The 72,089-nt window shown below is 48.1% G+C and overlaps 3 protein-coding genes across 6 annotated transcripts in view; 2 read left to right on the plus strand and 1 right to left on the minus strand.

The window, feature by feature from the left end:
* The first annotated feature begins 231 nt into the window (after positions 1-231).
* Positions 232-3,812, plus strand: blcap (bladder cancer associated protein). Its single transcript, XM_070852407.1, has 2 exons — positions 232-326; positions 2,284-3,812. The coding sequence occupies exon 2, from the start codon at positions 2,406-2,408 to the stop codon at positions 2,667-2,669; it is 264 nt and encodes an 87-aa protein (XP_070708508.1). The 5' UTR covers positions 232-326; positions 2,284-2,405; the 3' UTR covers positions 2,670-3,812.
* A 779-nt stretch (positions 3,813-4,591) lies between these two features.
* Positions 4,592-42,199, minus strand: ripor3 (RIPOR family member 3). Of its 4 annotated transcripts, none has more exons than XM_070843716.1 (25): positions 42,069-42,199; positions 21,175-21,273; positions 16,828-16,983; positions 16,535-16,613; positions 16,390-16,413; positions 16,239-16,292; positions 15,909-16,058; positions 14,414-14,477; positions 14,206-14,249; positions 13,756-13,842; positions 13,458-13,603; positions 12,452-12,578; positions 11,961-12,121; positions 11,721-11,876; positions 11,488-11,578; positions 10,945-11,199; positions 10,717-10,862; positions 10,486-10,636; positions 10,149-10,278; positions 9,431-9,595; positions 9,037-9,201; positions 8,764-8,966; positions 7,824-7,907; positions 7,620-7,710; positions 4,592-7,531 (listed from the first exon to the last, which is right to left on the minus strand). In XM_070843716.1, exons 2-25 carry the CDS (start codon positions 21,270-21,272, stop codon positions 7,431-7,433), a joined length of 2,928 nt encoding a protein of 975 aa, XP_070699817.1. In that variant the 5' UTR covers position 21,273; positions 42,069-42,199; the 3' UTR covers positions 4,592-7,430. The 4 variants fall into 4 exon arrangements, with proteins under 4 accessions (XP_070699817.1, XP_070699809.1, XP_070699800.1 ...); XM_070843708.1 differs by having other exon boundaries at positions 11,721-11,873; positions 13,717-13,842; XM_070843699.1 differs by having other exon boundaries at positions 13,717-13,842.
* An 11,570-nt stretch (positions 42,200-53,769) lies between these two features.
* The window catches only part of chd6 (chromodomain helicase DNA binding protein 6), a 68,230-nt gene continuing 49,910 nt past the window's right edge, over positions 53,770-72,089 (plus strand). Inside the window, exons 1-2 of the mRNA XM_070844837.1 lie at positions 53,770-53,855; positions 64,298-64,347. Coding sequence (XP_070700938.1) covers positions 64,318-64,347 — 30 coding nt within the window. The 5' untranslated portion in view covers positions 53,770-53,855; positions 64,298-64,317. The remainder of the gene's footprint in view (positions 53,856-64,297; positions 64,348-72,089) is intronic.

The following is a 72,089-nucleotide window of genomic DNA, read 5'->3' on the forward strand; positions in this document are numbered from 1 at the left end:
GCACCAGATTTTTCTTTTACTCTATCGTGAACACAAACAGTAAATCATGTCGTCGGGATAATGTGAAATCAGGGTTACTAGCTGGGAAATAGTAGATACTAACCACAGGCTAAACTCTCCGCTGGATAAACCCTGGTGAGACGGACTTAAATATGATCAGGCAGGCCACAGCATGCCCTCAGTTCTGCCCCAGGGGTCCTTCGGGCTAACGCTAATGTTTGGTAGCTAATGTGCTAGCTAACAGCTCCGTACGCAGTCCGTGCCGAGGCGGACAGATCTGATGCTGGTGGTCGCCCTATGCTGAGAATGAGCCCTAAAGATGTCAGGTTTGTTCATTTTCTTTATTCATTCAAACACCGATGCCAACTCTAACACAGCTGTCAAAGTGGCCGGTTACTTGGTACAATGATGTTACACTGGCCAAATCTTTTGTTCTTAAACTAACCTAGCTTAGCTTAGCTCTGCTAGCCTCCGGTCCGTGCAGCTCTGTGGTCTCCAGAGAAAATGTTGTTGCCAAACTGTGTGACTGGCGGCGCTTTACAGAGGCCTGATTGTTGAAATGTTGAAATTATTTCCACCACCGAGCAGAATGTTTGGAAACGTTCCGCCCTGAGAACAGGCTCCCGCTGCTCGCTAACGTTACCGCCCACTGCGATGGATATTTGGAGGAGATTAAACACGAGGCCATTTAAATGTTAAAGTCACTTCGTAACAGATGCTGCTTGGTGTGGAAACACTGAGCGGCTCGTCGAGCTCTGAAAGTGTTTCTGTGACGGCTAATGATGCTGCTATCTCCGGCAGCATTAAATTAGTAGATTCTTGAATGGTGTTTGGCTGTGCCCTTCTTTCCGCACACTGGGACATGGGCTAGCAGTACATAACTTAGTCGTTCTGTCAACTAGCACTAATACTGGTCAGCTAACTAAAGAACCAAACCATGTAACTTAATTTAACCCAACTACCCTGAACTAGCTAACTTACCTACGTTTTGTCACAGCTGCCAGTGTAGGCAAGTTGTCCAACTGAATGATTGTGACAAAGAGCTAGCTGTTGGCTAGCTAACTAGGTAACACCGACGCTAGTTAGTTGGTTATAACAACATGACAGTGTTGCACAGTTTGGTGGACCGGAGGATAAATGCTAACAGCTGCCAGTGTTCCTCAGCCTCAGCCAGCCCTCATGGTGAAACCAGCCGCTTTAAAGTTAACCAGCCCGCAGGTTCGGACTAGCTAACCCTAACCCGGTGGTTTAATTAGATTCCGTCCAAATCATCCTGTTCTCGTGTTCACATCCTTCATGTTAGCCGTCACTTGTACAGCAGCGTAGGGGTGATTACTGCGTAGCTAGTTAGCGTTAGCTTAGCGGCTAAGCTACGAGTATCAGGCCCTGACACGGAAGTGACCTGGGCAGGTAGTTATGTGTTGACTAATGTGTCACTATTAAGCAGGACCGGGTCAGTGACTAGTCTGAACAAAGGTAACGTTACACCTCATCCACACCAGCTATATGTTTGTTCCGAGGTGGATCATTTGCTCTAGTGTGCAGGTGTGTTTATCATGTGTGTGGATATGAACACAGTCTACACATGTCCTGCCTGTGATTAATCTGCAGTCATGGATAAGAAGGCTAATCTTTATTTTGTCACACATTAATCTGCTGATTATTTTCTGAACTGGAGGAAACGGTGAAAGGTCTCCTCAGCAGACGTCTGTCTGTCCCACACACAGAACACTGAACCAAGAGAAGCAGCACGTTTTCACACCTGTGAACCTGGAACAATGGATTTGTGCTTGAAAAAGGGCTTACGCGATTAGATGATTATCAAAAAAGCTGCTTATCAGTTTCCTGTCGATGGACTAATCAGTTAATTGATAAATTGTTGCAGCTATTAAAGCAGAGCGTGGAGGTGGGGATGGTGTTGGGAGGAGACGGGTCAGAGAGAAGCGACACCTGCACAGCGTCTGAATGGATCAGCGCCGCAGCCAGCAAATATCTTCACCTCTACTGGTTAATCCAGGTGTTATTTTCTCCATGTAATGAATCGTTTGGTCCATAAAACATCAGAAAATATAATATTAAAAAAATACACAGCAGCAAACGAGTTAAAAAGCCAAAGAAATTCATGTTGCAATCACGGAGGAGTGACGAGCTGAAACAGACATGGCAGAATAATTATCCCGGGGCTCTAGGACGCCGTGGAGGCTTCGGTGACGCTGAACCAGTGAAATGATTGGCAGGTTAATTGATGGCTAATTAATAGTATCTGCTGTGTTCCATCTTCAGGGATGACCTGATGACCCCTGGCTTCTTCCACGTGTCCCTCCATCATCCCACCGTGGTCGCCTAGCTCCGCCCCCTCGCCGTACCTCCGCTAAGGTCAGCCCCCCCGCCGCACAGCAGCGACCATGTACTGCCTGCAGTGGCTGCTGCCGGTGCTGCTGATCCCGAAACCGCTGAACCCGGCGCTGTGGTTCAACCACTCCATGTTCATGGGCTTCTACCTGCTCAGCTTCCTGCTGGAGAGGAAGCCCTGCACCATCTGTGCCTTGGTCTTCCTCGCCGCCCTCTTCCTCATCTGCTACAGCTGCTGGGGAAACTGCTTCCTGTACCACTGCCAGGACGCCGCGCTGCCGGACGCCGCCCACGACCCGGCCATCATCGGGACCTAGGAGAGAGACGGGGGAGGCGATGGAAAGGAGGGAAGGAAGGGGTGAGTGTCAGGCAACCGCCACAGACACATCGAGGAGGGGAGGTGGAGCGCTCAGCCAGAGTTGGCCCCAGAGGATCATGGGAGGCTGACTTCTCGCCATGCTGGACAAACAGACTTGAATTTGGGGGGGGGGGGAGCGCAACACCAGAGGACACGTCATGTAACAGGAAACAGAATTTCACCTTCAACAGCTTTTCATACACACACACACACCTACAGTCTACGTCACATGTGGCGCCGCCATTAGCCTGTGTTCAGCATCACCCAGAGGGACGCCACTTCCTCCACAAACGCTCGTCTACAGCGACAACGCTCTCCACCTCAGACCGCCACACACAGCTGGCAGCCATGTTAGATTCTCAGACCACGACCACCGCAGGTGTTGGCAAGTTTTACCTGCCGCCATGTTAGTGTTATAGACGAGCTGTCAGAGGGGGGAGGGGCTACACACCTCTGCCGCCATGCCGGCTCTGCACACAGGAGCGCTAAGGAGAGAACATACACACGGACAATCTGTAACCACGCTGTGAATAACTCCGCGTGTGTCGGCGGTGCTGCACTGACTCACCTGAGCAAAGCTGGGAGGTGTCCCAACCCCCCCCCCCATCAGAGTGAGGCCTCTGACCTGCGATTCCTTTCCTTCGGTCTCTCCGTCTGTCTTTCCTGTGCATGAGTTGGTTTTATTTTTCACACAGATTTTAAAGAATTAAAACAAAATGCTGAAAGTTTCCAAAGGCTAGGATAATCTGTGTGTGTGTGTGTGTGTGTGTGTGTGTGTGTGATGACATGCTGGTGACAGTAAAAATATGGCGCAGATGTTCAGTATTTCCAGCAGCTCCTGGTGACGTCACATTTACACCGACAACCCGGTGACTGGTTAGTCACCAGGTGACTGGTTAGTGGGGACTGGTTAGTCACCTGTTAATCAGAGTGCTGTGAGGACACATCCTTGTGTGTCCCTGCTGGCAGTGTTAATGTCTAGCTGTTAGACACAGGCTGAGGTGTGTGTGTGTGTGTGTGTGTGTGGCAGTGCTGAACATGCTCACTGCTTCATAATTGCTTTGGTTTTAATTTAAATAAAGTTTTCCTTTCAACATGTTAACCTGTGTAGACCTCCGTGTCCTGTCCAATGTCCAGAAGGTCTTTGGGAACTAAAGTTTTTTTTAAGGAGTTTTAAATTGTGCTCTTAAAGGGACAGTCCGTGTTATCTGCACTGTGGCTGTAAGTGGTCTATAGAGATTTAAACAAACAGATTTTAGCCTCCTAAAACATCAACATCAGTGTTTGGAATATTTCCACCTCTTTATCTCGCGCCGATGGGGAAATTAAGCTGTTGTATTGCACTCGTCAAACAGACCAGACTCCATTTAAAAAAAAATAAAATAAAATAAATCGGTGATTGAACACAGGAGGTGCAGGTGTGGTTGCTGTGACGTGGTGATTTAACATGTTGGATCCAAATGAACCCTTAAAAACACCAAAGGCAGTAGCTCCTGTGGTCTGGGAGCTACAGAGTGACGTAACAGCTCTAGGTCCCTGGCAGAAAGCTGTCTGACGACGTCCGATCTGGCCTGTGTTTGTTTTAGGATGCTAAAGGACCCCCCCCCCATTCACAGCAGTACACTGCTTATCGTGTCTGTGCCGACCTCCACCTACAGAGGCACGCTGCAGATAACACGGACTGTCCCTTTAAAATGGTGTTTTGTCTTGCCTGTGATTTTCTAAAATCTAAAACAGTGTTAAGAGCGTCAGATTGGTGGTCAGTGAAATGATGAAAGAGAAACACATGACTTGAGTGGTGATGTTGCCATGGAAACCTTGTCTATAGTTAATTGATGAGAGGTTTTATCTGTCGGTGTGGCGTCTTCGTCCCACACACGGTTTGAAACTGACAAAACATTTATTGTGTTTGAAACTGAACAGACATGAATATACACGACAACAAGAGGCGAGTCATTGAAGAAACGAGTTACTGGAGCTCTGAAAACACTAAAGGTTTAAATGCAAAGAAACACTAAAGTCTCAGTTATACACATTTCTGTCAGCCACACATCCAGTTATAACAAAATGATTATTACAACCTGAGTTCAAACAGTTTACAGGAGGGACCAAGCTGAGCAGTGCTGATGTGTTATGATGTCACTGTGATGTGGTTCGTTCACTGACTGACTCACCGATTTCCACCAAAACAAACACAGATTTGTTGAACTTGAATGAGAGGAAGTCCCAACACTGGAAAAGCTGAAACGATCTTAAAGGGTCACTCCACTGTTTCTCCCCCTGGTCCTCTGGTAGTGAAAGTGTTGGAACTGGTCCAGTAGATCACCTCAGCCAGCAGCCACCAAACGGGCTGCAACGTGATCCTTTGGGACAACTGCACCTGATCACAGTAGGTCCACTAAAAGAGCTTGTTTGATCCAGTGACAGGCTCAGATCCTCACAAACATGAATGATAGTTTTGTATGTATTAAACCTGCGTCAAACAACAGGGTTTGTTTCATGTGACGCTCCTCAGACACCATCTTCCCATGATGCTCCACATTACAGTGCCCCCGAGGTGCTCTGACGGGAGGCTGTGGAGCGCTGCAGTTCAGGCCTCCTGCTTTTATATCTCGTTGGAGGAAAATGATCTGATAACTCAGTGGTACATTTCTCAAACCAGAAAGCTCCGGAGCATGAAGAGAAGCTGACCCACAAACATTCCTCACATGCCGCCGTCACAGAGGTGAGTCTGACTGCAGAGAAATCTGCTCTGGTCAGTCAGCAGCTTCAGGCCGGAGCCCCTAAACCCCAGTTTCCTCAGACAGCCAGCAGAGGGCAGCAGCAGCCTGTGAACGGGCCCATACAAGCTGTTTGTCCTAAAGGGCAACTCCGTCTTTTAGCAGTAATTTCACCTCACAGAACACAGGACTGCTTAGGACATTGGTGTTTTAAAGGGACAGTTCAGATGTGAACTAACCCTTTAAGTGTCACCAGACTACATTAACAAAAACATTGATTTTAGCTCCCAGAACACGAGCTGCTGGTCTGCTGCAGCCTCCATCAGGTAGTCTGTTTGTGTTATTGTGGGTTACACAATGTTGTGTTGGATCTGAACTGACCCTTTAAAACACCAAAGTCACATAATAACACACTGACTGAACTATCTGATGGAGGCAGCAGGTCTCCTTTCCAGGGATCCTTTCCATAATGCTGTCACACACTTAGAATAACACTCTGAGCCTGTCAGTGGATCAAACAAGCTCTTTAAGTGGACCTACTGTGATCAGGTGCAGTGAGCTAATCACATAAACGCATTGTCATTCATTAGTGTTTGTTCATTTACTACCACAGGAACTGTTCTCTAAGCTGATGAAAGCACACATATACCTCAGGTGACGACACGCTAACATCCAGCAGCTCCGTGTTGTCTGCAGAGCAGAACCTCACTGACAGAACAGCAGATTTAGAAAAGCAAAGTGAAACTCTGTTTGATCTATGATCCTTTGACGTCCCTGAATGTCACAGCTCCTGTTTGTGGAAATGTTTCTGCAGCCACTCGGTCCTCCTTCTTCTAAGCGCTCAAAGTCTGATGGAAACGAACGAAGAGAGTCCGTAGAGCTCAGAGTAAAGTCACCTGCCACAGTCAGATCTGTAGAGGTGTGTTCCTCCATTAAAGCCTGGCTGTCTGGGACTGTTATAGTGGATTCATGCTCATTATGCTTCGAAATAGCAAAATAATGCACCTTAATTTTCAACCAAAACAAACGCGTAGATTCGTTGAACTTAAGAGGAAGTCCCAACACTGGAAAAGCTGAAATAATCTAAATGGTAACTCCACTGTTTCTACCCATGATCCTCTCTGTCCTCATCCTGGTCTCTGAGTGACTGGTAGGTAGTAAAAGTGTTGGAACTGGTCCAGTAGATCACCTCAGCCAGAACTGGTCCAGTAGATCACCTCAGCCAGCAGCCACCAAACGGGCTGCAATGGCTGCAACGTGATCCTTTGGGACAACTGCACCTGATCACAGTAGGTCCACTAAAAGAGCTTGTTTGATCCACTGACAGGCTCAGAGTGTTATTCTAAGTGTGTGACAGCATCATGGAAAGGATCCCTACAGAGAGAGACCTGGAAGATCCTTTTGGTTTAACCACAAACAGCACACACACCAGACTACATTCACTAAAACAGGGATTTTAGAGCTGCCGCTCTGCTGCTGCCTCTTTGGTGTTTTAAAGTCAGTTTGGATCCAACACAACACTTGTTTAACCCACAATAACACAAACTAACTGATGAGGAGCAGCAGACTGTTTGGTGGCTTTTCAGAAAACAATATAACTGCTGTTTGTGTTTAAACACACTGGACCACTTCCAACACTTCTCTTACCTACCAGCGAATTAAACACCAGAATATGTAGAGAAATGACCCTGGTTTAAAAAAACACCAGAGTTCTCCTTTAAATACCCAGAACTCCTGATATTTGACCAAAGTAACTTCCTGTTCCCAGTCCATCCGTCCTGTAGTCACAGGGTGAAAGCACCACCGCAGCAGTCCCCGTCCTCAGCCCCCCCCCCTGCACTTGGTGCTGTGGTCCGTGATGAAGCTCAGTGAGTCCGAGGTCTCGTTAACGTTAGCGGACTCCGACTGCAGCTCCTCACGTGGTCGGGGTCATCGAGGCTCCCCGTGTCGGGCCCCACCAGGACCGAGGCGCCGTCCCCCTGCTTCAGGTCCGACCCCCCCTACAGAAAGGTAATCTCTGTCTCCTGGTTCTGATAAGCCTCCTCCTCCATGTCTGCGTACAGCTGGTCCATCCTCTGGAAGGCCAGGTATCCCTTCTTACCTGCAGACAGACGGACGGACAGGAAGTGTGATGAGAACTTTCGGACGACAGAAGAAAACGAAGATGAAAGAAGAGTGAGCGTCCGTACCGAAGGACAGGACGGCCTCTCTGGCAGCGCCGCGCACGTCTTCATCCAGAGACCTCCACAGATCTGCGATGTGGTCCACACTCTCTGTGGCCTGACACACACACACACACACATACACAGTTCATAGTGGATGGTGTGTGTGTGTGTGTGTGTGTGTGTGTGTGTGTGTGTGTGTGTGTGTGTGTGTGTGTGCATGCTGCTCACCCTGAGACATTTCAGAGCCTGACAGGAGCCGAGCTGGACGTGAACATCAGAGCTCTTCAGACTCTCAGTGTAGTAAACAACAGCCTGGAGGACACGGAGGAGGAAGAGCGCCGTTACACACGTCTGCTGTGATTGGTCAGGTTTAGACAGGACCCTCCTCTGATTGGTCAGGTTCAGACAGGACCCTCCTCTGATTGGTCAGTGAGCGGGTAGCCCTGCCCTAAAGCCCCCCCCCTTCCTGGTGTATCTTCCTCTTAATGGACCATCATTGACTAAATGAACATCCTGCTGTGCTGAAGAAGACTGTAAACTAGAGACTGAGAGCAGAAACTCATCAGGAAAATGTTCACTGAGAAGTCGACTCATTTCCTCATTGACTTCCATCCAATCAGACTTCTGTTTGGAGCCAGTGGAGTCGCCCCCTGCTGGACACTAGAGAGGATGCAGCTTTAAGGCTCTTCAGCATCGGCTTCACTGTTCAGACCCAGAGGACACCGACACTCTTTATAGACTGATACCGACCAATCAGAGGACGCTTCTTTATACAGACTGATACCGACCAATCAGAGGACGCTTCTTTATACAGACTGATACCGACCAATCAGAGGACGCTTCTTTATAGACTGATACCGACCAATCAGAGGACGCTTCTTTATACAGACTGATCCCGACCAATCAGAGGACACTTCTTTATAGACTGATACCGACCAATCAGAGGACGCTTCTTTACACAGACTGATACCGACCAATCAGAGGACACGACACTTCTTTATACAGACTGTGACAGTAATGTGTTCAGTTTGTGGTTTTACTGTTTCTGTTGTTCTCGTCATATCAAACCTGCCGTCTTGACCCCGCCCCATGTTCTCTTTCACGTTAACACTTTCTTTTGATTGAACCTGTCTGATAGATCAAACATGGCGGCGGCCGGAGGACCTACCCTGCTCCTGAAGCTCTTGCAGCCTGCGGCTCTGCAGAGGCAGCTGGCAGCAGCTTTACAGACTCTGTGGTTGGAGTCGACCTGCAGGGCGGCCAGCGTCTGCAGCGTGCACCGCAGTGGGAGGAGCTCCGCAATGCCCCGCCCCCTAAGCTTATTCAGAACCCGCTTCCTTTTGGGGCTCCGCAGGGCCGACAGGAAGTACTCTGAAATACAGCGGGAACTGGTGGATAAGATTGTCGGTCATATCAGAAGACCTTAAACCGAGCGGCGTACCTTCTCTGGAAAGGCGGGAGACGTGCTCCCCCAGCTCCTGGATGCTCCAGCGCTTCAGGTACACCGACAGCTGGAAGACGGTGACTCTGTCCAGGCTGCAGAGCGGCCGGGGGCTGGGCACCGTCCGACAGACCGTCTGGAGCTGCTGCAGCAGCCGAGAAAAGACTGAAGGAGGAAGAAGAACGGCAGAGAAAACACAGCACATGATGGAGATAAAGAACGCCACGAGTGAGCGACCGCGTGACGATATGACGACACGAACGCTCACACAGAAACGATGTACAGAGCCAGACGAGGTGTTCTGACGAAGAGTTTGTGCTCCACAGAAAGCAAAGAAATGATGATGAAATGAAGGAATGATCTGTATCATGTGAGGTGGGTGAACACCGCGTACCTCTCTCTGATTGGCCGGGCTGCTTGGCCTTCACCTTGTGTGTGTAGCGTTTCTTCAGCGTCCTCAGGAAGCTGTCGGCCGAGCAGCAGAACGGAGAGCTGCTGTCGCTAACACACTCCTCCCAGAACAGCAGGATGTCCCTCGGCCTCTGGGCCCCCGGCAGCACTGCAGGAGGAACCGAAACCCTTCTTTAAAATTGATTTTCAAATAGCACTAACATTAGCCCTAGTTAGCACTAGCATTAGCCCCAGTTAGCACTAGCATTAGCCCCTGTCAGAGATGATCTGGTGATGACCCTTGAGTAACACGAGGAGAATAGTTTGCTTCCCGTTTGGTGGAAACAGCTTAAGAAAGACTGCGACGGCTCCCGGCGTCTCCAGGATCATGAATCAGTTTCTTCAGAGGAAGAACAGCTGATATCTGTGGCGTCGCAGCAGGAGACACTTTTTAGCCAAAAATACACAGATGCTTAACAGAGATTTGGTGTCTGAGGCTTTCTGAGGTTTGGTTTAACAGCTAACACGAGGACGTGGGAGCAAACGGTTTACCGGTAACCTCCGGGATAACAGTGAACGCCTCCAAACGGTCTGTGTGGTCACATGACCAAAACAGGTGGAAAATGTACCCTTGTATGTTTCACATTAAACTGGAGTTTGAGCCAAGCTTGTTCAGAGCGGGGGGGCACAGGTGTAGAGGACACACGGCAGCGACCACGAACCGTCTGCGGCGGACACGGCCTCGTTCTTCTCCAGCAGCAGACAGCTGGCCTCCTCCAGGATCTCGGCTTGGAGCGACGCCTCCTCCAGCAGCTCCAGCCGAGACGGGAAGAAGTCGGTCATCTTCATCGCCTGAGGACGCAGGGGGGGAAGTCAACAGGAAATAATGAGTAAGACACTTTACAGAAGGTGAGAACATACAGGGAAGAGACTGTGATCGGAATCAGCTCTCAGGTGAGTTTACATCAGCGTGCGAGACGCTTTGATAAAAGACTGATTGACGCCACAGAGACAAACTTCAACGGTTAAAGTGGACACAGCTTTTGGCAGAAACTGTACCTGCAGCAGGATGCAACAAATGTCCAGGTGAGTCTCCAGAGCCTGGTCCAGACTCCAGTTCCCAGAGGTCAACGGGGCGATGACCAGCTCCTCCTCAGAAGCTGATTGGCTGTTGTGGCTCCTGGACATGCTCTGCAGCAGCGAGCCGATGCTGGCGGATAAAGACAGAGAGGACAGGTGAGCCGCTTCACGTCAATTCAGCGTTTCATCGCTGTGTGTTGCTGAACTCACCCGCTGTCCTTCAGCCTCACGCTGCCCCGACAGGAAGCCTCATCATCTACGCTGAAGTCATGTGACAGGAAGTCGAAGCTGCCCAGGACTTCCTCCACAGCCAGAGTCTCTTCTGACGACGAGCGTCTCAGCAGGGAGAGGTCGTTCTGAACACACACACACACACACACACACACAGGTGAGGCTCAGCCACAGGTGTGTGTGTGTGTGTGTGTGTGAGACACGTACCTTCAGGATGGTGGCCAGGTGAGCTACCTGCTGCTCCAGAACCTTCAGCTCCGTCTCATAGCTGCTCTGTTTCTCTAACGTCGTCTCCAGCTCCGACATCAGGGCCCCCACCCTGACGGCCTGGGCCCTCCGCTCAGCCCCGCCCCCCACTGCCCCCCCCACAGTCAGGGAGGAGGAAGGGGTGACGGCTGGGGGCTCAGCAGGGGGGACGGGTGAGGCGGGGGAGGCGGGGGCAGAATATGACTCTGAGGAGACCTGGAACATACGAGGGAGAGTGATAACCCTCAGGTGACCTTTAGATAACCTCAGGTGACCTTTAGATAACCTCAGGTGACCTTTAGATACCCTCAGGTGACCTTTAGATAACCTCAGGTGACCTTTAGATAACCTCAGGTGACCTTTAGATAACCCTCAGGTGACCTTTAGATAACCCTCAGGTGACCTTTAGATAACCTCAGGTGACCTTTAGATAACCCTCAGGTGACCTTTAGATAACCTCAGGTGACCTTTAGATAACCCTTCATGCCCCTCAGGTGTGTTTACCTGAGCAGCTTCCTGTGTCACAGCTGCAGTGACACTCTGAGGCTCCGCCTCCCCACAGGTGTTCTTCCTCAGGATGTCAGGAGTACTGCACCTGGACGACACACACATCACCTGTGACATCACCTGTGCTCCCTGTAGTCCTACGCTGAAGTGATATAAGGTATATGATGTATTTATAATTTGTTGGTTGTACAAATATTAATGTAAGTTAATGATGATGAGTTCCTCCTCACATGTTCGCAGCCAGCAGGGATCCATCCAACCCCCCCCCCCACACCTCCTCCTCTTCATCATCCATCCTCCTCCTCTCCAGGGGTGCGCCCCCCCCGGGGGACAGCTGAGTGTGGCTGCCCCCCAGAGGGGTGCCTGGACTGGGGCTGGACGGGCTGCTGTGGAGACATTGTTATGAAAAGAGAAGGATAAACACGAGATGACTCAGCGTGGGGGCACCTGCTCGAATCGGGCCGCCCTACCTGAGGCCGCGGCGGCTCTGAGGGCGGGGGTCTGGCATGACGGTGGCGTGTGACGGGTGGGACAGGTAGCTAAGCAGGGACACGCCTCCTCTGCTGTGTCGGTTTCTGGACCCCAGAGACGGGAGGGTGGTGTCCCGATCCTGCAGCTGACGCACCATTGACTGCAGACAGAAACGACAGGCGGGGGTCAGTCCCAGTGCCTGGAGAGTCCAGGACTGCTCCAGGACTGCTCCAGGACTGCTCCAGGACTGCCCCAGGACTGCTCCAGGACTTTCCAGGACCTGACGGACCGAAGATCTCAGCTCATCCTCCGTTTGACGGACAGAAGAACGTAAGAGTGCAGCAGAGGAGGAGGAAGGACGCCACATTTCATGGCACTGATCAGTGTGTGGGTCATGTGACCCAAAGGGCCCCGCCATGAGCAGCAGGCTGAGCCAACAGTCCTGTGTGTGTGTGTGTGTGTGTGTGTGTGTGTGTGTGTGTGTACTCACAATGAAGTACTTCTCAGTGAAGGAGGGGGTGCTGGGAGCCGTCCAGCTGTAAACGGAGCTCTTCCTGCTGGACACCGACTGCCTGCTGACTGACAGCGGCCTCATCTTCTCAGTGCTGTCAAACGGACTGCACACACACACACACACATCCATTATCTATACCACTTATCCGTCAGGGTTGTGGGGTCGCTGGAGCCAATCCCAGGTGACTTCGGGCAAGAGGCGGGGTACACCCAGGACTGGTCGCCAGCCAATCACAGGGCCACATACAGAGACAAACAACCACTCACACCTACGGGCAATTTAGAGTTACCAGTTAACCCAGCTTGCGTGCCAGCTTGATGTGGGAGGAAGCCGGAGAGAACCCACGCTAGCACGGGGAGAACATGCAGACTCCACACAGAAAGACCCCGGGTTCAAACCGGGATTCGAACCTGGAACCTTCTTGCTGTGAGGCAACAGTGCTGACCACCGCACCACCATGCTGCCCCCACACATACATACCTGTCCACTTCCTGGTGTGTGAGTGACTGGTAGGTAGTAAAAGTGTTGGAACTGGTCCAGTAGATCACCTCAGCCAGCAGCCACCAAACGGGCTGCTGATGTGTACGTGTGTGTGTGTGTGTGTGTGTGTGTGTGTGTGTGTGTGTGTGTGTACCTCTGTGTGTATACCTCTGTGTGTGTGTGTGTGTGTGTTTGTGTGTGTGTGTGTGTGTACCTCTGTGTGTATAACTGTGTGTACCTGTGTGTGTGTATCTGTGTGTGTACCTGTGTGTACCTGTGTGTGTGTATCTGTGTGTGTACCTGTGTGTACCTGTGTGTGTGTATCTGTGTGTGTACCTGTGTGTATCTGTGTGTGTGTACCTCTGTGTGTGTACCTGTGTGTGTGTGTGTATCTGTGTGTGTGTACCTGTGTGTGTGTGTGTGTGTACCTCTGTGTGTGTACCTGTGTGTGTGTGTGTGTGTGTGTGTGTACCTGTGTGTGTGTGTGTGTTTATGTGTGTACCTCCAGGTGACCTCCAGCTGTAGCTTCATGGTTCCCAGCTCCGTGACATCGACCACCATCAGCTGCGGCGTCGCCACGAAGAAGTCTGCGCTCGCACACGTCACCGTGCCGACGAGCAGCCAACCCAGACCCTTCGCCTCGGTCACCTGACGGGACAGACAAGACAGGTGAGACACACACACACACCACATGACGATGACGTGCATATGTTTTGGAAAAGTGACTTTCTAATAAACGTGTGTATTTCTGAGTGTGAGACCTTGATCTCAAAGTTGTGGTGTATGTGTGGGAGGAAGACCATGTCCTCTTCGTCCCAGCTCTGTGTGTCATCTGACTCGATCCTCCCTCTGATCCTCCACCGCTGGCGGCCCAGACGCACTGCCACCTGGTCACATGACACCAGACAGACATGACATCACCGACCGTTGTGACCAACCGTACCGGGTGTGACCTCTGTCGCTGTTTAGTTTCTGTTTCTACATCCACTGTTGATTTGGATCAACATGTTCTCTGTCTCTCTTTAGTCTCCTCTGATGAACAACATGTCTGATTCCTGGATTTTCTCCATGTTTCTCCAGTCTGAAGTCTTTTCTCACTCATTCTGCTTTAGTGACTTCTGGAACCTTTTAGCTGAGGTTGGACACATTTTAGGGACATGAAGAAGAAGAAGGTCCTCCAAGAAATGATGTCACTAGAAGAAGAAGCAGCAGTGAGGACGCAGACGCAGCGTTTAGAGGGTTAATCTCACCTCGTACTGGTCTCCAGGGCAGAGCCGAGCGAAGCCGATCAGACCTGCAGGAAACACGTGTTACATGTTTGATAACGTGCTGCTGATGACATGCACATGGCTGTGTGTGTGTGTGTGTGTGTGTGTGTGTGTGTGAGAGTGTGTGAGAGTGTGTGTGTGTGAGAGTGTGTGTGTGTGAGAGTGTGTGTGTGTGAGAGTGTGTGTGTACCTTTCATCTTGATGTGCAGCTCTCCGAGGAGGATCTCCAGCTCTCCCTCCATGGCTGACATGTCCTGTAGAGGAGAGGCTGGTCAGATAATGAACCTTTGACCTTTAATAAAATGAGAGATAACGTCCTCCCAGGTGTCCACACACACTCTCACTCACTCACTCACTCACTCACTCTCACACACTCTCACACACTCTCACTCTCTCACTCACTCACTCACTCTCACACACTCTCACACACTCACTCACTCTCACACACTCTCACTCACTCTCACTCTCTCACTCACTCACTCACTCACTCTCACTCACTCTCACACACTCTCACACACTCTCACACTCACTCACTCACTCTCACACACTCTCACACACTCACTCACTCTCACACACTCTCACTCACTCTCACTCTCTCACTCACTCACTCACTCACTCTCACTCACTCTCACACACTCTCACACACTCACTCACTCTCACACACTCTCACTCACTCTCACTCTCTCACTCTCTCACTCACTCACTCACTCACTCTCACTCACTCTCACACACTCTCACACACTCTCACACTCACTCACTCACTCTCACACACTCTCACACTCACTCACTCACTCTCACACACTCTCACACACTCACTCACTCTCACACACTCTCACTCACTCTCACTCTCTCACTCACTCACTCACTCACTCTCACTCACTCTCACACACTCTCACACACTCTCACACACTCACTCACTCTCACACACTCTCACTCACTCTCACACACTCTCACACACTCACTCACTCTCACACACTCTCACTCACACTCACTCTCACACACTCTCACACACCCACTCACTCTCACACACTCTCACACACTCTCACTCACTCTCACACACTCTCACACACTCACTCACTCTCACACACTCTCACACACTCTCACACACTCACTCACTCTCACACACTCTCACACACTCTCACTCACTCTCACACTCACTCACTCACTCTCACACACTCTCACTCACTCTCACTCACTCTCACTCTCTCACTCACTCACTCACTCTCACACACTCTCACACACTCACTCACTCTCACTCACTCTCACACACTCTCACACACTCTCACACTCACTCACTCACTCTCACACACTCTCACACACTCTCACACACTCACTCACTCTCACACACTCTCACACACTCTCACACACACTCACACACTCTCACACACTCTCACACACACTCTCACTCACTCTCACACACCCTCACTCACTCTCACACACTCTCACACACACTCTCACACACACTCTCACTCACTCTCACACACACTCTCACACACTCTCACACACACACTCTCACACACTCTCACACACTCTCACTCACTCTCACACACTCTCACACACACTCTCACACACTCTCACACACACTCTCACTCACTCTCACACACTCTCACACACACACTCACACACTCTCACACACTCACACACTCTCACACACTCTCACACACTCTCACACACACTCTCACGACCTGCAGGCTGTGCCGGTGGCTGCGGCTCAGCTCCAGCAGACTCTCTCTGGAGGCTCTGGTGGATGCCGACAGGGCGAAGGCTCTCTTCATGTTCACCGCCCCCTCACACAGCCGCCACTGGATACAGTAGGTCTCATACAGCTCCTCCACCTGCACGGAGCACACACACACACACACACACACACACACACGGACTGAGAACAACCTCAGCTCTGTGAGTGTCTGATGGTGTTTACAGTCGAAGTCGGTTCAGTCTTTTCACTGCTGCAGGAAGTTCTCTGTACCTTTATTTTGAAAGGACAGAAACAGGAGAAGGAAACGCTGGTTTACCTTGCTGATGTGAAACTCTAGTCTTCGTATGAATCTCTCCAGAGCTCTGATCTCCTGTCAAACAAAACCACAGCATGAAGCTCCCCAGTGTTTAGACATGATGCTATTTACATGTATGTGGATCTGTTTGTGGCTCTGGTGCAAAGATCACCTTCTCCAGGTCATACAGAAAGGCCTGGAGACAGAGAAAACACACCATCATCATCAGATCACTTTATCAATCCTGATTCATTTTACAATCAGCCCATTGATAAAAGAAATAATCACAAGGTCACACTCATCCTCCTCATCCTCACCAGTCTGGAGTTCCTCTTGCTCTCCCTCTGCTGTGACGACAGGAAGTCCATCTCCACCTGGTGACCCTCCAGGAAGTCCCTGCAGACGGTCACATGACCAACAACACGCTTGTATGTCATCACATGTGAAGTTTCGTCCTTCACTTCCTCCACTGGTAAAATATTCCTCTTTTTATCGGACAGCTTTAGAGACGTTCACGTCTGTGATCAGCTCATAAACTGTCTGATAATTATCACTGAAGTCTGAGTATCAATAGTTTAATATATTTACGTTCACCGGTAATTTTACGTACTTGAGTCCTTTGCGTAACACCTGGAAGACCCTGTCCACCTGGTCTGGCTGCTGACACCAGATAGCTCCTCCCCCTCTGCTGGGTGACAGGTGCATCCTGGGAGGTTTACCTGCGGTCACGGCTTTGGAGCGGAGAGAGTTACGGATGGAGGACGACCTGAGGAGGAGACATGAAGGCGCAGAGAGAGAAGTCAGTGTGACTCCAGCAGAGCTGCTGTCAAAGGTTTGTTAAACTACAAATCGCCAAAATGAAACGATGTGCAGCTGCCCTCCTGAAAGGATGTGACCCCCCATTAGTGATGGTGTGTTGTGGTTACAGATCACCGTCTGTGATCACAGATCACTTCTATGATCTGACACGACTGAAGCATTTTCACTCAGATATTCACACCGAGGTAACACGTTTATAGTTTGATTTCATTCAATCAAACATCCTTCAACATGTTCACAAATGTGGCCGCTAACATTAGCGCCTCTGTTGGGTAACTAACACAAAGCAGATTTTTGTCTCATATTACTCTCATATTTTGACCACTAGATCATTTTGGTTTATTTGTTTGGTTTGTGCTAATGCTAAGTGGGGCTATGCTCATGCTAACTGGAGCAAGTGCTTGTCCTAACTGGGGCTAGTGCTCCTGCTAACTGCTAACTGCTTGTGCTAACTGGATCTAGTGCTCATGGTAACTGCTAACTGCTTGTGCTAACTGGATCTAGTGCTCATGGTAACTGCTAACTGCTTGTGCTAACTGGATCTAGTGCTCATGGTAACTGCTAACTGCTTGTGCTAACTGGATCTAGTGCTCCTGCTAACTGCTAACTGCTTGTGCTAACTGAATCTAGTGCTCCTGCTAACTGCTTGTGCTAACTGGATCTAGTGCTCCTGCTAACTGCTTGTGCTAACTGAATCTAGTGCTCCTGCTAACTGCTTGTGCTAACTGGATCTAGTGCTCCTGCTAACTGCTTGTGCTAACTGGATCTAGTGCTCCTGCTAACTGCTTGTGCTAACTGGATCTAGTGCTCCTGCTAACCTCTTGTGCTAACTGGATCTAGTGCTCCTGCTAACCGCTTGTGCTAACTGGATCTAGTGCTCCTGCTAACTGCTTGTGCTAACTGGATCTAGTGCTCCTGCTAACTGCTTGTGCTAACCAGTAGATTGGACTTCGGTCTGTTTAGACACTGGTGTCGTCTTTCCTCTTGCTGTCTGCACACGACAGACACCACAGACATGCTAACAGCCACAATGAAAAGGAGCATTTCACATTTTCCCCCAACGATCATTTTGCTTTTAGTAATTACAATCTACTGCATTGTATGAGTGTAACTGGCAGTGAATGAAAAAATCAATCAATCAATCAATCTTTATTTATATAGCGCCAATTCACAACAGCGTTATCTCAAGACTCTTTCCATGAAGAGCAGGTCTAGACCAAACTCTTTAATTAGAGAGAGACCAAAGATTCAGGAATTCAACATGAAGGATTCAAGAATCCCCACAGAGCAGCATCAGATATTATATTAGGACACAGTGGATGAAGAACTCCCCTTTAACAGGAAGAACTCCCCTTTAACAGGAAGAAACCTCGAACAGACCCAGGATCAATGTGGGCGGCTTCTGTCAGGGTCCATGTTGGGAGGAGGTTGGACAGAGAGAGAGAGAGACAGAGAGACAGAGACAGAAAGAGAGAGACAGAGAGAGAGAGACAGAGAGAGAGAGACAGAGAGACAGAGACAGAAAGAGAGAGAGACAGAGAGAGAGACAGAGAGAGAGAGACAGAGAGAGAGAGAGACAGAGACAGAAAGAGAGACAGAGAGAGAGAGAGAGACAGAGACAGAAAGAGAGACAGACAGAGAGAGAGACAGACAACACAAACAGCACCAGTGTACTAACAGTGTCTTCAGCACTAACAGGAATGTGACTAACAGATTAGCAGGATGATATTATTGAAAAACATGACGAGTGGCCGACGATCCGCAGCAGTGATTCATGAAGCAGCGAACCACATCAGCAGGACCAGGACCAGGATCCACAGGATCCACAGGAACCTGAGAACCACATCAGCAGGACCAGGACCAGGATCCACAGGAACCAGAGAGATGAGAAAGCACAGAAAGGCTCCGGGGAAGATACCAAGTTAGAGGCAGACATTTGGCTGACATGAGACATAACGATGGAGAGGAAGAGGAGGAGAGAGAATAGAGGAGCCCAGTGCATCATGGGAGTCCCCCGGCAGTCTGAGCCTATAGCAGCATAACTAGGGGCTGGTCCAAGACCTGATCCAGTCCTGAACTATAGGCTTCATCACTAAGGAAGGTTTTTAGTCCACTCTTAAATGTAGAGAGGGTGTCTGCCCCCTGAACCCAGACTGGAAGGAGGTTCCACAGGAGAGGAGCCTGATAGCTGAAAGCTCTGGCTCCATCACTACCTTAGAGGACTTTAGGAACCACCAGTAGGCCTGCAGTCTGGGAGCACAGTGCTCTAGTGGGGTAGTACGGTACTATGAGCTCTTTAAGAGATGATGGAGCCTGAACATTAAGAGCTTTGGAGGTGAGGAGAAGAATTTTAAACTCTAATCTAGATTTTACTGGAAGCCAATGAAGAGAAGCCAGTACAGGAGAAAGATGGTCTCTTCTCTTAGTTCTGGTCAGAACAGGAGCAGCAGCGTTCTGGACCAGCTGGAGAGTCTTTAAGGACTTATTGGGGCAGCCTGATAATAAGGAACAGAAATAATCCAACCTGGAAGTGACTAATGTGTGGACTAGTGTTTCTGCATCATCTGTGGATATGATGGACCTGATTATAGCAATATTACAATATACAATACAATATTAAAAAAGGCAGTTCTAGAAATCTGTTTAATGTGGGAGTTAAAGGACAAATCCTGATCAATCAGACTCCCAGATTCTTCCCAGTGGAGCTGGAGGCCAGAGTGATGCCATCCAGAGCAGTTATGTTGGTAGAAAAGGTGTCTCTGAGGTGTTTACAGCAGAATAACTTTAGTTTTATCTGAATTTAGCAGCAGAAAGTTGCTGCTCATCCAGGACTGTATCATCTGCATAACAGTGGAAATGGAGTGCTTCCTGATAATATTACCCAGAGGAAGCATGTATAAGATAAAGAGTATTGGTCCAAAAACTAAACAATTCTTCTTTAATCCGGTCAAAAGAACAAAGTTATTACAGAGTTACAGGTACAATGAAATAAGCTGCTCAGTAATGTTTGAAAATGAAGCATTTGTCCTGAGCGTTTGTGTCCACACACACACGTGGACGGTGTCACTCGGATGTCGTCTGTAATTATGGACTGGGCTGTAAAAGTGTTTTCATGGTGTGTGTCGCTGTCGCTGTGTGTGTGTGGTGTGTTTGTGTCATGTTTACGGCCCGGCCGTGTTATGTTCCCGTCACCGTGAAGGCCCCATAATGAAGAATCATGGGAGGCCACACGGTGTCACACAGTCAGTGGAGACGCTCAGCAATGAATAGGGTGTGTGTGTGTGTGTGTGTGTGTGTGTGTGTGTGTGTGTGTTTTTCACAGGAAGTGCATTCCAGCTCTGAGTTTTTGACATTTTGTTCTCCGTCTCTCTCGTGGGACCAACGGTTGACATCCTACGGTCTGTGGTGCGTTCACTGTCCCGCCACACCCCACATGAGTTAGCTTCACATGTTTTAGATCTTAAAGCGCTACAGCCAAGTTTATGTCCTCTCTTTCATTGTTCTGCAGTATGAAAAACAGATGATCGGTTACAGTCAAAATGAAGCTGCTCAAACTTTCTGTCTAATTGTAATTTCACTGAGATGAATAACGTCGTTCTGTCTGTTACTCATCCTGACAGAATAATTCCTCAGACGCTGAGCACATTAAAACTCTTTTTGTTTTAACAGCAGTGAGTTTTGGCAAAGCAAAGGTGAACATAAACTTCCTGCATGAAAAATGTGAACACGTGTCAGCACAGAATGTGAGGAACACGTTTTAACGTTTAGTAAAATGTTAATGTAAAAGTCAGTGAGCCATGGAGCTCGTTGAATTCAACTAAGGTTTGATTATTAGTGAGAAAAGCTGAGAGCCGACACTAGTCGATGTGACATGACATGTTATAGCACTGATGTTAGCATTCAGCCAAGTGCTAAATGCTAACATCAGTTTGCAGGCTCAATAACTAATTAGCTGCCCAGCTGCAGAGCATTAAAGCAGGTAAATGTCCCTTCAGTGTGTCTAAACGCTGCTGTAGCTACAGCGGAGGCTCTCTCAGCCTGCCGGCTGCTGTCAAACAAGCGCAGAGGATTTCTGATATCTCCCCAAACACCTTTTCTAGATATAGAGGTTAATGTCCTGGTGCTGTGTGTCCCTCACCGCTGCCGTCCAGTCAGAGAGCTGAAGCCGGTGAAGGAGCGGCTCCTGTGGACCAAACCTCTATCTGACGGGGAGTCGAATCGCAGCTTCACCGACATCCTGAGGAGAGAGACGGATAATAAATACAGGGCGAAGACGAAGACGAAGGTTTACATCAGACCTGTGGAAGCAAAAAGCCAACCCCTCAACAAACAACACCCGCACAGAGAAATTCAACGACATCTACCGATTTATCAATATCTAGTTTTTTATAAGCCGAGAGGTTAGAATAGGAATAAACACCAACACCTGCACTGCTGCTTTTTATCTGATCATTTCGTCACTCATTGTTTTTTCAGCTCATTGTCTATTTCCACGTCAACACACACTGAAATCAACAGGACCACCCTTCAACCAAAACAGGAAACTGGGCACCAACATCTCTGAGACGCATTTAAAAACAGAGCAGCTGCAAACAGACATGCAAACATGTGCACATGCTGGTGCACAGATGGATCAACTCAGAGCTCAGACTCCAGTAAAATCCAGTAACATATCTCAAGATCTACGACACGGACCGAAGCAGAGTCGGGGTTCCCAGAGGATGAATGCTAGTGACTGCTCATGATCCCCATTCCTTTTATTTCTTCTTCCACCTCTGCTCAGTGTTGTATGTATGTAATGGCATTTGGACAAATACAAGAGTTAAAAAGAAAGTCTTTGTGGCAGGTTGTTCCTGGAACACGACACCGACGCTCCAGCTCGTCACCATCGGCGTCGGTGCTGTTGTTGGATCGTCCCTTCGTTCACACATCGTGGTTCCCCTGACGTGTTGCAGGGTCTCATGGTGGAACACCAGGAAATGTTCCTGAGCAGGTCCGGGACAGACTGCATGTGAGAAACAGGCTTCGTACTAAAGTCAGATTATTCTAGAAAAAAGAGACCACGGAGTTATTTCCTCTGTGACAAACATGTGGAAACAAGTACAGAATGTACACACACACACTCTGAGACACACACACACACACACACACTCTGAGACACACACACACACACACACACTCTGAGACACACACACACACACACACACACACACACTCTGAGACACACACACACACACACTCTGAGACACACACACACACACACACACACACACACTCTGAGACACACACACACACACACACTCTGAGACACACACACACACAGACACACACACACACACACTCTGAGACACACACACACACACACACTCACACACAGACACACACACACACACTCTGAGACACACACACACACACACACTCTGAGACACACACACACACACACACACACACACTCTGAGACACACACACACACACACACACACTCACACACAGACACACACACACACACTCTGAGACACACACACACACACACACACACACACACACACACACACTCTGAGACACACACACACACTCTGAGACACACACACACACTCTGAGACACACACACACACACACACTCTGAGACACACACACACACACTGAGACACACACACACTCTGAGACACACACACACACACACACACACACACACACACACACACACTCACACACAGACACACACACACACACTCTGAGACACACACACACACACACACACACACACACACACACACTCTGAGACACACACACACACACACACACACACACACACACACTCTGAGACACACACACACACACACACACACACACACACACACTCTGAGACACACACACACACACACACACACACTCTTTCATGTGGTTCCTGACAACAACTTCTCTGTTCTTCTCGTTTACATGATGCTCATCAGCTGTTTTCTTCTGAAGTTCAGAATGAGTCGTAGTTTGGAAATACTGCATATCCCTCCATCCCCCCATCTATCGCTCCCACCATCCCTACCTCCATCCCTCCCTCCCTCTCTCATCCCTCTCTCCATCCATCCTCCATCCATCCCTCCATCTATCGCTCCCACCATCCCTACCTCCATCCCTCCCTCCCTCTCTCATCCCTCTCTCCATCCATCCTCCATCCATCCCTCCATCTATCGCTCCCACCATCCCTACCTCCATCCATCCCTCCCTCCATCCCTCCATTCATCCCTCTCATCCCTCTCTCCATCCATCCCTCACTCCATTCCTCCCTCCCTCCCCCTCTCATCCCTCTCTCCATCCATCCCTCCCTCTATTCCTCCACCCCTCCCTCCATCCCTCCTCCATCCATCCCTCTCCATCCCTCCCTCCATCACTCTCTCCATCCCTCCCTCTCCATCCCTCCCTCCATCCCTCTCTCCATCCCTTCCTCCATCCATCCATCCCTCCCTCCCGCCTCCTTTCACTTTTTCCTGGTGGTAACTGAGCCTCTGGAGTCAGTTTCAGCCAGTATCGAGGCAGAAAGTAGTTCAGACTCACCCAGACTGATGCCAGAAGCAACAGAGTCACCGAGCAACCAAACATAACAAGACGGAGTGATGGAGAAACCAGGTCTGATCACTGCGAACCAAAGCTTATACTGTACCACACACACACACACACACACACACAGTCTCTCCCTGTAGAGGAAGTCTTTTGTTTTAAGAGGATAATCATTATTTATGCGTTATCATTTCCTGTCTGTTCATTCTGAAGGGGGAAGGTGAATCACGCTGCCAACAACATTAAATGTTCATCCACTCAGATCTCACTCAGCTGATCCTCTACGTTTGGTACCTTGGAGCTGCTAGCTTAATACTCCACGTGAGTCTGGAGGACGTAGCAGCTAAATGTGTGGATGTCAATGATGTTTCCAGAAGATATCTGAGCTCCAACCACACTGAGCCAGCGAGGAGCTTCACTGTTTCTACCTGTGCTTCTTATTCAGTTTGGGAAATCCCTCCATCTCTAGAGAGCATCAGCTCAGCTCGGCTCGGCAGGGACTGGTTATCGTCTCTGCTGCTAGGGGTGATACTAGGGGCGTTACTAAGGATGTTACTAAGGGCGTTACTAAGGGCGTTACTAAGGGTGTTAATAGGGGTGTCACTAAGGGCATTACTAAGGGTGTTGCTAGGGGCGTTAATAGGGGTGTTACCAGGGGCGTTACTAGGGGCATTACTAGGGGTGTTACTAAAGGCGTTAGTCGGGGTGTTACTAGGGGTGTTGCTAAGGGTGTTAATAAGGGCATTACTAAGGGTGTTGCTAGGGGCGTTACTAGGGGTGTTACTAAAGGCGTTAGTCGGGGTGTTACTAGGGGTGTTGCTAAGGGTGTTAATAAGGGCATTACTAAGGGTGTTGCTAGGGGCGTTACTAGGGGTGTTACTAAAGGCGTTAGTCGGGGTGTTACTAGGGGTGTTGCTAAGGGTGTTAATAAGGGCATTACTAAGGGTGTTGCTAGGGGCGTTACTAGGGGTGTTACTAAGGGCGTTACTATGGGTGTTACTAGGGGTGTTACTAAGGGTGTTGCTAGGGGCGTTACTAGGGGTGTTGCTAAGGGTGTTACTAAGGGCATTACTAAGGGTGTTGCTAGGGGCATTACTAGGGGTGTTACTAAGGGCGTTAGTCGGGGTGTTACTAGGGGTGTTGCTAAGGGTGTTACTAAGGGCATTACTAAGGGTGTTGCTAGGGGCGTTACTAGGGGTGTTACTAAGGGCATTACTAAGGGTGTTGCTAGGGGCATTACTAGGGGTGTTACTATGGGCGTTACTATGGGTGTTACTAGGGGTGTTGCTAAGGGTGTTACTAAGGGTGTTACTAAAGGCGTTAGTAGGGGTGTTGCTAAGGGTGTTACTAAGGGCATTACTAAGGGTGTTGCTAGGGGCATTACTAGGGGTGTTACTAAGGGCGTTAGTCGGGGTGTTACTAGGGGTGTTGCTAAGGGTGTTACTAAGGGCATTACTAAGGGTGTTGCTAGGGGCGTTACTAGGGGTGTTACTAAGGGCATTACTAAGGGTGTTGCTAGGGGCATTACTAGGGGTGTTACTAAGGGCGTTAGTCGGGGTGTTACTAGGGGTGTTGCTAAGGGTGTTACTAAGGGCATTACTAAGGGTGTTGCTAGGGGCGTTACTAGGGGTGTTACTAAGGGCATTACTAAGGGTGTTGCTAGGGGCGTTACTAAGGGTGTTGCGAAGGGTGTTACTAAGGGCATTACTAAGGGTGTTGCTAGGGGCATTACTAAGGGTGTTACTAAAGGCATTAGTAGGGGTGTTACTAGGGGCGTTACTAAGGGTGTTGCTAGGGGCGTTACTAGGGGTGTTTCTAGGGGTGTTACTCAGGCCTGGCCTACTCGCTTGAGTGTTAAACTCAGTTTCATTACACTGACAGGACTGATCACTTTCCAGGTATTAGTCAGAACCCCCTTTGTTTCCATGGAAACGGATAAAGGGTTTTACTCTGAGAGCGAACTGACCCTCAACATGAACACACTGATGTCCAGTCACAGTGTTTCAGTGAACTTTACCATCATTATTGGCGACAGTGATGCTAACTCACCGCTTTCACCCTCTCTGCACAGTTTCCTACTACTGTTCTTTTGGGACAACAGTGACAGCACATTTGGTGACCGCCCCCCGGTGAAATGAAATATCCGCCCTTGGCAGCAGAATAAAATAGCTGAGTCCTGGCTGAGCGCCACGTTAACCAGCTGAAACTAAAGAATGCAACAGAGCCGCCGCCATCAGACCAGCTGAGTCTTTGACAGCTGCCACAGACCGGCTCCATCTCCGCTTGGCCGCCCGCCTGGTTGTGGTTATTAGGGTGAAAGTAAAGTTAGTGAAGAGTAACTTCAGTAGTAGTGCAGCACAGTAAAGACTGCTGAATATGTTTTTTCTATATGACAGAACATATTATTTCTGTATAACAGAACCTAATAATAATAATAATAAATTGTATTTATAATGCACTTTGCATTTGGAGGTACAAAATCTCAAAGTGCAACAATTAAAAAACAAGACATTTAAAAAGCAACAGCGTTTAGGAAAGCAGCCTAAAAAACAACATAAAAGCAGAGTGCTGTTTCCACATATTATTTCTGTATAGCAGAATATATTATTTCTGTATCATAGACCACTATGAATAGGCCATTCTGATAGCAGAAGCAATATAATAATTTTCAATTCAATTAAACTGTTTTTCAGTCAGTATTTTGTCTCTTTAGTATGAAGCCGTGTGTTGTAGCCAGGTGGAACTGATGTTGTGGATGTAATTGTTGCGGTGGGACTTGTAGTAGCAGTGAATGGCTGGTAAGGGCTCCTGTTGGCGAACCAAGGGGTCTCCTCCGTGAGCGGGTGGTGTTGAATAAGTGGTTAGTGCCGGCGGCGTGGAATGCTGAGCGGCGTTAACGGGGGATGTTGTTGTTCACTTTGAGTCTGGTATTTGAAGTCGGATAGTGTTGGTGCATTTGTCGTAGGGAGTAAAAACTGTTTAACTGTGTCTTTACCTGGCTGAGCTGGGCAGTGCTGATGGGACACGCTGATGAGATAGAGCCCATAGACTGGTGTGTGTGTGGGGGGGCAGTGTGTAGGTTGAGCGCCACAGTATTAAGCAGGATAACGGACAGCGAGCAGCGTCATTGTTGCAAAACGAACCCCAACCTGATGATTGAAGTCCCGCTTCACTCTGTCAGTCTGTGGGGAGCTGACAGAGCTCCAGCTCAGCTGCTGTTTACAGCAGGTCTGCTGAGCTGAAGCTGTCTGTTTACACTGACGGAGCAGAAACGGGGGGAGGACTTCCACACCGGGCTGACCGGAGGAGGAGAGTCGGACAAACAGGAACACGTCAGAAAAGACGCCAAAAACCTTCCTGAAGCAGCCTCAGATATGTTCTCTCAGCGAACCACGGCTACCTGGGTTATAAAGAACTTCTAAAGATGGAGAGATGTTTATGTGAGGAAGACGAGTGAGGAAGTCATACAAACTGGGTGTAATTAAAGCTTCTGCTCAACAAAAAATAAATCACATCTGGAATGTGACTCCATGTGAAAGGAGGGAGGAACATTCCTGGAGTGATGAAGACCAAGTGTGTGTGTGTGTGTGTGTTGTTTGTGTGTGGTGTTTGTGTTTGTGTGTGTGTGTGTGTGTGTGGTGTGTGTGTGTGTGTGTGTGTGTGTGTGTGTGTTGTTTGTGTGTGGTGTTTGTGTTTGTGTGTGTGTGTGTGTGTGTGGTGTGTGTGTGTGTTGTTTGTGTGTGGTGTTTGTGTGTTTGTGTGTGTGTGTGTGTGTGTGTTGTTTGTGTGTGGTGTTTGTGTTTGTGTGTGTGTGTGTGTGTGTGGTGTGTGTGTGTGTGTGTGTGTGTGTGTGTGTGTGTGGTGTGTGTGATTGTGTGTGTGTGTGTGTGTGTGTGTGTTTGCCACCACAGATGATGGACGGGCCCCTTGTGAAGGTCTGCTGCATGGTTACAGCCAGACCCCACAAAAACACACACACACACACTCACACACACACACACACACACACACACACACACACACACACACACACACACACACACACACACAGGCCCCTCACCACATGGGACCCTATAAATCACTTGCAGGTCAAGACTAATAATTTAAAACCAGATCTCAGCCAGCGTTTCTCCCTTAAAACACTCCACACACACACACACACACACACAAACACACACACCACACACACACACACACACACACACACACACACACACACACACACACACACACACACACACACACATGGTAGAGCTGGACATGAGGAATTGATTTTGCGCCCCCCCCCTCGGAGGGTGTGGTGTGTCAGTGTGTCTGGTCTCTCGGTAATCACTCTCCTCCAGTTCGCAGTAATTAGCCTCATTTCTGCCTCCACGGCCGCCTGGTTTTCACACCGGACCAGTTTATTTCCCATTTCACTGCCGCAGGACGCGTTGTTAGCATATTAGCATGTTAGCATGTTCCAGTTGGAATGGATCTAAAGTAAAAACTAGAACAGAAAGAGGATTCATTCTTTCTGCAGCAGAAAGCGCAGACTGGTCTTTACGTTTTACGCAGTGTTGCAGGTTGTTGACGGTATTAAAATACATAACACCAACAGTCCTCCTGTAACAGTAACAGTCCTCCTGTAACAGTAACAGAACTCATGTAACAGTAACAGTCCTCCTGTAACAGTAACAGAACTCATGTAACAGTAACAGTCCTCCTGTAACAGTAACAGAACTCATGTAACAGTAACAGTCCTCCTGTAACACTAACAGTCCTCCTGTAACAGTAACAGAACTCATGTAACAGTAACAGTCCTCCTGTAACGCTAACAGTCCTCCTGTAACGGTAACAGTCCTCCTGTAACACTAACAGTCCTCCTGTAACAGTAACAGTCCTCCTGTAACGCTAACAGTCCTCCTGTAACGGTAACAGTCCTCCTGTAACAGTAACAGTCCTCCTGTAACGGTAACAGTCCTCCTGTAACGGTAACAGTCCTCCTGTAACGGTAACAGTCCTCCTGTAACAGTAACAGTCCTCCTGTAACACTAACAGTCCTCCTGTAACAGTAACAGTCCTCCTGTAACGCTAACAGTCCTCCTGTAACGGTAACAGTCCTCCTGTAACGCTAACAGTCCTCCTGTAACGGTAACAGTCCTCCTGTAACGGTAACAGTCCTCCTGTAACGGTAACAGACCTCCTGTGACAGTAACAGTTCTCCTGTAACAGTAACAGTTCTCCTGTGACAGTAACAGTCCTCCTGTAACAGTAACAGTTCTCCTGTAACAGTAACAGTCCTCCTGTAACGGTAACAGTCCTCCTGTAACAGTAACAGTCCTCCTGTAACACCAACAGTCCTCCTGTAACAGTAACAGTCCTCCTGTAACACTAACAGTCCTCCTGTAACAGTAACAGTCCTCCTGTAACACCAACAGACCTCCTGTAACAGTAACAGTCCTCCTGTAACAGCAACAGTCCTCCTGTAACAGTAACAGTCCTCCTGTAACGGTAACAGTCCTCCTGTAACACTAACAGTCCTCCTGTAACACCAACAGTCCTCCTGTAACAGTAACAGTCCTCCTGTAACACTAACAGTCCTCCTGTAACAGTAACAGTCCTCCTGTAACACTAACAGTCCTCCTGTAACGGTAACAGTCCTCCTGTAACAGTAACAGTCCTCCTGTAACACCAACAGTCCTCCTGTAACAGTAACAGAACTCATATAACACTAACAGTCCTCCTGTAACACTAACAGTCCTCCTGTAACACTAACAGTCCTCCTGTAACAGTCACAGTCCTCCTGTAACAGTAACAGTCCTCCTGTAACAGTAACAGTCCTCCTGTAACACCAACAGTCCTCCTGTAACAGTAACAGAACTCATATAACACTAACAGTCCTCCTGTAACACTAACAGTCCTCCTGTAACACTAACAGTCCTCCTGTAACAGTCACAGTCCTCCTGTAACAGTCACAGTCCTCCTGTAACAGTAACAGTCCTCCTGTAACAGTCACAGTCCTCCTGTAACACTAACAGTCCTCCTGTAACAGTAACAGTTCTCCTGTGACAGTAACAGTCCTCCTGTAACAGTCACAGTCCTCCTGTAACAGTAACAGAACTCATATAACACTAACAGTCCTCCTGTAACAGTCACAGTCCTCCTGTAACACTAACAGTCCTCCTGTAACACTAACAGTCCTCCTGTAACACCAACAGTCCTCCTGTAACACTAACAGTCCTCCTGTAACACCAACAGTCCTCCTGTAACAGTCACAGTCCTCCTGTAACACTAACAGTCCTCCTGTAACACTAACAGTCCTCCTGTAACAGTAACAGAACTCATATAACACTAACAGTCCCCTGTAACAGTAACAGAACTCATGTAACAGTGTGTGTGTGTGTGTGTGAACCTGTGTGTGTGTGTATTTGATACCTCTCTGTAGGGAGTGAGGCCAGTGGGTTCATTCTAGCAGTGAAAAGCAAAAACACACACACACACTCCAGCTGATGTTTGGACTACAACAAAGATGGTGGACACGTAATATGTAACGGATAACCATTTAGTTTGAAGCGTCCATCTTTAATGACTAAATCTTTTCCCTCCAGAGTCTCAGTGTAACCTGATGTCCTCAAACACATCATCACACCTGTTTAACCTCTGCAGCTGAAGCTGATGTTTACTCCAACCAGCCTGGAGAAGCTCAGATTTTTGGCTCTCCTGTGATTTAAATGACTGAGGAGGGACGAGACAAGAGCCCTTCAAAATAAAACAGGACACACATACATACATAACCAGGGAACACGAGAACCAAACTAACAGGCTTGATGCAGGTGAACCGTTGTTCTCCTGGAAAGTGGACGAGATCAGACGGCAGCAGCAGAGTGGTAGAGTGAGGCCGGCCGGTTTGGCTTCATAAAGATGCTACTGTGAACATGTTAGCACACAGCTGCACCCCTCAGGAGGGTCTCCGGGCCCTGACGCCAGTCTGACCTGGTGGCCAAACCGTGTAACTACAACAATGGCGTCCATCAGGTGACACTGTTGGGCCCAAAAAGACTTTTTCTCACAGACTCTTATTGTGAAAGAAACACCCGTAAATCAGAGGGTAAACGACCCATTTCACCATCACTTTGATTCATTCAGTCGGAAAACATCTAACCCTAAACCAAGTCTAGAAGAGCCACACAATTAAATCATTTTATCCCATTCAAGTTAGCTCAGATCTAACAGGAAGTTAGCTCAGATCTAACAGGAAGTTAGCTCAGATCTAACAGGAAGTTAGCACAGATCTAACAGGAAGTTAGCACAGATCTAGCAAGAAGTTAGCTCAGCAGGCCCGGACGCTAGTCCTCCAGGCTCTTTGGGTCCAACAATGAGGAAGATCCGGATACTTTTATACCCGGAAGTGGAAGCTTTTTGGCTTCATGCTCCACTGAGCAGCTTTCAGAGGAATGAAGGTGGCCTTGAGAGCTGAGCCCACGACTCTGTAGAAGTCTATTATTTACACACCCTGTCTGTGCAGAGACGTCCTACGCTGCAGTTGGGAGGCTTCTCTAAAGAAAGTGTGGATTTTCTACTTTATATTCCTCATGCAGCAGAAACCTGATATCTGAGAGGAGGACAGAGCAGATGAGGCCCAGCAGGCAGAGCTTCGACCCGACGAGCCGCCCGGCCGCTCGGGTTTGGAAAATGTGCCTCAAAGCCTGAACGGCTGCCAGGACTGTGGGGGTCCTGAGATCTGAACGTATGGACGCATTAAACCATGTGCCACATGTCAGAGGACAGAAACCTAAAACTCTCCTCACATATCCATACTTTACTGCACCGCGGTGGTGCTGCAGCTGTTCAGGCCACTTGGAAGACGAGTGTGATGATTTATTCCGGAAATAAAAACGTGCAGCTTCGTTCTTTGGGGACGAAGGCTTTCCGCCTTTGTTTTCTCCTGAGGGCAGCGCTCAGCCAGCCTGGACTGTCACCCAAGTGTGAAAGGGAAATTCTTGTTCTGCCTCCAGAGACCACGAACATTTTAAATGATGGGCCGTCCCAGCTCAGACCTGAGGAGGATCAGTTGGGATTCGTTGTCCTCAGTGAAGCTTCTCTGAACCTGAAGCTTCACTTCCTGACGTCTCTGAGTTGTTTGGGTAAAGTGAAGCTGCTCTGACAAACCGTGAACGACGTCATCGCCTATCAGCGGTAAACACAGGAGACGCTCCAGGGCTCAAACAGGGGCACACACCACATGCTGGGAGATGATAACACACACACACACACTGTATATACAAAGGCCACAAAGAGGCATCCAGATATTTTTACTCTTGTTGGTTCACACTTTGGGTTGATTGGGTTAAAATGTCTTATATTTAAGTATTAGCCAGTGTGTGTGGCCAGTAAACCAGTATTCTAGAAAATGAGGCTCTGGATCGGCAGTTCTTACAGTTTACAACGTCGTGACAGTGCAGGTTATAAGTTAAGTAGTTCAGTCACACTAATGCACTGGCTGGAGAAACCATAGCAACAGGGACGCAGTCAGAGCCTCCTTCAGGTCCTCATCCTGAACACCACAGGAGACTGTGACACACAGGCGGCAGGAAGTAGACTGATCCCCTCTGAACTCACTGACACTTTGGATCACATGATCACTCTGATCACATCCTTCAACAGTTTACATTATTGATCGCCGCTCAGCGAGCCTGTGATCTGGAGCTTTTGTCGGCCATCTTGAAAAACTTGGCACGAGTGATCATCTCATGTTCAGCTCGCTGCCTCAGCAACGCTACACATGGTCGATCGATTGTTCATGAAAATCCTCATATTGATTTGGGGACGGTGACGTAGCTGGTTTGCTGCTACTGTTGTTAAACATGCTGGGAAATTATATTTGCTGTCTGTCAACCGTATGCAGTGTTATTTATGTTGAATACTGGTGGCATGATGCTAGCTTGGTGGCTATGTATTGTTTTACATTTTATTTTACATGCTTTACATATTTTACATGTTTTACATTTATCTGCAGTTGTTGGAGGAGCCCCACTGTAATTAGTGCACATGAAAAATGAAGAACTTGGACTTGAACTTGATTTGTATGTATTTCATTTCAGTTCATACATTTTTTCAAAGTGAATCAGCCAATTCCAACAGTTTTAGTACCTACCAGCCTTGCCTTATTATTTTATTATTCGTTCCTTTGTCATAGTGGGGTAAAACGAATGGAAACCAGAGTAATTTATTTTAAGAATAAATGAACACATGTAGTCAACACTAGCAGCTCTGGTCATTTCCTCTACGGTGTGAAATGAATGTGTGAGATAGATTTATTACAGCAGTAACAGCGTGCTGAGGTACACCGGTGGGGCTGGTTCAGCTCTGTTGGACCCACTATCACAGATACAGCGGCTACCAAAGTAGATCCACGTTTCTGTAAAGTTCTCTGTAAATCAGGGCACATAAAACGCTGCCTCCTGGTTCTCACTGGGCTTTGTGTTAAGTTCCCTGGAAAGTTTAACCGAAAACTCTAAAACTGAGAAGAATTACAGTAAAGTAAAGCAGTCAGATATGAAAATATAAATAACTACAGCAGGCAGTCTGACAGGGACACACTAAAAATATGCTAAAATGCTAAAATAATGACGGAGGTGAAGGTTTGGTCCTGCTGGCCTGTAGTTTATAATGTAGTTAAATGTTTTAGGGGGGTCAGAGAGGCCGAGTGACGGGGCTGAGCTCTGTGTTATTAGACCGGACCCCCGGGGACGGATGGTGATTTACTGGACAGGCTGTCAGGTCGTTAACAGGCTGTGTTAAAGAAATATTTTCTCTCTCTGGGCAGAGACAGCAGCTCACACAAGACTAAAGCTGAAGAAAAATCTGATTGTGGGGGAAGAGCTCACATCTCTTCAGTAAAAACTTAACTTAACCCATAAGAACAATATGGGGGATATGAAACAGGTTTTAATCAGGCAGACCACCATTTTGGAAATGGTCACAGGGTCACATGACTGCAGCAGGAAGTTCAGTAGCCGTCACTGAGGGACTTTGGGAGTTAAAGTCAAGGATAAAGCTGTAAAGGGACATTTCCAGAATATTTAAAAAGTCTCTGACACTGATGTCTCAGAGGGTTCTTATGAGTTAAGGGAACTCTTATATACATGTTCTCATTCACAGTTCTACAGTAGTAGTAGTATTAGTAGTAGCAGTACTGTCTGATCCACCTTATATACAGTCACACTCTTCAGTCCTGGGGGTTCAACCTGGGGGTCGGGCCCACCCAGGGGCCCCCAGATCAGTCTGAAGGGTCAGAAGAAGAAACACAGCTCTGATACACATTCATATGAATCATTTGGCCTCTTTACTCTCTATGAAAGCTGATTTAACGTCCACACGTGGAGGTGGACGGCGTTGGACGGATCGGACAGCAGGCTGTGACCCTGGAGGTCCATGTGCTGTGTGAAACTTACGTTTAGTGGGTAACGTTCGTATTTGAACCCAAAACGTAATCTGCAGCAGCCTCAGGACTTTACCCCTGTTTGGATGTAAGACGGTCGGGGGCTCCAGTATTTGATGAACTGGGAATGAGATCCACCAATGGGGGGCACAGAGTTGTATTTCATGTCCTGGCAATCAGGACCTTCTGGGACTCGGACGGTCGTGTAAATGAAACACTGAGATGTTTGGAGGTGAGATTTCTCTGGTACATCTGAAACGTGACCAGGAGCCGCCCAGTCGATAACCACCACTGGAAAACAGCACTTTGGTTAAAGGTTCACACAACGAGATTTCAGGCCAGCAAACGTGTTTCACTGTAGAATAAAAGCTCTCTGATTCAGCTGCTTACAGAGTTAATTAGCTTTCACACTGAAACAACAGCCCTCAGTTTCCTCATCTTTACCTGCTGGTGGAGGTCAATGGTGGTACGGCAGTCAGCCCCCCCTGCTATGATGGGATCCTAAATGGAGAGCTCACTCTGAGGACTTTTACTGCTTTCTGGCTTTATTGGGCAGCACAGGAAACTGTTCAGGACCTCTGAGTTACAATCCCACATTGAGCCGAGCGCCTGCTCAGGAAACCCCAATGTTTCTTGTTCTGTTCCTCAGCCTGATGGTAGTGTAGTGTGGTGTGGTGTAGTGTAGTGTGGTGTAGTGTGGTGTGGTGTAGTGTGATGTGGTGTGGTGTGATGTGGTGTGATGTAGTGTGATGTGGTGTAGTGTGATGTGGTGTGATGTAGTGTGATGTGGTGTGGTGTAGTGTGGTGTGGTGTGATGTGGTGTAGTGTGATGTGATGTAGTGTGGTGTGATGTAGTGTGGTGTGGTGTAGTGTGATGTGGTGTAGTGTGATGTAGTATGGTGTGGTGTAGTGTGATGTGGTGTAGTGTGATGTGGTGTAGTGTGATGTGGTGTAGTGTGATGTAGTGTAGTGTGATGTGGTGTGATGTAGTGTAGTGTGATGTGGTGTAGTGTGGTGTGGTGTAGTGTGATGTGGTGTAGTGTGGTGTAGTGTGATGTGGTGTGATGTGGTGTAGTGTGATGTAGTGTGATGTGGTGTGATGTGGTGTAGTGTGATGTGGTGTGATGTAGTGTAGTGTGATGTGGTGTAGTGTGGTGTAGTGTGATGTAGTGTAGTGTGATGTGGTGTAGTGTGATGTGGTGTAGTGTGGTGTAGTGTGATGTGGTGTGATGTGGTGTAGTGTGATGTGGTGTGATGTAGTGTAGTGTGATGTGGTGTAGTGTGATGTAGTGTGGTGTGGTGTGATGTGGTGTGATGTGGTGTGGTGTGGTGTGGTGTGGTGTGGTGTGGTGTGGTGTAGTGTGATGTAGTGTAGTGTGATGTGGTGTGATGTAGTGTAGTGTGATGTGGTGTAGTGTGATGTAGTGTGATGTAGTGTAGTGTGATGTGGTGTAGTGTGGTGTAGTGTGATGTGGTGTGATGTGGTGTAGTGTGATGTGGTGTAGTGTGGTGTAGTGTGATGTGGTGTGATGTGGTGTAGTGTGATGTGGTGTGGTGTGATGTAGTGTGGTGTGGTGTAGTGTGGTGTAGTGTGATGTGGTGTGATGTGGTGTAGTGTGATGTGGTGTGGTGTGATGTAGTGTGGTGTGGTGTGATGTGGTGTGATGTGGTGTGGTGTGGTGTGGTGTGGTGTGGTGTGGTGTGGTGTAGTGTGATGTGGTGTAGTGTGGTGTAGTGTGATGTGGTGTGATGTGGTGTAGTGTGATGTGGTGTGATGTGGTGTAGTGTGATGTGGTGTAGTGTGGTGTAGTGTGATGTGGTGTGATGTGGTGTAGTGTGATGTGGTGTGGTGTGATGTAGTGTGGTGTGGTGTGATGTGGTGTGATGTGGTGTGGTGTGGTGTGGTGTGGTGTGGTGTGGTGTGGTGTGGTGTAGTGTGGTGTGGTGTGGTGTAGTGTAGTGTGATGTGGTGTAGTGTGGTGTAGTGTGATGTGGTGTGATGTGGTGTAGTGTGATGTGGTGTAGTGTGATGTGGTGTGATGTAGTGTGGTGTGGTGTAGTGTGGTGTGGTGTGATGTGGTGTGGTGTAGTGTGATGTGGTGTAGTGTGATGTGGTGTGATGTAGTGTAGTGTGATGTGGTGTAGTGTGATGTAGTGTAGTGTGATGTGGTGTAGTGTGATGTAGTGTAGTGTGATGTGGTGTGATGTAGTGTGGTGTGGTGTGGTGTGATGTAGTGTAGTGTGATGTGGTGTAGTGTGATGTAGTGTAGTGTGATGTGGTGTAGTGTGATGTGGTGTAGTGTGATGTAGTGTAGTGTGATGTGGTGTAGTGTGATGTGGTGTAGTGTGATGTGGTGTGATGTAGTGTGGTGTGGTGTAGTGTGGTGTAGTGTGATGTGGTGTGATGTGGTGTAGTGTGATGTGGTGTAGTGTGATGTAGTGTGATGTGGTGTGATGTGGTGTGGTGTGGTGTGGTGTGGTGTGGTGTGGTGTGGTGTGGTGTGGTGTGGTGTGTGGGGTCAGTCCACCCAAACCTCAGAGACGAGTTTCTGAGTCGACTTGTCTGTTCCACATCAGTTTAAATCCAGGGAAACGTACTGGAAACACTGGAAACAAAGAGGCTGATGTGCAACTATGCCATCAAAAGTCATGCATTTACAAGAAAAGAGCTTTTGGGGAAGAGGGTCAGCTGATCCTGACTTGTGTTGATGTTTTCTCTGGCTGCTCCCTGTTTGTCTGAACTGAACTCAGTGAGGAGTTCATGGGAAACAGAGAGGAGGAGGAGGAAGGGGGGGGGGGGGGGGGGAAGAGGAGGAGGAGGGAGAGGAAGAGAGAGAGGAAGAGGAGGAAGAGGAGGAGGGAGAGAGAATGAGAGAGAGAGAAAGGAGGAGGAGAAGGGGAGGGAGAGAGAGATGGAGGAAGAGAGACAGGAGGAGGCTGTCACTTCACTGTAGAAACACTAAAGGTCCAGTTTGTCCACTCTGGGCTCAGACCTCAGATGGTTCCTAATGTTTCTCAGGAGAACTTCAGATGGTTCCTGATGTTCCTCAGGAGAACCTCAGATGGTTCCACAGGAGGACCTCAGATGGTTCCTGGTGCTCCTCAGAAGGACCTCAGATGATTCCTGATGTTTCTCAGGAGAACCTCAGATGGTTCCAGATGTTCCTCAGGAGAACCTCAGATGGTTCCTGATGTTTCTCAGGAGAACCTCAGATAGTTCCTGATGTTTCTCAGGAGAACCTCAGATGGTTCCTGATGTTTCTCAGGAGAACCTCAAATGGTTCCAGATGTTCCTCAGGAGAACCTCAGATGGTTCCTCAGGAGGACCTCAGATGGTTCCTGATGTTTCTCAGGAGAACCTCAGATGGTTCCTGATGTTTCTCAGGAGAACCTCAAATGGTTCCAGATGTTCCTCAGGAGAACCTCAGATGGTTCCTCAGGAGGACCTCAGATGGTTCCTGATGTTTCTCAGGAGAACCTCAGATGGTTCCTGATGTTCCTCAGGAGAACCTCAGATGGTTCCTCAGGAGGACCTCAGGTGGTTCCTGGTGCTCCTCAGGAGGACCTCAGATGGTTCCTGATGTTCCTCAGGAGGACCTCAGATGGTTCCACAGGAGGACCTCAGATGGTTCCTGGTGCTCCTCAGGAGGACCTCAGATGGTTCCTGATGTTTCTCAGGAGAACCTCAAATGGTTCCAGATGTTCCTCAGGAGAACCTCAGATGGTTCCTGATGTTTCTCAGGAGAACCTCAGATGGTTCCTGATGTTCCTCAGGAGAACCTCAGATGGTTCCTCAGGAGAACCTCAGATGGTTCCTCAGGAGGACCTCAGATGGTTCCTGGTGCTCCTCAGGAGGACCTACCGCTCTGAGACCCCTCAGCTGGTCTGGGATCAGTCACACCTGGACAGGCAGCTTCTCTGCTCCACAGGTACCATATTTCTTAGATGTGGTTTGAACATTAAAGTGTAGATGTGCTCTGGCAGGACCTCCACAGAGAGCTGTGACCTTGGTGAAGAGCAGATGTTGTACATGCCCGTCTGTCTGTATGTTCTAGTCTTCTAACCGTGTTACCTGTTACCTGCTGAGGGAACACGTGTTCCAGCGTGTATTTTCGTGCTGATGTTCCTGAATCTGCTCCGTCCTGCTCCAGTCCACTCAAACCTGCAGCAGCTTCTCTGTTTGCTGCCTCTCATGAAGTCAAACTCTTTATTCATTTCTCTCTCTGTTATTCTCAGTCATGGCAACAGCAGACAGAACTTCTCTCTCCAGCAAAAGCTCAAAATGAACTCGTGAGAAGTTTAACTTCCTCTGTCGTTGCTCCTTGTTGTTTTTAGGTAAGTGTTGCTTTATTACTTTGGACACTGGGCGGCGGTACACAGCTGTGTGAGAGGTCAGAGGTGACAGGAAGAGGAAACCCTGGGTCTGCGCTCTCCTCACCTGGGTAGCCATGGCAACAGGCAACGAAAACTGGAAAACTAACAGGACTACGAGGCACAACCAAAACACACACACGACGACACACACATGACAACACACGACGACACACACATGACAACACACAACGACACACACACGACGACACACACACGACAACACACACATGACAGCACACACGACAACACACACACGACGACACACGGCGACACACATGACAACACACACGACGACACACATATGACAACACACATGACAACACACACGACGACACACACATAACAACACACAACAACATACAACGACACACATGACGACACACATATGACAACACACATGACAACACACAACGACACACATGACAACACACACGACGACACACATATGACAACACACACGACGACACACATATGACAACACACAACGACACACATGACAACACACACGACAACACACATATGACAACACACAACGACACACATGACAACACACACGAAGACACACATATGACAACACACAACGACACACATGACAACACACACGACGACACACATATGACAACACACATGACAACACACAACGACACATGACAACACACATGACAACACACACGACGACACACATATGACAACACACACGACAACACACACGACGACACACATATGACAACACACATGACAACACACACGACGACACACATATGACAACACACACGACGACACACACATGACAACACACACGACGACACACATATGACAACACACATGACAACACACACGACGACACACATATGACAACACACATGACAACACACACGACAACACACACACGACGACACACGGCGACACACATGACAACACACACGACGACACACATATGACAACACACATGACAACACACACGACGACACACACATAACAACACACAACAACATACAACGACACACATGACGACACACATATGACAACACACATGACAACACACAACGACACACATGACAACACACACGACGACACACATATGACAACACACACGACGACACACATATGACAACACACAACGACACACATGACAACACACACGACAACACACATATGACAACACACAACGACACACATGACAACACACACGAAGACACACATATGACAACACACAACGACACACATGACAACACACACGACGACACACATATGACAACACACAACGACACACATGACAACACACACGACGACACACATATGACAACACACATGACAACACACAACGACACATGACAACACACATGACAACACACACGACGACACACATATGACAACACACATGACAACACACACGACGACACACATATGACAACACACATGACAACACACACGACGACACACATATGACAACACACACGACGACACACACATGACAACACACACGACGACACACATATGACAACACACATGACAACACACACGACGACACACATATGACAACACACATGACAACACACACGACGACACACATATGACAACACACATGACAACACACACGACGACACACATATGACAACACACATGACAACACACACGACGACACACATATGACAACACACATGACAACACACACGACGACACACATGACGACACACACATGACGACACCCATTACGACACACACAACGACACACACAACGACACACATGACGACACACACATGACAACACACAACGACAACACACACGACGACACACATATGACAACACACATGACAACACACACAACGACACACATGACAACACACACGACGACACACATATGACAACACACATGACAACACACACGACGACACACACATGACAACACACACGACGACACACATATGACAACACACATGACAACACACACGACGACACACATATGACAACACACATGACAACACACACGACGACACACATATGACAACACACATGACAACACACACGACGACACACATATGACAACACACATGACAACACACACGACGACACACATGACGACACACACATGACGACACCCATTACGACACACACAACGACACACACAACGACACACATGACGACACACACATGACAACACACAACGACAACACACACGACGACACACATATGACAACACACATGACAACACAATATGACAACACACATGACAACACACACAACGACACACATGACAACACACACGACGACACACATATGACAACACACATGACAACACACATGACAACACATGACGACACACATATGACAACACACATGACGACACACATGACGACACACATGACGACACACACATGACAACACACACGACGACACACATATGACAACACACATGACAACACACACGACGACACACATATGACAACACACACGACGACACACACGACGACACACATGACGACACACATATGACAACACACATGACAACACACACGACGACACACATATGACAACACACACGACGACACACACGACGACACACATGACGACACACACGACACACACACGACGACACACACGACAACACACACAACGACACCCATTACGACACACACGACAACACACACAACGACACACACACAACGACACCCATGACGACACACACGACGACACACACGACAACACACACAACGACACACACGACACACACACGACGACACACACGACAACACACACAACGACACCCATTACGACACACACGACAACACACACAACGACACACACACAACGACACACACGACAACACACACAACGACACACATGACAACACACACGACGACACACATATGACAACACACAACGACACACACGACACACACACAACGACACCCATTACGACACACACGACAACACACACAACGACACACACACAACGACACCCATTACGACACACACGACGACACACATATGACAACACACATGACAACACACAACGACACACATGACAACACACACAACGACACACATATGACAACACACATGACGACACACATATGACAACACACATACGACAACACACATGACGACACACACGACGACATGCATGACGACACACACATGACAACACACACACGACGACACACACATGACGACACACATGACGACACACACATCACATGTAAACAGGAGGAAACAAACACACGAGTCAGACACGTCTCATAAAAACACAGCCTGCAGCTCACAGGACGTTCAGAGAGGCTCAGCAGCGCCCCCCCCGGATGTGACCATGCCAGCAGACCTCAGGAACTTCACACAGTCACTACGGAAACTACCCTTCATGTTTCCACGGCAACGACAGACAGCACAACATGTGGAAGTGCTTAGATAAAGTTGATCCAAACACCATCAGTCAGAGGGGCAACAGTTTAGACCCCCCCCAGGAGCCTCATAGCAGCCCCCATCACCCCAGACCTCCGTCCATATCCTGGACCAAAGAATCTGAGGCACCAAACTCCCAGAATTCAGCAAGAAAAACACCAAACTCCCAGAATTCAGCAGGAAAAACACCAAACTCCCAGAATTCAGCACAAAAAACACCAAACTCCCAGAATTCAGCAGGAAAAACGAAGCCCAACGGCGGTAAAAGCTGTAAACTCACCTGAGTGGACGAAGAGACGCTCAGTCCCAGCTGTCAGTGCGAGTCCTCCACAGCAGACACAGAGTCATGTCCGACACCCCCGGGGAGCTCTGAGTGTGTGTGTGCGTGTGTGTCGGTGGGTTTGGCAGCTGCCTGCTCGGCCCTGATAGCGCTCAGTGCTGCAGCTCCAACGTCAGAGAGGCTGAAACACCACAGAGCCTGAGCTCCCCTCCTGTTTCTCGCCCTCTCTCTCTCCCTCCCTCTCCCCCTCTCTCTCTCCTCTTCCTCCCTCCCCGAGGTCCCCAGCTGTGCCTCCCCCCTCCTCCTTGAGTTTCTCTCCTCCTCTTTCAGCACTTCCCCCTCTGACCGGCTGCTATTTTCCTTTTGTCAACTCTCATCGTTTTCTTGCTGTTCATCCTCCTAACCCTCCTTCCTCTCTCTTCTTCTCTGCCTCTCTTTAGCTCTCAACTCTTCTAAGCAAAACACCCCAGTATAGGTCCACTAAAAGTGCTCGTTTGTAACACTGACAGGCTCAGTTTGTTATTCTTGGTTAACCAGAAACAGCTGTTGTATCAGGCTATTCAAACACACCAGACTCTATTGAGAAAAACACTCATTTTACCTCACAGGACACAGGAGCTGCTGGTCTGCTGCTGCCTCCATCAGTTCAGAATCAGTTTGTGTTATTGTGTGATACACAAATACTGTGTTGAATCTGAACTTTAGTGAATGTAGTCTGGTGTGTGTGCTGTTTGTGGTTAAACCAAAAGGATCTTCCAGGTCTCTCTGTAGGGATCCTTTCCATGATGCTGTCACACACTTAGAATAACACTCTGAGCCTGTCAGTGGATCAAACAAGCACTTTTAGAAGTTGGGTGAACTGATCCTTCAACAGATTGACTTGGCTGGTCAAAAGTATTTTCTGTTTCGTTCCTTCATGCTCTGCGTCCTCCTGTGTCATTCTGCTGTTTGCTGTCTGTTAATGTGAATATCTGTCCGTCATTATTGTTCCCACATCAGACGTTCACGGACACATCAGGCGGACATGTCTGACAGCACAAAGTAAACCACGCTGAGGTTTTAAAAGCAGCCCGGCCAGAGGCGTTCCCATGATGCTGTGTGAAAAACCTCCTGAGACTGCACACACTGACTGAAGCCGTTGAACTTCACTGTCATAGTTGTCGTGTTTGTGAGATTGTCTCGATGTGATGTGGGACGTTGACACCAGTTTGAAGGGTCATGTGGGACAGATTGGTTCAGCCGTCCTCTAACGAGCTGAGGTTGTGTTTTTCTTTGGTTTGTTGTTTGTTCAGGAATTAGCAGAAAACCGCAAAATCTTAACAAACTTCAGTGACATTTGGTGCAAAGTTAAAAGACCAATGATCAAGGGATTAGCTTGTGGTGTGAATCCAGGAATCTTTTTAGAGGATTTCTTTTGTCAGAAAAAAATGACAAAGTAATGTTTTCATTTGAATGTCTGCTAGTTCAGACCCACACTGACCCTTTAACACACCAAAGTCACACAATAACACAAACAAAGTGACCAATAGACACACCAGCAACTCCTGTGTTCTGTTCTCTAAAATCCCTGTTTTAGTGAATGTAGTCTGGTGTGTGTGCTGTTTGTGGTTAAACCAAAAGGATCTTCCAGGTCTCTCTCTGTAGGGATCCTTTCCATGATGCTGTCACACACTTAGAATAACACTCTGAGCCTGTCAGTGGATCAAACAAGCTCTTTTAGTGGACCTACTGTGATCAGGTGCAGTTGTCCCAAAGGATCACGTTGCAGCCATTGCAGCCCGTTTGGTGTCTGCTGGCTGAGGTGATCTACTGGACCAGTTCCAACACTTTTACTACCTACCAGTCATTCAGACACCAGGATGTGGACACAGAGGACCAGGGGAGAAACAGTGGAGTGACCCTTTAACAGGCTGCTTTGGTCATTAAATAATGTGAATCCATGTGTTGTTACCGTGGTTACAACATGTAGTTTAGTCAGATTGACTGATATAAAGGATCTGCTGAGATACACACACACACACACCGTTTAAAATACACAAATATTTCTGTCATACTTTAGAGATCACACACACACACACACACACACACACACACACGTTTGTATACAAATGCACATACCACACACACCCACACACACCATCAGTTGGCTGCAGAAGTTTACTCTGATATTTACTTCAGCTGGCACATTCATATCTCACACACACACACACACACACACACACACACACACACACACACACACACACACACACACACACACACACACACATGGCAGGCAGAGATAAGGGGGAAGAGACGAGCTTCCTGTGTGTCTGGAGGCCTCATCACACACACACTGGAACAGCTGACTGTGTGTGTGTGTCCTTGTATTACACACCTCTTAATGGGTCCAGAGAACAGGAGAACCCCTCAGTGTTCTGTGTGGTACTCAGTGTTCTGTGTGGGGGGACCACATGATTCCTCTGTCTTTCCCGTATCTTTCCTGTTTTTTCCCAGTGTATTTCCACTCTTTGACTGTTGATGTGCACAGACGGAGGTCCTCTCCCGCTGTAGCACGGCGCCCCCTGTCTATAAAAGAGATATTTACAGCTCAGTGTGTGAGAAACATGTTCACTATATTTGTGTGATGTTTGAAATGGAGGAGCCACAGAAGCAGCAGAGTGACGGCTCATACCAACGGTATGAGGAAGAGGAGAAACAGATGGGATAAGAAGGTATTTATCATTACTGTCATTTTTCCTGTTCTGGTTAAGAATTACAACAATAAGAAGGCAAATGATCCTTCTTATTTTATTTCAATCAATCAATCAATCAATATACTTCAAAGTACCAACCTGCCTCTGAAAACTGAAATATAGAAGTGAAGTCAGACCTGTGAGCGAACTGGGTGTCAACAGCTGACCAGCTGGTTCTGTAATAATCATCCATCTGTACCGCTTATCCTTCAGGGGGGGGTCACCTGGGCTGAGCAGCCAATCACAGGGCTGACACACAGACACCTCACACTCACACCTGAGTCTCCAGGTAATCTGCAGGTGTGTGACTGTGGGAGGAAGCTGGAGAACCAGAGAGAACCCACAGAAACAGGAGGAGAACAGGAGAACTCCACAGAAACAGGAGGAGAACAGGAGAACCCACAGAAACAGGAGGAGAACCAGAGAGAACCCACAGAAACAGGAGGAGAACAGGAGAACTCCACAGAAACAGGAGGAGAACAGGAGAACTCCACAGAAACAGGAGGAGAACCAGAGAGAACCCACAGAAACAGGAGGAGAACAGGAGAACTCCACAGAAACAGGAGGAGAACAGGAGAACTCCACAGAAACAGGAGGAGAACAGGAGAACCCACAGAAACAGGAGGAGAACCAGAGAGAACCCACAGAAACAGGAGGTGAACAGGAGAACTCCACAGAAACAGGAGGAGAACAGGAGAACTCCACAGAAACAGGAGGAGAACAGGAGAACTCCACAGAAACAGGAGGAGAACAGGAGAACTCCACAGAAACAGGAGGAGAACAGGAGAACTCCACAGAAACAGGAGGAAAACCAGAGAGGACCCACAGAAACAGGAGGAGAACAGGAGAACTCCACAGAAACAGGAGGAGAACAGGAGAACTCCACAGAAACAGGAGGAGAACAGGAGAACCCACAGAAACAGGAGGAGAACCAGCGAGAACCCACAGAAACAGGAGGAGAACAGGAGAACTCCACAGAAACAGGAGGAGAACAGGAGAACCCACAGAAACAGGAGGAGAACAGGAGAACCCACAGAGACAGGAGGAGAACAGGAGAACTCCACAGAAACAGGAGGAGAACCAGCGAGAACCCACAGAAACAGGAGGAGAACCAGAGAGAACCCACAGAAACAGGAGGTGAACAGGAGAACCCACAGAAACAGGAGGAGAACAGGAGAACCCACAGAAACAGGAGGAGAACAGGAGAACTCCACAGAAACAGGAGGAGAACAGGAGAGAACCCACAGAAACAGGAGGAGAACAGGAGAACTCCACAGAAACAGGAGGAGAACAGGAGAACTCCACAGAAACAGGAGGAGAACAGGAGAACTCCACAGAAACAGGAAGAGAACAGGAGAACCCACAGAAACAGGAGGAGAACCAGAGAGAACCCACAGAAACAGGAGGAGAACAGGAGAACCCACAGAAACAGGAGGAGATCAGGAGAACCCACAGAAACAGGAGGAGAACAGGAGAACTCCACAGAAACAGGAGGAGAACAGGAGAACCCACAGAAACAGGAGGAGAACCAGAGAGAACCCACAGAAACAGGAGGAGAACAGGAGAACTCCACAGAAACAGGAGGAGAACAGGAGAACCCACAGAAACAGGAGGAGAACAGGAGAACCCACAGAAACAGGAGGAGAACAGGAGAACTCCACAGGAAGGTCAGTGATCATGTTTGAGTGTTTTAAAGAAGACGCTGCTGGAGCCGCCTGCAGTCCATGTGTCAATCAATCAATCAACCAATCAATCTTTATTTATGTGATGTACATATCTATGTGTCAGACTTCTGGACATCAGCAGCACGAATGACTGAAAACACACTAAGCTGATGCTCAGTCCAGCAGTCTGAGGCTCCGTCAGCTCATTAGTGGCTCAGAGCCGTCCTTCCTTCATCTCCTTCGGCCGCCCCCGGTGTCCCCCGGGATCACACCGGCATCAGTTACTATGGCAACAGCCGTGGACCAGACTGGGGAGCCAACATGGCCGCCAAAGGGAGACTGAGGTAGCGAGCGGCGAGCATGGCGTCCTGGCTCTGTTTGGAAACCGTCGCCTCTTACTCCTGAAGGACATTTCTCCCTCCAGGTGTTACAGGTGTTTGTCCCTTTTCCTCTCCTGTAGCTCCGCCCAGGTCCTCCACACCTGATCAGTCCTGAATGAGACACTCCTGTCCATGTGGGGGGGTAAAGGCTCTGTCATCAGAGGCTGCCTTCATGGGGTTTTATTTGACTCGTCTGTTGTTTCAAGGTGCGGTGGTCAGCACTGTTGCCTCACAGCAAGAAGGTTCACCTGGTTCGACTCCCGGTTTGAACCCGGGGTCTTTCTGTGTGGAGTCTGCATGTTCTCCCCGTGCTAGAGTCGGTTCTCTCCGGGTTCCTCCCACAATCCAAAGACACGCAGGTTAGGTTGGTCCAGTTCCATTCGTTAACCAGTAGAAACACCAACCAGCGCCCTCATGTGGACAAAAAGTCTCCAGAAATGTTTCTGGGGACTCAAATGAAACCTTCGGAAGAGGAAGAGGAAGAGGAAGAGGAGACGAGGGGAACAGATGCAGAATAATTTAACTCTTCCTCAGCTGCAGTACTGAACACAGAGACCTGCTCCTCTTCCTCACTTCACACAACTAATAAGAATGGTGATGAAGGTCATGATGATGATGAAGCTGATGATGAAGGTGATGAAGATGATGATGATTATCTTGTATTGATCACTGCTGTGTTACATGTTCCTCTTAATCGGCACTTTACACTGAAACCATTGACTCCCACTTAAATATTTGTTGATTTATTTGTTGGTCTACTGCTGCATTCACCAGTTAGTATATTTGTGTTTTTGTGTGACTTTGGTGCTTCAAATGATTATTTCTGATCCAAACTAATATGATAATTAATTGATCAATAGAGTGGTACCACAGCAAACTCCTGTATTTCTGCAGCTAAAATTGCTATTTTTGTGAATGGAGTCTGGTGGGTTTGAAGAAAGCAATGGAAAAGAGAGAACAGCTTCAGTTCCCCCATCAGAAAGGTCTGTTTGTCCCTTTAAATGATCAAATTATTATATTGATATAACTGGCCAATAACTCTCTTCATATCAATATAAATATGTGATTTTAACACATTACTGTATGTAATGTGGTTAGGTTAGTGTGTGGTAAACTGTATCTGTAAAATTCAAAACTTGTGGCCCTCTCACAGACTTTCCCTATATGTGTGCTCAGCTCTGTGTAAAACCTTTAATAAATGATGGGCTGCAGAGGTTTCTCAGTATGCGTGAGGGATAGTCGCAGGATGAGGAGCTTTTCTGATGCCTTCTATTGTCAATACCAACTACAGCAGCAGAGGCGTGAAGGCAGCATCACAGTGTTTGATATTCACGTCCACATGCAGCCGGAGCAGAAATCCCAGTTTGTACATGCGTGATGCAGCGCTGCTCTCGCCTCTCTGCCCCCCCAGTTTAGAAAATGCAGGATAGACAGAGTCAGGTAAACATCTAATCATGTATGCATGGATGCTCGTCTGCCTGAGACATGTGACTGCACCTCTCAGCGATTAGCTCTGGTTTTAAATGCACTTCACTCACACAGCAAATCACATCCCTGATTTAGGTGTAAATATGTGAGCGTACTCCATGTTGACTTGGATGAAGTAAGATTTCTAAAAAAGTCTGTTCTGTCGCAATAATAATAATAAAAACTCCTATCTGTAGCTATGCTGGTGTCTAAATGACAAAATGACTAAATGAGGTGCAAAACGTGTTGGAACTGGTCCAGAGAGAGACCTGGAATATCCACAAACATCCGTTATGTCGCTCTCTACAGACACACCAGACTACATTCACAAAAAAAGGGATTTTAGCTCACAGGACACAGGAGCTGCTGGTCTAGTTACTGTGACATTGGTGTCTTAATACTTTAGTTTGGATCTGAACTAACCCTTTAAAACACCAAAGTCGCACAGTAACACAGACACACTGACTGATGGAGGCAGCAGCACACCAACAGCTCCTCTGTTCTGTTCTCTAAAATCCCTGTTTTAGTGAATGTAGTCTGGTGTGTGTGCTGTTTGTGGTTAAACCAAAAGGATCTTCCAGGTCTCTCTCTGTAGGGATCCTTTCCATGATGCTGTCACACACTTAGAATAACACTCTGAGCCTGTCAGTGGATCAAACAAGCTCTTTTAGTGGACCTACTGTGATCAGGTGCAGTTGTCCCAAAGGATCACGTTGCAGCCATTGCAGCCCGTTTGGTGTCTGCTGGCTGAGGTGATCTACTGGACCAGTTCTGGCTGAGGTGATCTACTGGACCCGTTCCAACACTTTTACTACCTACCAGTCACTCAGACACCAGGATGTGGACAGAGAGGACCAGGGGGAGAAACAGTGGAGTGACCCTTTAACCTTGAGATGTAAGAGTTGAGCGTTTGAAGCTCTTTCATTAAACACCAGTTTTCTTAACACTTATCAACAACAACAAAGTGACTCAGTTCTTCCAACTGTCATTAAACTGGTTGACAAACTGATTTCACTAGTGGAGATCATCAGATCCTCTATTGGAGAGCGGTTGTGTCCTTTGTTGCGTGTTGTGTTGATGTGTGTGTTGCTGACCGCGTCTGTCCGTCATGTGAAGGAGGAGATTTGTTGCACACGTGTCGGTGTGAACTCGTCTGACTCAGAACAAACATCAGATCCGGCCTGTTGCGCCACAGTTATTCCAGCTTGTGGTCGTTTCAGTCTGCACCGCCCACACAGGCCGGTTATCACACCAAAAATACCATTCAGCGTGTTCACACACTGCAAGACCCTCCTGTCCTGGTGCATTGTGGGTAAGTCCACCGTCCACTCAAACTTCTAACTGTGTCATATGGTTTATTTCACCAAAACAGCATATAGAAGAACACGAATGTCCTGCCTCCTGCTGTCACACTGATAAATGAACCACAGGTCTGTCCAGGTGCATGCTGGTCCTACACCTGCCTGCCTACCTGTACAGCATCAGGTGGTCACATGTGACCCAACTCACAACAAAACAACACGAAAAAACAGCTACACAAAAACTAAACACACTCAACAAGAACATAATGAAAGTGAACACATCACCGGCGAAACAAAATACGATCAAAGTGAATGATCAAAAACAACCGATCAGATCAGATCTCACTGACGGCTGCACGTGTTTGAGCTCAGCCTCAGCCCACTGTGGAAAAACAGCAAACTGAATGTAGAATCCAAATTTAAGATGATTAAACTTTGGCAGCTCGGCGGTGAAGTAAAGCTTTTACGCTGCAATATTAGATAATTAGATGATTATTAAGCGCCGTTATTGAACACTTGATTCTGATTGGTCAGTCTGTTATATCTGTATAACAGGCCATTGCCATGGACACAGCTCTGTTAGCAAGAAAACCATCTCTGAATCACTGAAATAGTTTTTAAGTTTAGATGGTTTAACACAGGAGAAGCTGCGTCGTAGTTGTGTTTTGATAAAGAGGTTCTCTCTGCTGACCAGGTTCCTGTTTAAAGAGTGTAAACAGTCAGACGAGTTAACAGGAAGTGAGTTTAAAGACACTCAGGCAGGTTGTGTCCAGGGTGTGATGGCTCCTGCCTGTTTCCTGACTCTGGATGTGTCTAAGTCCTGGATGGAGGGCAGGTTGGCACCGATGATTGTCCCTGCAGTCCTGACAGTCTGTTGTAGTCTGTTCCTGTCCTGCTGGGGGGGGGGGGATCCAAACCAGACGGTGATGGAGGTGCAGAGAGCAGACTGGATGACTGCTGCAGAGTAGAACTGGATCAGCAGGAAGTTCATCCTCTGCTCCGGCTCACACCTCCATAAAGTCCTCAGGTAGTCAGAGGAGCTTTACGTCCCTCAGCTGCTGCACCAGGCCTTTATGAAGCATTTATTTATGTGACTTTAACACAAACTACCATCTTTTCCTAAAAACAGTTTTTTCACACGTTACAGCGTGGATACAGCGGGACAGTTTTCAGCCTCAGGGTTAATAAGATGCTCTTAATAACCTGGAGTTTAGTGTTTAACTTCAGCTGTAGAACATGCTGTTCTCTGCAGTGAAATATTAGCAGGACTTTCTCCCTGACTTGTCAGTGTTATCATCACATCCTGCCAACCAAACTCCTGCTGGGTAATCTAATGTTAATTACTTCTTTAAAACGTCACCACTCCACTACTGTACTCGCTTTGAGTATTTCCATGTTACGCTTCTTCATACGTGAACTCCGGCACACATCAGAGGAGGATAATGAACCCTGACATTCAGATTGATGACCCGCTAAAGACATTACTAAAGGTCAACCCAGAGCTTTCTATAGATTACTGGAACTCTGAAAACTTCTCACACGCTTTCATCTCAATAACTCCCATGAATCATGTGACGGCCCCTCACATGGGGGACCTCCGGAGGGGCCCGACCGCCCCAGACTGGGCCCCCTGTCTGATCATGCCCCACATATTAATACTACTAATAATAATGATAAATCGGTCAGAGGGACCAGACCAGGACTGTTACTGCTCAGACTCTAAGCACATTTAGTAAACATCCGCACACAGACTTCACATCATTGACTTATTTAAATCATTTATTTTCTCACATGGATCCAGTGTCACTTTGTGGTGAACTTGGACTTAGACAGAGGGCCAAAGTACCTGAGTGGAGAATTCAGAGGCAAATATTGTACTTTTTACTGCACTACAGTTATTTGACAGGCCAAACTTTACTTAGTGGTTACTTTGAAGATTCAGCCTAATACAAAATTACAATAAACAAATGAATTATAAAGTAAAATAATGGATGAAGATAAATCTTTTTAGATCCCAGGAGGGAAATTCACAGCAGATAATGTTTCTAAAGAAATGAAAAGCTGCTCCAGCTGTGACATCAGTGATGAAAACATCAATGATAAGGATCAGAATAAAAAGATATATATTTTATTCTGAAATGGGCCATTCTGCATAATAAGTACTGTAAGTATATTGTGATGCCTTTACAGACTAAAACATTTAAATGAATGACTTTTACTTTTAATGGGGAACTGAAGCCTTTCTCTTCGCTCTCTTGAAAGCCACCAGACTACATTCACAAAAACAGTGATTTTAGCTCTTTCAGCACAGGAGCTGCTGGTCTGCTGCTGCCTCCATCAGGTAGTGTGTTTGTGGTATTGTGTGACTTTGGTGTTTTAAAGAGTCGGTTCAGATCCGATTTAACGCGCTAGCTTGTTGATTGAGACAGTGACAGAACTGCTAACTCCTGTATTTTGTAAGGGGAAAATTGCTGTTTTTGCCAATGGAGTCTGGCAGCTTTGAAGTGAGCACAGAGTGAGTTAGAAAGGTCTGACAGTAATATAAAGCAGTGAAAATATTCTAAAATCCAGACTGCTTTAAGATCTGAGTGCCCCCCCCCCAGGTTAAAGGTGGGGGGGTGTTTGTTAGAAGGGCATAAGGAACAATAAATAGAGGTGATTAGCATCTGTCCTTAAACAAGAGCAAACACTCAAAGTGTCAGTGCGCCTTTAACAGGTCGAGCTGCAGGTGAGGCAGGAAGCTGCAGCCTCCAGGTGAGCAGACACGAGAGGAAAACCGCCGCAGCTCTGTTTAAAATCCCGCAAAAAGCAGCAGCACATCCGGGAGACGCAACCTGATCCGCAAAAGACGTGGAGTGAGTCCGCGAGCTTCCGGCTCAGACCCGGTGATGATGGAGCAGCGCGGGGACACGTGATTGGTGGATGCGGCCAGTGAGGAGGAATGGAAACCCCTTCGCCGTGTTGCATCGGGGGGGCTGAGAGCTGAACGCCCCCCTGTTGTTGTTTTTTTGTCTCCTTCCTTCAATGACAGCAGCAGCCAGCCGGGCGGTGCGCTGGGAAGCTTCCCCCCCACGGACCCTCACGGATCTCCCCCCTGCAAGCCTGCGGTAAGGACCCCCCCCCCCCCGCCACGACACAGGCAGTCAGTCAGTCAGTCAGTCAGTTATACAGGCAGACAGACAGGTCTACAGGCAGACAGACAGGCAGAGCGGGTCTCCGGCTGAAGGACCACCCCGCAGCTCTCCGCACACAAAGGTGCCGCCCGGAGCAGCGCCGCAGCTCTCACACAAACCCGCTCCGCCTCCGCTCCGCCCTGCGTGACAGCTGCGCCGCCAATGGGAACGTGCACGCGGCCAGCTGCGCCAGGCTGCAGCCAATGGGAGCGCGAGCAGTGCGGGAGCAGGCGGGCAAGTTAGGCTGTCCGCTCAGCGGGCCGCCGCCGATAAACTTCACCAAATACAAAGAGGAGAGTGTTTTGGCTGCTGCAGTGGCCATTTTAGGTAAGAGCAGACCCCGAAGAGTGTGTGTAAGAGTGTGTGTGTGTGTGTAAGAGTGTGTGTGTGTGTGTGTGTGAGTGTGTGTGTGTGTGTGTGTGAGTGTGTGTGTGTGTGTGTGTGTGTGTGTGTGTAAGAGTGTGTGTGTGTGTGTGTAAGAGTGTGTGTGTGTGAGAGAGTGTGTGTGTGTGTGAGAGTGTGTGTGTGTGAGAGAGAGTGTGTGTGTGTGTGTGTGTGAGAGTGTGTGTGTGTGTGTGTGAGTGTGTGTGTGTGAGAGAGAGTGAGTGTGTGTGTGTGTGTGTGTGTGTGTGAGTGTGAGTGTGTGAGAGTGTGTGTGTGTGAGTGTGTGTGAGTGTGTGTGTGTGTGTGTGTGAGAGTGTGTGAGAGTGTGTGAGTGTGTGTGTGTGAGTGTGTGTGTGTGAGTGTGTGTGTGTGTGTGTGTGTGTCCTGCATCCACACTGAACACACTCTGCCTGCTTTATGTGGATTAAATAGATATTGCATGGACTTCCACTCCTCCTCCTCCTCCTCCTCCTCCTCCTCTCTTCATCCCTCCCCCTCCTCTCCTCCCCTCCCCTCTCCTCCCCATCTCTCCTCTCCTCTCTCCCCTCCCTCCCTCCCCTGCCTGCTAATTTTTTATGCATTTTTCTAAACTGTCATGGCGATTTTGTGTCCTTGGAAATAAAAAGCGCCAGTGTTTTTCGGATGTGTCGCCGGTGAGAGCGTGTGTCCGGTGTCCGGAGCAGGTGAGCCGTCCGCCGGGGAGGGTTTTTCCGAGCCGAGATGTGCCCGAGAAGGAGTTTTAGCGGCTGTCCACACGTGTAAAGGAGAGGGCTGCTCTTATAATGTATTTACAACAGCGATGCAGTGACATTACACGGCTAGCGGGGAGAGCTAGCTCGGTAGCAGCGGGGCTAACGTGAAATAGGACACAGTGTCTCCGTCCCTCCGGCCGGGTGTGCTCTGGGTGTTTCGGGGTTTTCATCCACATCGAGTCGCCGTTTCTCTCGCCGGGAACTTCTCCTGGTTTCCCTCCCGGCTAGCTCCTCCAACTTGTGGCAATCCGGTGCAGCATTGAAGCTAGCAGAGCGTTAGCCCCTGCGTCTGCTAGCCAAAACCTCCACAGAGAAGAAGAGGGGGAGCTAGGTCTGCTAGCCCGTTAGCTTCTGACATGTGTAGCCATAACAGCCAGGTGTGTATGTATGTGTGTGTGTGTGTGTGTGGAGGGGGGATAATGACTCATGCCAGTAAGGTGAATCATGAAGTCTGTCCACATGCAGGCTTTCACCTGGCCAGGTGAACATGGACCCCCTGGGCAGAGCAGACAAAGGGTGTGCCAATAGCTGACCACTGTGCACTGATTTAAAGGATAATTACTTAAATAGTGAATATGGAAAATGAGCTGAATAGGTTTCCTCTTCGTGTTCAGACTGGAGGATGTGTTGTCCTCACCTGTCAGGATGATGCCGTCCTCACATCCTGTGTACCTGCAGGGCACAATAATGTGTACATAAGTTTGTAATTGATTTCTTCTTACCTGTCTCATGAGGACATAGACCCCATGGCTAAAAGGTGACCTTTGTATTTTAAAATGTGGGCCATAATTTGGAAATCAAAACTACAAACAGCTATTATATACTACTGCCCTTATACACACCAGACTACATCCACAAAAACAGGAATTTTAGCTCAGAGAACACAGGAGCTGCTGGTCTGCTGCTGCCTCCATCAGTCAGTGTGTCTGTGTTGTTGTGTGTTACAGTAATATTGTTTTGGATCTGAACTGACCCTTTAAAGTCTCACAGTAACACAAACACTCTGACTGATGGAGGCAGCAGCAGACCAGCCGCTCTAAAACCCCTGTTTTAGTGAATGTAGTCTGGTGTGTGTGCTGTTTGTGGTTAAACCAAAAGGATCTTCCAGGTCTCTCTCTGTAGGGATCCTTTCCATGATGCTGTCACACACTTAGAATAACGAGGGGCCCTGACAGCAGGCGTTTGGCCACCTTCGGTCTCCAGGCTTCAAGTGGGGCCAGTCAGCAGGTCCTCGCTCTGGGGCCAGGCCAGGTAAACATTTATCAGATTTAAAATCTGACAGTCAGCCTAAAAGAAACGGCCAGCCGGCGTCAGGTCATTAAAATCAGAGTCCATTGGTTGATTTGTGATTTGTACCCGTTAAAAGGCTGATAAAATAATCCAACCGTCAGGGAATGAATGCATGACTGAAGTGGGGCTGGACGACCTCGTTGGTGTGTTACTGAGAGCGCTCCCAGGGTGCCGGGACGTGGCCGACCCCGGGTGGAGCGCCTGGCCCGGCACGCCGTTGGTCCTGTTGTGGACAACGTGTTGTGTGGCTGACTGACTCTAATCTGAGTTTGTTCGCTCTTTGTGCTGCTTTTCCCTGCATGCTTGGACTCCATCATCAAGAGGAGCTACCTGGGCAAGGAAGATCAACTTTGACCCCGTTCTCAGTCCACGGTGAAGCCGGTGTGGAGACAGAAATGAGCGTGTTAATCAAAGGAACGACCTGCAGCGTTATGGTCAGCGTGAATACATGATGGCAGCTGCTGTTTGTTGAGGAAACTCTGAGATTATAGAGTTAAACACCTGACTGTGTTGGCATCGAACATGTGACGTCTCTGTGACAGCACACCTTTACCCACACCTTTACCCAGAAATCCCACCAGGCTTGTCTGCATGGCGTTCCGGCGGCAGTCCGGTTTTACTCCGTCCACTGGGATTGAGAGTTTCTCCTGCTGATCAGTGTTCCTGCTCACATTTAGCTGGTTTGGTTGTTAAACTGATGTTGGAGCTTCTAACGGGATCAAGCGTTTCTTCTTCTGCTGCTTTAAATGTGTTTCTAACAGGATCAAACCGGCTGCCTTTCTTCTTCTGCTGCTTTAAATGTGTTTCTTGGATGTACTTCCTGCTTTGTTGTGCTGCAGCTACAGACAGCAGCTAAAGTCAAAGTCAGAGTGTTTCTCCACATCCAAGATGAACCTCTGGTCGTCCATGTTGTTAAAAACGCGGCCGTCAGAAACGGACCAGGAGCGAATCTTTAGCGGAGCGCCGAGACGCCTCTGGTGGGGTTTGAAGGGTTTGCTAGAGCGGACGCCATCAGCTCCAACGGCCGTGACGCAGACGCTCCTGGTGGGATTTTGCCTTGATGACAATAGGAGTATTCTTGTTTATATTTCATCACTAATACCTAATTTTGAAGTTCAAAGCCTGCCTTCTAAAGTCTCCTTGTGATAATCACATGTTGCAGATAATTTTGATTTTACTTAAACTTTAGAATCCTGACACAAACCCTGGTTCTATCTGTCCATATCCTGGACAGATAGAACCAGGATATTTTGGTTTAACCGTTAGATCGCTCTCTGCACACACACCAGACTACATTCACTAAAACAGGGATTTTAGAGAACAGAACACAGGAGCTGCTGCTCTGCTGCTGCCTCTGTCAGTTAGTGTGTCTGTGTTTCTGTGTGACTTTGGTCTAATAAAGAGTTTGCTCAGATCCAAACTTAACCTTTAAAACACCAAAGTCACTGCACCTAGACCAGCAGCTCCTGTGTCCTGGCAGGTAAAATGACTGCTTTTGTCAATGGAGTCTGGTTGCTTTGAGGAGAGCAGTTTGTAGTTAAACAAGAAGGCTCTGAGGTGATCTCCTGGACCAATCCCAAAACTTTGTGTACCTACTAGTCATTTTGAAGTCAAAATACTTGAAATGATGCCCAGGTTTAAAAACTGTGGTGTGGGCACTATGAAACAATGACTAATTTATGTATAACTTTATCGTCCCACCTTGCAGTACTCGTGGTTCTGATCCAAACCAATAACTAAAGGAATATGATACCACCCTCTGGTTTCTGTGGTTGCTGTCCCAGGTCTGTTCAAACGTCAGCCCAGCCTGTATCGACAGTTCAGTGTTGAGTCAAAATGTTATGTTAAATCAACCAGAAAATTAAGTAGCTGCTCTAGTTTGCCTAAAATTGCTTTAATCATAGCTCGGGTGATACAGTCTGATTGTATGAAGCTGCAAAGGTTTAGATAATAATAATTCTTATCTACATGGCACATAAACTATGTTTACAGAGTGCTTTACAGACATAAGACGTTCTGCAAACTCCCAGTTTGTAGGACATAAAACTAAAACATCACAAAAGGTTTTTATTCTCTGTTTTTAGGCACCTGATGGTAAAACTAATCGGCAGCGTCCTTTGATTACAGGCTCACAGGTTCAGTGTGGAGCTGCTGGAGGCGACAGAGGGCTGTGAGAAAAATCTGATCTCCCATAACCAGAAATACTGTAACAGCACTCAGAGTTCACACGCCGTGTTTCAGCCGCCACAGCGAGAGCTCAGTGGCTTTCTACCGGCGGGATGAGACGGGAGAAGACGCACAGTCTCTGCAGAGAGGAAGGAGGTGTGTGTCTGTCTGTGTGTGTGTGTATGTGTGTGTGTTGTTTTATCTTGTGTTTGTCACTTCTGGAGAGGAGACGGAAGACGAAATCTGTTTTCTGCAGACGGGGTGAAGCTCAGTCTGGTGTCTCGTTTAGTGTCGACCAGCCTCTCAGTCAGCTGGAGTTGAAAGAAGGCAGCTGGAGCTTTACAATAAAAGAAAAGTCTGAAAGTGTGGCAGTTAACATTGTGCTGATCTGTTCAAATACGTCCTGCACTGCTCCTTTATACAAGCTGTCGAACATTAGTGCTTTACTTTGGTTATGGAGTCCCTCTGCTGTTTCTCCCCCTGGTCCTCTGTGTCCACATCCTGGTGTCTGAGTGACTGGTAGGTAGTAAAAGTGTTGGAACTGGTCCAGTAGATCACCTCAGCCAGCAGACACCAAACGGGCTGCAATGGCTGCAACGTGATCCTTTGGGACAACTGCACCTGATCACAGTAGGTCGACTATGGAAAGGATCCCTACAGAGAGAGACCTGGATCCTTTTGGTTTAACCACAAACAGCCGTTCTATGGTAGTCTCATAGATCGAGGCAGCACTTGTCGCTGCAAAAACAATGTACGGGAGGTAAAATTACTGTTTTTGTCAATGGAGTCTGGTGTGTTTAAAGAGAGCGTCTGCTTGTGGTGAAACCAAAAGGATCTTACAGATCCACAGGATGCCAGCCAAGGTGATCTACTGGATCAATTCTGACAGATTTTGTACCTACCTCTGATTTAGACATCAGGATATGGACAACTGGGGCCCAGGTTTAAAAACCCTAGAGTTCCCCTCCAACAGACTGTGGGGTACACGGTGAGGTTTTTCCATTTTGAGGGCTGCAGTTTGATCTTACTTGCTTTCATATTCATATCCAGTTGACCACTAAAATCTGTTAAGGTGAAATGATTGATTAGTTGATATGGTGATTGGCAGAAAATGAATATATAGCTGTTTTTGTAATCGCTGGATTGTTTGAAGTTGTTTACTGGTATTTTTTGCTATTTTTTTACTGTTGTCTGAGTGACTAATGAGTCAGTCAGGTGGGAGGCCAGAAGTATGGCTGCTTGAGGATGTCTGGCCTGTATGTAGGTCTTCTCTGGGAGCTGTGAGTCTGTCTGTGGCAAAGTTGAAACCTGGCCGCTGGTTTCAGGGTGCCGATGGGATCCAGTGCGTGGAAGAAGCGGGATTCAGATGTGACCTTAAATATAGCTCACAACAGTCTAAATGTGTCAAAGTCGCCGCAGCAGCGGTGGACTGGGTCGGCTGGATGCTCGGCTTGAGGAGGAAAAAGGGAAAATGTGTCACGAGGAGGTGCTGCACAGGCTGAGGTTTGCAGGTGATGAGTGGTTTATCTGATTGATATAAGAGCGTGGTGGCGTCGCAGCCTGGGCCCCCAATACTTCGACAACAGCTAAAGTGTTTCTCCACATCCCAGATGAACCTCTGGTCGTCATGGTGTTAAAAACCCTCTGAGCGGCTGACGTCTGGCCTGGTGCCCCCCCATTAGAGAATAATACTGATGTGCTGCTGGAATATACCACTGACAGTCTGCACGGGGGCTTTTATTTTGAAAACTGAGCTGATTCTCTTTGCCGTTTGTCTGTCTGACTTCCTGCCGCCTCCTCTGCTCTGAGCTGCCTGATGCGGTGGTGATGCAGCTGAAACGTGACGCAGACGCTCCTGGTGGGATTCAGGCTTCAGTTGCAGCCTGAATCGGCGTATAGAAATGTTGAACAATCACATGGTGTGAGTAGCTGTTATATTAGAGGATGTTTAAGGCGTCTGTAAACAGGAAGTAATGGAGAACACCATCCTGTGTGTGTGTGGGCTGTGAAATGAGTGAGCAGCAGACGGTTGTTTCATTTCTGAAAACAGCATCAATATTCATAGGTGACAGGTGTGATGGGATAAAACAAGCTGGCACAAAGATTGGAGGAACGCGCCGCATGCTTCCTTTTCACTTAGATTTTACTGCTATCATTATTTTGTTTTTCGGAGTGGGTTTTAAAGGAGAGCAGGAAGTCCACATGTTGGGAAAATAACAGTCAATAAAACGGCGCCATGAACAGAGGGTGTACGCTCACTGACAGCGTGGATTTCACCTTGGAAAAGGTGATTTTTACTGCTTAGAAGTAAAATGTAGAGTGTAAATATAAGTAGAGAGAAGATCTGCACTCAGACACTGATGTGATATAATACAGGTTAAAGTGACCTGACACTGCAGACAGACGTAGTAAATACACTCAGTAACACTCGTCTGTCCTCCGGTGTTATCATGTGGACGTATGCAGTAACTGTATGAGCTTCTCCTGAATAAAAGAAAGAAAGTGCGTTAAATATTTAAGTGACGTGGTCGTGTTCATTAACCGTAGTTAATACCGACTGCTTGATTGACAAACTGCACAAAGTTGCTGTTTGTGTCTCCATGGCAACAGGAGATGGAGTGAAAGGTAAAGGGACAGTCCGTGTTACCTGAGGTCCTTCAATGTACTGCTATGGACATCCATATCAATAACTTTAAGTGGACGCTGCATTTAGAATATTGTTGCTGCTTTTCCTCGCTGTGGGACTGACCTACCTGATGAGGAACTGAACCTTTCTTCGCTCTATTCAAGACTCCATTGACAAAAGCAGTAATTTTACCTTGCTGAACACAGGAGTTACTGGTGTGTCGGTGCCTCCCCCAGTTAGTTTGTCTGTGTTACTGTGTGACTTCACTGCTTTAAAGGGTTAGTACAGATCCAAACTAACATGTTGGGTCATTGATGGAGGCAGCGTAGCACAGCCAACTCCTGTGTTTTGTGAGGTAAAATAACTGTTTTGGTCAATGGAGTCTGGTAGTTTTGACATGAGCAAAGTCAGTTCCCCGTCAGTGAGGGCTGTCTGACAGCAATGTCCACTGACAAAAACAGTAATTTTATCTCACAGATAAAGCTGTGTGTGTGGGCCTATTGCTGTGATGTTTCTGCACTGCATTTCCCAGAATCCACCTGTTGATGCTCTGTACAGGTTGACAGGTTGTCTCAGGGCCGTTTCTGTAGCTTCAGTGTAGAAATATGAGACGACCACATTGTCGGTCTGGGCTCTGCCGTGAGCGCTCGGCTGCTCTTTAAGGCTCTGCAGCTCTGTTCAGAGTCTGGTGTTCTGGTTAGGTCGGGTCAGGTCTGAGCTCCTGGTGCTGTCCTGGTCCTCCTGGTCCCCTTCGCTCTCCGCCATGTTTGTTCATGTTGCCTTCATGCACACGTCCTGCAGCAGAGCGTCCAAATGAGGGAAAATATTAGAGACTTCTGACACAACAGAGTGATTGAGTGATAATATGGAGGTTTTTGAAGGATGGTCGGTTTTCTGGCCTCGACTGGACAACGTTTTAGGCAGAGAGGGAGGCAGCTGTGTGTAAAATCTGATGTCTGCAGCCGTGAGGACCTCGGAGATCAGCTGATCAGCCCAGAACGGGGGAGGTGACGTCAGCGGTCCAACTCTGAGAGGGAGGAGTGTCACCTGACCCGCGGCAGCTTCTGATTGGTTGTTTGAGAACATGGTTCGTCTACCAGGAGGCCGGAGACGTGCGTCTGCCGTCACCTGCCGTGGATCAGCTCCAGACTGAAGGACCAGCTCTGCTCAGATCGACCGTGCTCCAAGGAAGTCCAGACCTCCAGAGGAACCAGCAGTCCTCCATCGGACTTCTAGTGGTGATCCGCTGTGAGGAGAGCAGGAAGGAAACCTGTAAACAACCTTCCAACCCAGATTAAATCTGATGAAGCCAAGCACTGCCCTCTGAGTGAAATGCTGGGACAGAGGAACTGAACGCTACAGAGCAGCAATAACAGCGGGACAATCAACATCTGTCTGTTATTATAATAACTTTATTTGTGTGGCACCTTAAAAACAGAGTTTACAAAGTGCTTCGACAGCCAAAGCTGAAGAGGATCCTAAGTGAGGCCGAACAGAAGCAACAACTAAGATGAATTTAAAACCAGACGGGAGAAGAGAAAAAATGATTCAAAATGAAGGGTTTTTATATGGTTCTTATCTTATCTTTTTGTTTTCTAAGGGCCAGCAGGGCCCCCCTGAGGACCTGGGGCTGTGAACCGGCCCCTCTGTGTAGTTCAGGGTCAGACCTCCGTCTCTGCTGGAGGAGTTTGTGCTCTAAGATGTGCTGACCATCAGCTGCACAGTGTCGCAGAAGACGCTGGCTAAAATCCCTGTTTTAGTGAATGTAGTCTGGTGTGTGTGCTGTTTGTGGTTAAACCAAAAGGATCTTCCAGGTCTCTCTCTGTAGGGATCCTTTCCATGATGCTGTCACACACTTAGAATAACACTCTGAGCCTGTCAGTGGATCAAACAAGCTCTTTTAGTGGACCTACTGTGATCAGGTGCAGTTGTCCCAAAGGATCACGTTATTATTATAATTATTATCGATTTCAGAATCATGCTGAATGGACATGCATGTGTAAACTCATATTCAGATGAGGAGTCACATGTGTTTGTAGCTCCACCCGTCGCTCCTGTGGTCAGAGGGAGGCGATGCAGACAAATCCTGATGTTCAGATGTAAGTTGCATGTAGGTCACACATGCCTCGGGATCTGGTTTTGGACCTCACGTCCTTGTGGTCCAGATAGGAACTGGGAAGACATGTGACTCGATGCAGATTTTCGCTGCTCACTGATAAGAAAACACCAGATCTGTGTCACATGGAAGACAGGGAAACAGAAATGGGATTCTTTCAGCTGCATTGTGAATTTTCTACTTTTCTACTGTGCAAATAAACTACTACTGATGACATACAGGGCAGCCTAGTTAGTTACTGGAAAATAATTTAACTAATTAGTTAATTAATACTCGGAGCTCACCAGAGTGCCGTAGCAATGGCTGGAAAGCCCGTTGTGAACCAGTCGAAATCGGGTGCAGAGGTTTCGCAGGTCACTCACTACAGCGAGTGTTCAAACTCCTTGGAGTTAGAGGACTGCAGTCGAGGAAAGCCACCAAGAACATCCTCGAGGCCGCGGAAAAGGCCTCCCGGTGGCTGTGGATCCGTAGGGGGGATCCGTGGTGCGCTACTTGGACACAAGCCGGGGTCTGATCACCCCCGGTTGGGTCGCCCGGGTGAGGGTGTCTGATGATTAAAGACCCGAAACACTCTGAGACCCCGGGTTTATCACTGATGAGGTGTCCAAGTATCACTGTGAGGTGTTTTCAAAATTCACATACTAATACACACAAATTCTAACGTTCAGGTTTGACACTGAGGTATTAGTTTATAGGGCCAGTCCTTTCTCTTCACTCGTTCCGATGCACACTAACATGTTCGGTCATTGATGGAGGCAGCGGTAGCGCAGCCAACTCCCTGGTTCTGTGAGGTAAAATTATGGTTTTTATCGATGAAGTCTGGTGGCTTTGAAATGAGCAAAGAGAAAGCAACAGACAGCCCTCTCTGATGGGGAACTGAGGCCTTCTCACTTTTTCTTTGCTAGATTAAATGGCACCAAAGTCCATTGACAAAAACCATAATTCTACCTTGCAGAAGAGAGCTGCTGACCCTGGGAGGCGGGGGGGTCAGTGGAGTATCTCTGACTGTGTAACTCTCATGTGGACGCTTTCAATGAGTTTCATGGAGATGAATGGCTCCAGTCCTCTGTGTCCTCAGACGGAGCAGAGGGGAATCTGTTCGCTCTGAACTGATTCTGTCTCTGCCTCTGTGTGCTGTGCTGTCGCAGCCCGAAACAAACCGCAGCAGCAGCGTTTCCTCTGAAACTGAAGGGAACCCTGAGGTGGTCGTCCTGATGTTGGACCCTTATCCCACCTCTAACAAGCACAGGTGGTACCTGCTCTGTAGTGTTTCAGAAGTCGTCATCACCGCAGTCGCACAGTAACACAAACACACCAACTGACGGGCAGCAACAGACCAGCAGCTCCTGTGTCCTGTGAGATAAAACGACTGTTTTGTGAATGGAGTCTGGTGCAGAGAGAATGCCTTCAGCTCCCTGTCAACAGTAAAAGTCATTACATGTACAAAAGTATCAGCATCACAATGTTCTTACAGTACTCATCATGCAGAATGGCCCATTTCAGAATGAAATATATTATATTGTTGGATTTTCATCAGGATCATTAATGTTCTCATCACTTTAATTTCTTTATGACTTTTATTTGCTGGGCAGCTTGTACATTTCTCTGCTGTGGTCAATAAAGTTGTATCTTCATTGTATTATTATATTATTTATTTAATTCTATTTTTTCAAAGTAACCAGGAACTAAAGTTACTAAATTAGATGCTGTAGAGCAGAGCCACACTAACCTCTTCAGAGCTACCAGACTCCATTCACAAAAACAGAGATTTTGCCTCACAGAACACATGAGCAGTTGGTCAACTGCTGCCTCCATCAGTTAGTTAGTTGGTGTTCAGACCCGATCTAACGTGTTGGTTTGCTGATTGACACAGTGACAGCACAGTAAACTCCTGTATTTTACAAGGGGAAAATTGCTGTTTTTATAATATATAACGTACATGGCTATATAAATGCAGTCTATTTACCATTTTTGCAGTAGGAGTAATGGAGGTCATGACCTCATGGCGGTTCTGGTGTTAAAGGAGTCTGGCAGCTTTGAAGTGAGCATAGTGTGACTGTTGGAAAGATCTGACAGACAGTGAAAATATTCTAAATACAGCATCCAGGTGGACCCCCCCCGCTTTTACTGTTTGTTTTGTCAAGTAATATGAATGTTGTCTTCTTGTGTCAACAGATGCAGTGAAGGGATAGAAGATGAAAATACACAAGAAGGACAAGCAGCAGGTTTGTACTGTACACACACACACACACACACACACACACACACACACACACACACACACACACACACACACACGATGTGAGATGCTGGCGTCCCTCTAACAGCGCTCCGTCCTGCTACTGGTGCTTAGAAAAGCATTAATAACCTTTTCTTCCGGTCCAGCCTTCCTCCTGCTCTCTGTGTGCTTGAGCTGCAGTTTTCCTCTGTGCTTCTCGGTGACGTCTCTGTGATATTTGTGCGTCGGGCTGAGCGGAGCCGTGAGTTGGAGGGTTTGGAAGTGGAGGAAACATGGCCGTCCCCCCTAACCAGTACAAAACAATGTGCACTACTAGAATAATGAACCTGAGAGTAACCGGTGAAGGGCTGCAGGTTTGAGTAACTCTCCTCCTTGTGTTAGCAGACAAGAATAGAGGCAGAATGAACGATTCTTTACTTGTCGGTCGGTGCAGGACGCGTCTGACTTTACACTCGTGCTGGTTGGTGACATTTTACAGACTTTCGTGCATTGAAACATTTTTAGGTGTCAGCAGGGGGGCGGTAAACAGCAGCCTGACTGTCAGGGGTGAAGTTTCTTCAGGTTTGTTGAACCTCTGTGAGGCCTGTAGCTGTCTGTCTTTCTGCTGTGAAGCTCTGGACTTGTGGTTTTATTTTGAGGCTTTGGTCTTTGTGAATGAGTTTCTGGTCGCTGTGCTTTAGACACACAGACAGAGTGATAACCATGAAAGATGTAGAAACAGGAAACCACCTGAGCAGCTCTTACTTTAATACAAATAAAACAAGGTGGACCATTTGATTTCAGGGGACTGATTGGGTTGATCGCTGCTGGTGGGCTCTTATCAGACGGTCTGGACGTTAAGATATTTCCAACCTGCTACTTCTTACTGTTTTATGTGACTGTTTTTAAATGTGGAGCTCAGAACAAACAGCTCCCCCGGATGTCCTGTGTCTGCTGAAGAGCATTGAAGAAACACTTTTCTTTAATGTCAAACTGCTTTATTCAGTGTTTTCTCTGGTTTTAATCACTGGGTGTGTTTGTTGTGGAAAGGAGGAGACCTGTTAAATACCTCCTGAATCATAATGAAGACTGAATCCTAAACTAAGGACAGAAACAAGCGGAGCTAATGTTGGTGGCGGAGCTAATGTTGGTGGCGGCTCTCTTAACGTCCACTGGATGATGAGGAAGTAGATTAAAGGCTGAAGACAGTTGGGAGAAATGGACAGATGTTTGTTTTGAAGCATCCAAGTCAATTTTATTGTATTTTTCTGTCCAGGCAGCCGGCAGGTACAGACCCCAGTGGTTCATCCTGACAGACAGACAGACTGAAGTCAGTCACTCACCACAGTATCAGACGGTATCACTCCGGTGATGATGTCATTAATCACACACATTGATTTAAACTCTGTTATGGTTTCTGTCTGGTTCCTCGGCGGCTGATTTTCTGGTTACTGCTGCTGTTTTAAGGACGAACTCCTAAACCGGTAAAATATTCGGTAACATGAGCAGTCACAGGCCTGCAGCCGCGTCACACGTGACGTTTGAAGGTGAGGTCATGGTGGTGGCGTGGCTGCGGCGTGCGGTTTGGTTCACGGTGAGCATCAGCTCGACTTCACAGGGCAGACGATGAGATTTTAAGTGACGCGGTGACGGTATCTCATCTAAACTCCAGACGGTCCTCAAGTTTATCTCGTTATCGGAGACAGTAGAACGATAACGTCGTCACGGCAGCGTCGTCATGGTGATGTGAGTGTGTTTGGAGACAGCCACACGGCCGTGATGGAAGAACAACAACAAAAACAAGATGAAAAACAAAATGACAAACTCATCACCCCTTAAGGAGGGATGAAGATGAGGTTGAGGAAGAAGATGGCAGCCCTCTGTTGGCGCGCTCACGCTTGGCGTGTGTGGCGTTGACAGGTGTCGTTCAGAGGTGTGGTGGTTGTCGCTCTCTGACCGCTGACTGACATTACTGCTGGAGTCCACAACAGTTATGAGAAAACCTGCCACCACCATCACCGCCGCCACCGGGTCCTTCCTTCATGCTTCCTTCCCTCTGACAGATTAGCAGCTCTGTTAAATGTCACATTCATATAAACAGAAGAAAACAGCGTCACGGACGCAGCGTTAGCTTTAGCTTTAGCTCAGAGGCTGAGCTTCATGCTAACGGTTTAGCTCACTAAGCAGAGCAGCAGCTCGCTCTTGTCCTTCGGCTCCATGGGTGTCGGAGCTTCCTGCCGACTCGCCACAGTCACTCAGACGACGTTTAAACTTTGGCTGAACTTTCTCTGATGTCTCAGAGCGACCAGCTGGCTAGCTTTAGCCTCGTCGAAGAATCAGGTCCTGTGAGTTCACTGTCGGCGTCCGTGGGTTCATTCAGTGTGACAGCGGGTCAGAGACCTGGTGTACGATCAGGCTTTGGTGAAAACAGATGATCTGTTTTTAAAAAACAGGTTGGTAGTTGTATCAGCTTATTCGATTTTCATCATTCAGCGACTATACGAACATTCGACGATGAGCCGCCCCCCCAATCCACTTCCTGCACTGATGGTGGTGACGTGTCGTCATGTGACCACCAGCTGACGAATCCTCCCAACCAGGGTTTGGTCTGCTCCTCCTCCTCAGACCCACTCTCAGGGAGAGAGTGTGTGTGTGTGTGTGTGTGAGAGAGAGAGTGTGTGAGAGTGACAGAGGTCATGTGTTGACCCTCTCAGTCAGACGGTGAACAGCTCACCATCGTTCTCTAACTCTGCCGGCTGTTAAGGGAAGCAGCAGCATCGATGAGACTGCAGAGCTGTGTGTGTGTGTGTGTGTGTGTGTGTGTGTGTGTGTGTGTGTGTGTGTGTGTGTGTGTGTGTGTGTGTGTGTGTGTGTGTGTGTGTGTGTGTGTGTGTGTGTGTGTGTGTGTGTGTGTGTGTGTGTGTGTGTGTGTGTGTGTGTGTGTGTGTGTGCGCGTGCGTGTGTGTGTGTGTGTTATTGATTCATAGGCAGTGCGATTGCAGGCAGCCTCCCTCAGCTGTGTTTGCTCGGCTCTACCAGGCCGACAGAGCTGCTTCACTGCAGCACGCTGCCCCGTGTGTGTGTGTGTGTGTGTGTGTGTGTGTGTGTGTGTGTGTGTGTGTGTGTGTGTGTGTGTGTGTGTGTGTGTGTGTGTGTGTGTGTGTGTGTGTGTGTGTGTGTGTGTGTGTGTGTAGGAGAGACAGAGTGTGTGTGTGTGTGTGTGTGTGTGTAGGAGAGACAGAGTGTGTGTGTGTGTGTGTGTGTGTGTAGGAGAGACAGACTGTGTGTGTGTGTGTGTGTGTGTGTGTGTGTGTGTAGGAGAGACAGACTGTGTGTGTAGGAGAGACAGACTGTGTGTGTAGGAGAGACAGACTGTGAGTGTGTGTGTGTGTGTGTGCGTGTGTGTGTGTAGGAGAGACAGACTGTGAGTGTGTGTGTGTGTGTGTGTGTGTGTGTGTGTGTGTGTGTGTGTGTGTGTGTGTGTGTGTGTGTGTGTGTGTGTGTGTGTGTGTGTGTGTGTGTGTGTGTGTGTAGGAGAGACAGACTGTGTGTTTGCGTTTTTTTTTCATGTATGCAGTCATCCATGTGAGCACATTGAGTCGTGTGTGTGTGTGTGTGTGTGTGTGTTGAGCTGTGCACTGTGGGAGTGATGGAGAAACTGTGTGTGTGTGCTGCAGCTCTGTTGTCGTGGAGATGGATGGTAGCGGAATTAGCTTAGCGGCTAATTTTAGCTTTCAGGTCACCTGTTTGTGGAGGCAGAGCAGGTGAACGTGCAGCGAGCGGAGTGTGGAAGGTGTTTTTAGTCCATCACCTGAGGTCACCTGACCTGACCCCCTCAGGTCCCCCTCAGGTCCCCTTAGCCCCCCTCAGGTCCCCCTCAGGTCCCCCTCAGGCCCCCTCGTCCCCCTCAGGTCCCCTTAGCCCCCCTCAGGTCCCCCTCAGGTCCCCTTAGCCCCCCTCAGGTCCCCCTCAGGTCCCCCTCAGGTCCCCTTAGCCCCCCTTAGGTCCCCTCAGGTCCCCTTAGCCCGCCTCAGGTCCCCATCAGGTCCCCATCAGGTCCCCTTAGCCCCCATCAGGTCCCCTCAGCCCCCCTCAGGTCTCCTCAGCCCCTGGAGCTGGTTTTTGGATGTCTGAGGGAACAGGAAGGCGTTCAGACGGCGGCTCCTTGCTCCGGCGTGCTTTTTGTGTCAGGTGAAGTTTGTGGCATCATGCAAATGTGTCCTACTTGGCGAGCAGGGATGCTGTTGTTCCTCAGCGTGCTGCGAGTGGCCTAGTTACGCCTGTGTCCTCCGTCACATCAGAGCTGTCCCAGTGTGTCCGCTTCAGTTTAAAGCCAAAACACTACGGATGTAAAAAATAAATAATGCTCAACTGCAGAAGGAAACCAGGTCACATGAGCTTGAGCTGGACTTTTTTATTGAAACTGGGCTAAAACCTGATCCCCGGCTGGCCCCGGGTGGCTCTCCAGTTCTGTGGCTCTTAGTCCTGGACCCTGGAGTAAAACCTGCAGCTAAAATCCCTGTTTTAGTGAATGTAGTCTGGAGTGTTTAAAGAGAGCGATATAACAGCTGTTTGTGGTTAAACCAAAGGAGTTACCCTTTAAAGCAAATGCTTAAATCAGCTTATAACTATACTGTTGTAACGAGTCATAAGCCATTTAAAGAATATAAATATTGTTTGTAAATAAACTACATCACAATAAACTACACCACAATAAAATCTTGGGTCCTATTTCTGCATTTTTAGTGTCTAAGTGACCTGTGAGATAATGTGAGCAGGTATATCGCTCTCCTCATGCACACCAGACTCCATTCACAAAAACATCATTTTACCTCACAGAGCACAGGAACTACTAACTAACTAACTGACTGACTGACTGATGGAGGCAGCAGCAGACCATCAGCTCCTGTGTTCTGTGAGCTAAAATCACTGTTTTTGTGAATGTAGTCTGGTGGGTCCAGGTTTAAAACATCCCAGAGTATTGTAGTATTTTTAGTAGTAGTAAGTACAGTAGTGGTGATAAAGTTCAGCTGGTGACTGTGATATTATCATGAGGTTTATGTAACACTGTTAAACAGTCTGACGCTCCTTCTTACACTGGGGGGTATCAGTCTGCTGCTGAAGGAGCTCCTCAGGGCCCCCACAGGCTCATGCAGGTGTTGTCTATGATGGATGTCAGCCTGGCTCACATCCTCCTCTCACCCACCCCCTCAGTGGAGTCCAGTCCAGGATGGAGGAGGCCCTCCTGATCAGTCTGGTGAGCCTCCTCCTGTCCCTGTCTGTGCTTCCCCCCCCCCTAGCAGACCACAGCATAGAAGATAGCTGAAGCTACCACAGTGTCATAAAGTCCTGAGCAGCCTCCTCATCAGGTGGGGGCGCTCTGGCCCCTCTTGTCCAGGGCAGTGTGCTGTCAGTCCAGCTCATTGTTCAGGTGAACAGGAAATGTAGTTCACCCCCCACCTCGGTGTCCAAACCCAGGGAGTTCACCGCTGTGATGAAGGACGTGTTCCTCCTTCGTCTTGCATTAAATCAGTGGTTCAGTAAGATCGGTGTTTTATGAAGTGTTTAGATGCCCTCTGGTTGATAAGTTTCAGGTGTGTTTTGATGTTGTGAGGTGACAAGTTAAACCAGAGAACAGAGAAACAGCGTGTCATTTACTTTTTGGTGTTTTTTCACCCACAGCACCGTTCAGAAAAGCTAAAGTCCCACAATAACACAAAATACCTGTCTAAATGAGGATGAGGATGAGGATCTACTGGTTGGTTTTTACAGATGTGTGTTAATATGGCTTGGTAAAATATCGGCTCCAAAAACATGTTAAATATATGACAAAGTAATCTTAAGGGCTTAAACACCAGGCCTGAAATAAAACCACCACTGGTGTTATAAAGCAACAGTGAGACGCCAAAATCCTCAATGTGGTCGTCACAAACAAGTTGAAGTCATGATTTTTTCCACCCCCACAGTACATATGTGCTGCAACTTCAATTCAGTCAGAGTCTGACAGCATCATGGAAAGGATCCCTACAGAGAGAGACCTGGAAGATCCTTTTGGTTTAACCACAAACAGCACACACACCAGACTACATTCACTAAAACAGGGATTTTAGAGCTGCTGCTCTGCTGCTGCCTCCATCAGTCAGTGTGTCTGTGTTCCTGAGTGACCAGTGCAGCTCTAGTAGGTAGACCGGTAGACAGGTGGACAGGTAGACAGGTATTTAGGCAGACGGACAGGACAGGGGGACACACAGAGGCAGTTAAAAGTTTCCTGACGTCAGATGGCTGAATGGATTGGCCGTCGGGAGCCAGTGGCAATGAAAGGGTTACCATGGTGACCACGTGTTTACGTCCGCTCCCAGCAGTTTTGGCACAGAGAGCCAGTTTCCATGGTAACGGCACAGATACCCCCCCCCCCTGCTGCCCTCCCAATCTAACTGGGGAGGAGGCCGATGAGCCTGCGTGTGAGTGTGTGATTCATTGAGATGATTCCTCATACCTGTGTGAGGAGCAGCGTCGGTGAGAGCATCTGCACGACACACACACACACACACACACACACACACACACACACACACACACACACACACACACACACACACACGTCCACCTGCTCTGTGTGCTGCCCATACATCAACATCACACACACTTTCTGCAGACGACAACATCACACACCACACGAGGGTGGGTGTGTGTAGACAAACATGCATAGACGTCAGTCAGTCAGTCGTCCCACATCGTGTGTGTGTGTGTGTGTGTGTGTGTGTGTGTGTGTGTGTGTGTGTGTGTGTGTGTGTGTGTGTGTGTGTGTGTGTGTGTGTGTGTGTGTGTGTGTGTGTGTGTGTGTGTGTGTGTGTGTGTGTGTGTGTGTGTGTGTGTGTTTTCGCAGTGGAGAGCATCACAAAGGTCTGCAGCCTGTTCTTAGACCCTTTATGTGTCCCTGCTCTGCTGTCATAGGGACACAGTCATTTCTGCATCGTGTGTGTGTGTAGGGGGGGTCGCTGTTGTTGCTGTTGGCCCCCTGAAGAACGTCAGGCTACATTATCATCTGCTGCTTTCAACCTTTTCTGATTCAGATTCCACATAATCACAGTAATGAGGCGACGCTGGCTGCTGTTCAGAAACAACCACCTCGTCTGCCAAGTGTGAAAATGTGCTACAGTTAGCGGCGGTGACTTTGGGACGGAAACATACGGGCCACGCTCAGTCTCTCACATTACGTACAGATGGACGGCAGCGTGCAGAGATGGTGCGGGGCGGACAACAGACGGCAGAAACTACTGGATGTATATTAAACAGTGTGACAGCTGCCGGTCGATACCTGTTCATCTCTGCCGGTCCTGATTGGCTCTGTCCGATTCCACACCATATGCAGCTCACTGTCTCATTAACTGATGAATTTTATGTGCGTTTAAAGGAGAACGCCAGTATTTTTACCCCAGGATCCTCTCTGAATGACTGGTAGGTACTAAAAGTGTTGGAACTGGTCCAGTAGATCACCTCTAACAAGTGTGTGACAGCATTATGGAAAGGATCCCTACAGAGAGAGACCTGGAAGATCCTTTTGGTTTAACCACAAACAGCACACACACCAGACTACATTCACTAAAACAGGGATTTTAACTCCTAATTTTAGTAGCTTTTTTCCTGTGAAGCTGCAGTTTTATCCTCATAGACTTCATAGATTCTGGTACTGATCCTCCGGTACAGTAACCCCTGATGCTGCAGACTAAAGGATCAGGTCTTAAACTG

This window comes from Pempheris klunzingeri, chromosome 2, assembly GCF_042242105.1.
Source record: "Pempheris klunzingeri isolate RE-2024b chromosome 2, fPemKlu1.hap1, whole genome shotgun sequence".
In the NCBI taxonomy this organism is placed as follows: domain Eukaryota; kingdom Metazoa; phylum Chordata; class Actinopteri; order Acropomatiformes; family Pempheridae; genus Pempheris; species Pempheris klunzingeri.

What these genes read in the sequence shown, in the direction of transcription:
- blcap (XM_070852407.1), top strand. Translation starts at nt 2,406, where the DNA reads ATGTACTGCCTGCAGTGGCTGCTGCCGGTGCTGCTGATCCCGAAACCG.
- ripor3 (XM_070843699.1), bottom strand. Translation starts at nt 21,272, where the DNA reads ATGTCGGTGAAGCTGCGATTCGACTCCCCGTCAGATAGAGGTTTGGTC. An exon ending in GCTGCACATCAAGATGAAAG is followed by an intron (nt 14,250 to 14,413) that starts GTACACACACAC and finishes TGTTTCCTGCAG; the next exon opens with GTCTGATCGGCTTCGCTCGG. An exon ending in GGCCGTGTCCGCCGCAGACG is followed by an intron (nt 9,596 to 10,148) that starts GTTCGTGGTCGC and finishes TTCCTCCTGCAG; the next exon opens with TGCTGCCGGGGGCCCAGAGG.